The sequence below is a fragment of the Aegilops tauschii genome, chromosome 6, assembly GCF_002575655.3.
Source record: "Aegilops tauschii subsp. strangulata cultivar AL8/78 chromosome 6, Aet v6.0, whole genome shotgun sequence".
NCBI classification, from domain to species: Eukaryota; Viridiplantae; Streptophyta; class Magnoliopsida; order Poales; family Poaceae; genus Aegilops; species Aegilops tauschii.
This window is the reverse complement of record NC_053040.3, coordinates 406,228,256-406,288,566: the sequence shown is the minus strand read 5'-3', so window position 1 is coordinate 406,288,566 and position 60,311 is coordinate 406,228,256. Positions and strand designations below refer to the sequence as shown.

The following is a 60,311-nucleotide window of genomic DNA, read 5'->3' as shown; positions in this document are numbered from 1 at the left end:
CACCTTCTCTCTTTGTCAAGAAGAAGGATGGAACTAATCGTTTGGTCCAAGATTACCGACCTATCAACCAGGCAACAATTCAGAACAAGTATCCGCTTCCCAGAATCAATGATATGTATGATCAACTTGCTGGCTCCTCAGTATTCTCTAAACTTGATTTGAGGTTGGGTTACCACCAGATTCGGGTTCGTGAAGAGGATATTCCCAACACCGCCTTCGTTACTCGCTATGGTTCATACGAGTACACCGTCATGTCCTTTGGTTTGACAAATGCTCCAGCGACATTCTCTCGTCTGATGAACTATATATTCATGGAATACCTCGACAAGTTCGTCATGGTTTATCTAGATGATATCCTTGTATATTCCAAGAATAAAGAAGAACATGCTGAACACCTTCGACTTGTTCTGGAAAAGCTTCGAGAACATCAACTATATGCTAGGTATTCCAAGTGTGAATTCTGGCTACCCGAAGTGACCTACCTTGGACATGTCATCTCCAAGGATGGTATTGCCATCAACCCAGAGCGAGTTCAGGCTATTCTCGATTGGACTCCTCCGAAGAATGTCAAGCAAGTCAGAAGTTTTCTCGGACTCGCCAGCTATTGCCGTCGATTTGTCGAGAACTTCTCCAAGATCGCCAAGCCCCTGACTGGTCTGCTTCACAAGGGCGTCAAGTTCGAATGGACAGAAAAGTGTCAGGAAAGTTTCCAGGCACTCAAAGACAAGCTGACTTCTGCCCCAGTGCTTGCTCCGCCTGATACTAAGAAGGACTTCGTCATTTATTGCGACGCTCACGTCTAGGGTTAGGCTGTGTCCTAATGCAGGAGCGTAGAGTGATTGCTTATGCCTCTCGTCAGTTGCGCCCTCACGAAGAGAACTACCTAGTTCATGACCTCGAGCTTGCTGTTGTCATACATGCACTGAAACAGTGGCGACATTACCTCCTCGGTAACCGTTGCGAGATCTTCACCGATCATCAAAGTGTGAAGTACCTGTTTACTCAGCCAGATTTGAACCTCCGTCAACAGAGATGGATGGAGACCATAGCAGACTTCGATTTCGGTATTTCCTATACCCCTGGCAAGGCTAATGTAATGGCCGATGCTTTGAGCCGCAAGTCATATTGCAACCATCTCGACGTTCGCAAAGTTTAGCCCTCGCTTGTTGAAGAATTCAGAAAGCTGAACCTCCATATTGTTCCTCCGGGTGCACTCGCTCCCCCTCCTAAGGAGTTCCGCAAGATGAACCTCTGTGTTGTTCCCCAGGGTTCCCTCAGTACCCTAGTTGTCGAACCAGATCTCGTGGAGAGCATCAAGAGACTGCAGAAGTATGACTCTCAAGTTGAGAAGATTAAGTGCTACCTCGCAGAAGGAAGGCCCTCGTTCTTCACTGTTGAAGATGATGGCACCTTGTTCTTTAAAGGTCGCCTAGTGTTTCCTTCAAAAGACAACCTGGATATGACTCGGGAAGTTATGAAAGAAGCTCATGACACTTTGTTGTCTATACATCCCGGTAGTACCAAGATGTACCAAGACATTCGTTAGAGATTCTGGTGGTCAAATATGAAGCAAGACATTGCTCGTTATGTTGCTGAATGTGACGTTTGCCGTCGTATCAAAACAGAAAATCAAAGGCCCGCTGGAACTCTGCAACCTATCTCTATTCCTGAATGGAAATGGGACCATGTTGAAATGGACTTCATCACGGGATTTCCCAAATCGCAGAAAGGTAATGATGCTATACTTGTTGTCATTGACCGGCTTTCCAAAGTTGCACATTTTTTGGCCGTCAAAGAAACCATAACTGCTAGTTAGCTGGCAACCCTCTACATGTCCAGAATTGTTTCACTCCATGGTATTCCATTGGTTATCAGCTCAGACCATGGCAGCTTATTCACTTCAAGATTCTGGTCAAGTTTCCAAGAAGCTATGGGAACTCATCTGTCTTTCAGCACTGCTTTTCACCCTCAGTCGCAGGGACAAGTTGAACGTGTCAATCAAGTTCTCGAAGACATGCTTCGATCTTGTGTCATTTCCTTTGGCAAGAAATGGGAGGAATCTCTCCCGTATGCTGAGTTCTCTTACAACACTAGCTATCAAGCTAGTCTGAAGATGGCTCCCTTCGAAGTGTTATATGGACGAAAGTGTCGAACCCCTCTGAACTGGTCAGAAACTGGGGAACGTCCACTCTTCGGTCCGGATATTATACAACACGCCGAAGAACAAGTCCGCGTCATTCGCGAGAATCTCAAGACTGCTCAGTCACGTCAAAAGAGTAATTATGACCGTCATCATAAAGACATGGTCTATCAACCTGGCGAAAAGGCTTATCTTCGAGTCACACCAATGAAGGGTGCACACCGCTTTGGGATCAAGGGCAAGCTAGCTCCTCACTATATTGGTCCATTCACTATTCTCGAGAGGCGTGGAAAAGTGGCATATCAGTTGGAACTACCTTCGAACCTTTCTCAGGTTCACGATGTGTTCCACGTGCACAACTCCGCCGCTGCTTCAAAGACCCAATCCGAGCAGTGGATCATGAAGTGCTCGAGTTGCAACAAGACCTCTCCTATAAAGAGCATCCAGTCCGCATTCTCGACCAAGCCGAACACCGCACACGTCAGAAGGCGATCAAGTTCCTCAAGGTCCAGTGGTCACATCATTCTGAAGACGAAGCCACTTGGGAACGGGAGGATCGCCTGCGTGTGAATACCCCACTTTGTTTCCTTCTACCTCCTAAATCTCGGGACGAGATTTCTTGTAGTGGAGGAGAGTTGTAACGCCCGGATAATTAGGCTACGGTAAACCCATGGTAATGATGCCATGTCATCACTCTTACTGTTGCTAATCCTCACTAGCTTTCAAACATCTTTCAAATTTCAAATCCAAATTAAAGTCAAGATTCAAATTTATCAAACATGCAAACTAAAATGTTCAAGTTGTTGCAAATAATCATTTGGTAATATTAGTGGAGAAATCATCTTTTTACAAAATGATTAAATGCTCTAAGGTTAAATAAAACAGTAAACTTTTTGAAAGAAAAAAAACAAAAAAACGGGAAAAGAACCCCCCTCACCCTTGGCCGCTGGCCACCCGACCCACCAGGTCGGCCCCGTAGCCAGCCTAGCTCCCCCGCACCAGACCCCCTGTTCCTCGGGCGCACCCGACAGCGCCCGCGGTCGCCGCCGCACCCTCTCGCCGACAGCGCCGGGAGGGGATAAGGGCGACAGCCCCGCGCCTCCTCGGGCTCCCCTCCCACTCCCCTCGTCCACTTCCCCCCTCCACCTCACTCGCTTGCGTGCTCCCCCTCTCCTTCCTCCTCTGCTCGCAGCCGAGCTCATGCCCGTCGCCGCGCCCCCACCATCGACGCGGCCACCGGCCTCCCCTCTCCACGCTGACGAGCCCAGGAGGACCGCCCCGTCCGCTCCGTCGTCCACGCCCACGCGCAGGAGCTGGGGGCCCCTTCATCGCCGGGCCAACCCTTCTTCCTCCGATCCGGCCACCGCGAGCTCGCCAACGACTCCGGCTACCTCGACTCTCCCTCGGGCCTTCCCAGCAACGGCGATGAGCACCACGTGCTCCCCCTCGTCCTACCCCTCGTTTTCTGCGCCCATAGCTCACCGCTTCTGCCATGGCCGAATACAGCGCCTCCGTCGAGCTCCTCGTCGTGGCCACGCTCGCCGATGAGCTCGTCCGAACTCGCAGTTGTGCTCAACACGCGCGTAGGGCCCCGTAGCGCTAGCTAGCTCGCTCCGCCGTGCCGTGTATCGCCGGATCCGCCCATGCCCGAACTCCGGCGCCGCCTCCGCCGCTCGCCGTCGCCGTCTCCGGCCGTTCCCGGTCAAGCCGCCGCCGCAGCTCACATCGCCGGCGCGCGTGCCCCGCCCTGCTCCCCCCACACGCCTGCCACATCCCGCATCGGCCCGGCGTGCCTCGCTGCATCACCACGCGCGCAGCCCCACCCCACGCCTACCCACCTCCTCCTGCTAGCACCGCTCGCGCTCGTCGCCCCTCGCTCGCCTGCTGCAGTTCTCGCGGCCGGTCGCGTCCCCTGGCCGCGCGCCAGGCCCTAGGCCGCGCCGCGCCGGCGCCCCCGCTGGCCTCGTCGAGGCCATGGCCTCGCCCGGGCGTAGCGCCCCTCGGGCACGGGCGCCCGCCCGTTAACTCGCCCCGGCCCGCTGGCCTTGTGCCACTGGCCTATGGGCCCCAGCGCCCAGGCCTAAAAAAATTAAAATTAGTTAAATAGATTAATTAATTAATCAACGAATTAATTAACTTAATTAATTTAGATTAATTAACATAACTTAATTAACCTGTCTAATTAAGCTAGCTAACATTCTATGACAATGGGACCCTGTCAGTTTGACTGGTCAGCAGGTCAAAGTTGACTGCTGACATCACTCTGACCTCATGCTGACATAATTATTCATTTTCTGTCGAATTTAATAATTGATAATAATTTCAGAAAATGGCTAAAACAATAATAAATCATAGAAAATAATCAGTAGCTCGGATAAAAAAGTTTTATACATGAAAGTTGCTCAGAACGACAAGATGAATCTGAATACGCTCCCCGTTCATCTGTCACATGCCCCTAGCATAGCGAACATCGGACTTTTCCCCTCCGGTTCGTCTGTCCGAAAATGCCTAATTCCGGGAAAACTTTCCGGACGTTATCCCCCTTCGCCGATATCATGTAACACTTTGTTAGAACACCCCTAGCTCTGCGCATTGTCATGTTATACACTTGTTTGCTCTGTATTTACTGTTTCTTCCCCCCTCTTCTCTTCGGTAGACCCAGTGACGGCTGCCGATGCCGCTGTGATCGACTACGTCACCGACGACCCCTCCTTCTTGTCTGAGCAACCAGGCAAGCCCCCCCTTTGATCATCCCGATATCGCCCATTCCATTCTCTCATGCTTGCATTAGATTTTGCTACTGTTATTGGTTGCTCCTATTTTGATACATAGCCTGCTTTTGTAACCTGCTCATTGTACCTTACCTGCTTATCCTAAACTGCTTAGTATAGGTTGGTTAGTGATCCATCAGTGACCCCCACCTTGTCCTTGTTGCCCCTGCTTCATCATCGATGACTCGATCAACGTGATCGACGACCAAAGCCCGACACCTCACATCACATCACACCCCTTTTTGTTGCTCGACTCTGCAGAGCTACTATCGAGTGCCGAGGGTGATCCCTCATAACGCACTCCTGATGATAATTCTATAGTGTAGCTATTCGGTCGTGGTCATCGAGGGTGATTTCCTCTTTCACCATTCCCGATACGGCTCTGTCGTGCAACACGTCAAGTGTGAACCTCGAGGGTGGTCCCTCTTACGTTCACCTTGATGATTACATCGAGTGGAATCCTCCGTGGGTGATTCCTCGGGTTTTCCCCTTGATGTTTGGACACACGGTTACCTTGACTTTACTTGAGACCTTTGTTGAAGTCGGGTCGGCCCTGAGGGGTACCCGCGAGTTTATGTGAAAGTCGTGCGGGCCCGTTGAGCACCCGCGATTTTTCTACATGGCACGGCCGGGCAGTCTGGGCCCTTGCCGTAAGTCCATGAGACGGGGCGACGGGGTCACATTATCGTGAGTCTCTGCTCGTCTCCGCGAGCCCCCAATGCACTACCAGGTTTGGGTATTTGTTCTGAGTTGGCCTTTGGCCTTTGCGCACTAACCACCACGCGAGAATAGATATGGGCCTCGACGTCGCAGTATCAGCCGAAGCTTTGTTAGACGTCCAGTTCAGCATTGCGGCACGGTCGAATCGTGCTGGCGGTCCGAGGCGGTGCTGGTATCCACCCTGCTCGCAATGACCCGGAGTGCAACGGGCGATGGGCCCAAGACCCCGGGGCACATAGGATGTAGACCGGCGGGGACCTCTCTGCTGAGCCTAGGTAGGGCTGCGACGTGTTGATCTTCCGAGGCCGGGCATTGACCCCAGAAAGGTGTGTCCGGCCAGAGTGATCGAGCGTGTTGGGTAACGTGGTGCACCCCTGCAGGGAAGATATATATTTGAATACCATGTCCACGGTAATGGACGTTCATACTTGTATCCCGACCTATTACAACTAGAACTGGTTACTTGACACATGTGATGGATATGTGGTTCCGGGATTGCTTTCTCGTAGGGAGTCGAGGAAGGATCTCTGGGCATTGATACTACAACATGTTTATTAATTATAAATTGCTATTCTTTACTCTTCTACATGATGCAAGATGCTTGGAGCTACTTGAAGATGCTAGTCTTCGATAGGCTAGGACTTCCCCTCTATTCTAGCATTCTGCAGTTCAGTCCACAGATACAGCCCTTCCATTTGATACCAATGCATACTTAGCATAGATCTGGTGCTTGCAAGTACTTTCGATGAGTACTCACGGTTGCTTTCCTACCCCTTTCCCCCTTCTTTCTTCTTTCTGGTTGATGCAACCAGATGGTGGATCCTTGGAGCCAGATGCCACCGCCGACGGATACTACTACATGGAGACTGTCGATGACTAGGAGTAGTTAGGAGGTCCCAGGCAGGAGGCCTTGCCTCTTCGATCGTTCTTGCTTTTGTGTTTGCCTTCTTAAGGCAGCCTTGTTTAACTTGATGTCTGTACTTAGATATTGTTGCTTTCGCTGACGCTTGTGTTTCGAGCTTCTGTATTCGAGCCCTCGAGGCCCCTGGCTTGTAATATGAAGCTTGTATTGTTTTATTTGTGCCTAGAGTTGTGTAGTGATATCTTCCCGTGAGTCCCTGATCTTGATCGTACACATTTGCGTGTATGATTAGTGTATGGTCGAATCGAGGGAGTCACACAACACACAAGTCTACTAGTACTTGCACAAACAATCAAGAACCTTGCAACCAACGCGATAAAGGGGTTGTCAATCCCTTCACGATCACTCGCAAAAGTGAGATCTGATAAAGATAGTAAAGTAAATATTTTTGGTATTTTTGTTGTATAGATAGGGACGTAAAGATTGCAAGACAGTAAACAAGATGCGATGTAAATAAAAGAGATGCAATATAATAAGAAAGAGACCCGGGGGCCATAGGTTTCATTAGTGGCTTCTCTCAAGATAGCATGTATTATGGTGGGTGAACAAATTACTGCCGAGCAATTGATAGAAAAGTGCATAGTTATGAGAATATCTAGGCAATGATTATGAATATAGGCATCACGTCCGTGTCAAGTAGATCGAAACGATTCTGCATCTACTACTATTACTCCACACATCGACCGCTTTCCAGCATGCATCTAGAGTATTAAGTTCATAAGAACAGAGTAACGCTTTAAGCAAGATGGCATGATGTAGAGGGATAAACTCAAGCAATATGATATAAACCCCATCTTTTCATCCTCGATGGCAACAATACAATTGATGTCTACTACGAAACCTTCTTCTTGTAGATGTTGTTGGACCTCCAAGTGCAGAGGTTTGTAGGACAGTAGCAAATTTCCCTCAAGTGGATGACCTAAGGTTTATCAATCTGTGGGAGGCGTAGGATGAAGATGGTCTCTCTCAAGCAACCCTGCAACCAAATAACAAAGAGTCTCTTGTGTCCCCAACACACCCAATACAATGGTAAATTGTATAGGTGCAACAGTTCGGCGAAGAGATGGTGATACAAGTGCAATATGGATGGTAGATATAGGTTTTTGTAATATGAAATTATAAAAACAGCAAGGTAACAAGCGATAAAAGTGAGCACAAATGGTATTGCAATGCTAGGAAACAAGGCCTAGGGTTCATACTTTCACTAGTGCAAGTTTTCTCAACAATAATAACATAACTGGATCATATAACTATCCCCCAACGTGCAACAAAGAGTCACTCCAAAGTCACTAATAGCGGAGAACAAACGAAGAGATTATTGTAGGGTACAAAACCACCTCAAAGTTATTCTTTCTGATCAATCTATTCAAGAGTCCGTAGTAAAATAACACGAAGCTATTCTTTCCGTTCGATCTATCCTAGAGTTCATACTAGAATAACACCTTAAGACACAAATCAACCAAAACCCTAATGTCACCTAGATACTCCAATGTCACCACAAGTATCCGCGGGTATGATTCTACGATATGCATCACACAATCTCAGATTCATCTTTCAACCAACACAAAGAACTTCAAAGAGTGCCCCAAAGTTTCTACCGGAGAGTCAAGACGAAAATGTGTGCCAACCCCTATGTATAAGTTCACAAGGTCACTGAACCCGCAAGTTGATCACCAAAACATACATCAAGTAGATCACGTGAATATCCCATTGTCACCACAGATAAGCACATGCAAGACATACATCAAGTGTTCTCAAATCCTTAAAGACTCAATCCGATAAGATAACTTCAAAGGGAAAACTCAATCCATTACAAGAGAGTAGAGGGGGAGAAACATCATAAGATCCAACTATAGTAGCAAAGCTCGCGATACATTAAGATCGTGCCAAATCAAGAACACGTGAGAGAAAGAGACCAAACACATATCTACTGGTACATACCCTCAGCCCTGAGGGTGAACTACTCCCTCCTCATCATGGAGAGCGACGGGATGATGAACATGGCCACTGGTGATGGATCCCCCCTCCGGCAGGGTGCCGGAACAGGGTCCGGTTGGTTTTCGGTGGCTACAGAGGGTTGCGGCGGCGGAACTCCCGATCTAGGTTTCTTTTTGGGGGTTTCTGTATTTATAGGAGTTTTTGGCGTAGGTCTCACGTCAGGGGGGTCTCCGAGTTGTCCACGAGATAGGGGGCGCGCCCAGGGGGTAGGGCGCGCCCTCCACCCTTGTGGACGGCTCGGGATCTTCTGGCCCAACTCTTTTACTCCGGGGGCTTCTTTTGGTCCATAAAAAATCGTCAAAAATTGGCACGTCAATTGGACTCCGTTTGGTATTCCTTTTCTGTAAAACTCAAAAACAAGGAAAAACAGAAACTGGCACTGGGCTCTAGGTTAATAGGTTCGTCCCAAAAATCATATAAAATAGCATATAAATGCATATAAAACATCTAAGATGGATAATATAATAGCATGAATACTTCATAAATTATAGATACGTTGGAGACGTATCAACAATACGTGCCTTGCTGCACCTACTGTCACTGGGAAAGGACACCGCAAGATTGAACCCAAAGCTAAGCACTTCTCCCAATGCAAGAAAGACCAATCTAGTAGGCCAAACTAAACCGATAATTCGAAGAGACTTGCAAAGATATCAAATCATGCATATAAGAATTCAGAGAAGAACCAAATAATATTTATAGATAATCTTGTTCATAAAACTCACAATTCATCGGATCTCGGCAAACACACCCCAAAAGAATATTACATCAAATAGATCTCCAAGAACATCGAGGAGAACTTTGTATTGAGAATCAAAGAGAGAGAAGAAGCCATCTAGCTAATAACTATGGACCCGAAGGTCTGTGGTAAACTACTCACGCTTCATCAGAGAGGCTATGGTGTTGATGTAGAAGCCCACCGTGATCGATTCCCCCTCCGGCAGATCGTCGGAAAAGGCCCCAAGATGGGATCTCATGGGTATAGAAGGTTGCGGCGGTGGAAAAGTGGTTTCATGGCTCTCTGCGATCGATCTAGGGTATAAGAGTATATATAGGCGGAATAAGTACGTCGGTGGAGCTACGTGGGGCCCACGAGGGTGGGGGCGTGCCTACCCCCCCTTGGGCGCGCCCTCCTGCCTCGTGGCCGCCTCACGGAGTTCCAGACTTCAACTCCAAGTCTTCTGGTTTGGTTTCTATCCAAGAAAGATCATCACGAAGATTTCATTCCGTTTGGATTCCGTTTGGTATTTCTTTTCTGCGAAACTCTAAAATAGGCAAAAAAACAGAAACTGACACTGGGCCTCCGGTTAGTAGGTTAGTCCCAAAAATAATATAAAAGAACATATTAAAGCCCATTAAACATCCAAAGTAGATAATATAATAGCATGGAACAATCAAAAATTATAGATACATTGGAGACGTATCACCATACATCTGAGATCACCTGCCTAAAAGAGAGACAAGATTTTTTCTCGATAACCTTCTTAAAAACCAGATATTTCTCAATAACAAATGGCTAATACCGCATTATGCCATTTATTGTTAACATTATGTATATTATTAATTGACAATCACAAGTTTCCTCACAAAATAAAAAAATCTTATGGACATACGCATCTGCGCGCCCCTGCGGAGGGACGCCATGTCCGGGCCTGACGCCAATGCAATGCTCGAGAATGCCATGGCGGGAGCTTGGCGCCGAGGACGGCTGTGGAGGAAGGCGGGTCATCGGACCACCACGTACATGTGTTTGTGGACGCGATCATATTATATTTCTTGTCAGTCATATAGATAGCCAGCCAGGATATATTCTCAAATCAAGCGTACCATTCAAATGTCAAGAAATTCGAAGTAGGGATTTTTTCCCCAATTATCTAGATAATTAATTAATTTAATTGTTAGTTAATTAGGCATGCATCACTAGTAGAAAAAGGGTCAAATGTGAGACACATTAGTGCCGGTTTGCATTTGAGCTGGCACTAATGTGTCCATTAGTGCCGGTTCAAACGGCTAGGCGGGAGGAGATCTTTAGTACCGGTTCGGGGCGAACCTTTAGTACCGGTTCATGCCATGAACCGGTACTAAAGAGAATGGGGCCCGGCCAGCACCTTTAGTACCGGTTCGTGGCACGAACCGGTAGTAAAGAGGTTGTGGCAGGCTGTTTTTAGTCCCACCTCGCTCCCCTAGCAAGATTTTTACCACCTTAAATATGTTACTTCTCAAACTATCACAAGCACTTGGTCTTCATTGAACTCTGTGTGTAGAATTTGTGGTCGCAATATGAGTCTTCACCGATTTCTAAACCGTTGAGGACTCATATTGACAATTCAGATTGTACACAAAAATATCATTGATAATCAATGTATTTTTTATGATAATCAATGTTTTTTAAACTTATTTGAAGTCCATCCTATTTTTGCGTTCAGTATGCATCATTCAAAGCGACGTCATCAATTTCCAACACGTTCTGACATCATTTGTTGTTTTTTAGTCATTTACCGATTTGTTTAGAGAGCTAAATGACGGTGAAATTGAAAATCACTACAAAATGAACTCTAAAAATGTTGGAACTTAGCATGGTATCATCATTTCACCCGCATAGCATGTGCAAAAGTGTAGAGAGGGTCACGGCGAAAACTGGACGCACCTCGTGTACAAACTGGACAATCTCTTTCGGAGTATCACGGTTTCGGACGAGAACTCATCTGTTACACGGGCACTTCAATGTTTTTTAAACTTATTTGAACTCCAGCCTATTTTTGTGTTCAGTATGCATCATTCAAAGCGGCGTCATCAATTACCAACACGTTCCGACATCATTTGCTGTTTTTCAGTCATTTACCGATTTGTTTAGAGAGCTAAATGACGGTGAAATTGAAAATCACTACAAAATGAACTCTGAAAATGTTGGAACTTGGCATGGTATCATCATTTCACCCGCATAGCATATGCAAAAGAGTAGAGAGGGTCACGGCGTAAACTAGACGCACCTCGTGTACAAACTGGACAATCTCTTTCGGAGTATCAGGGTTTTGGACGAGAACTCATCTGTTACACGTGCACTTCAATGTCTTTTAAACTTATTTGAACTCCAGCCAATTTTTGCATTCAGTATGCATCATAATAAAACAGAAAATAAATAAAACAGAAAAGACAAAAACTATATAAAAAATTACTCAAAATAAATAGCAGAAAAGAAATAATGCAGAAAAGAAAAAAACTATATAAAAAATTGTTATATTCACAAAGAAACTAAATACAGCAAAAAACCTACTCAGAAATAAATAGAAGAAAATTATATAAAAAATTGTTGGGGCGCTGCCCAGTGGGCCTGCCAGACCTAGGGTTTGCAAATACAGGCCCAGAAGGGCCAGCAGGCTCACAGGGCAGCGCGCCGAAGTTAGGCCCAGAAGCCTGCTATATAGAGAAGTTCGAAGGAGCAGCCGCGGCTGGGTTTATAAACCAGTGCGGCTGCCCTTCGCTCGGCGAGGTGGGACTAAACATTGTGCACCGCTGGTGGCAGCACACAACCATTAGTACCGGTTGGTGGCTCCAACCGGTACTAATGCGTGGGCCTTTACTACCGGTTCAAGCCACGAACCGATACTAAAGGGGGTCGTTTCCCGCCGCTTGACCTGACGAAAATTGGCCTTTAGTACCGGTTGATGGCCCCAACCAGTACTAAAGGCCCCTCCTATATATATGGCACTTGCAAAAAAATCAGTTTCATCGACCCACTTCTTCTCCAACTTCTTCGCGCGACATCGCCGCCGCCGCGCCGTCGCCCATCGCGCGCCACCCTCGCCGCCCCCGCCGCCCGTCGTCGCCGTCACCGCCGTCGCCCCCGCCGCCCGTCGTACGCCATCACCGCCGTCGCCCCCGCCGCCCGTCGCCCCCACCCCATACTACGTCGCCGTCTCGATCGCGTCGTCGCCCCCGGCCCGCCGCCCGTCGTCGCGCCGTCCTCGTCGCATCGCCGTCTCGCGCCGCCGCCCGTACGCCGCCGCCCCCCGCTCGTACACACACACATACACACCCACACATACACACACACACAGACACACACACAGACACACACATATTTTTTTTACTTATTTTCTGTTTTCTGTTGTTTAGATTAATGTTAGATGAATTACGTAGATAAGAATGTTAATGTTAGATGAATTATATGGAAAAGATGTTCAATATTAATGTCAATTTTAGATGAATTAGCTAGATATTAATTAGGTATATATATGAGATTTGAACTAGTTGAATTAATATAACTAGTTTATTTTTAGTATGAAAATTAATAGAATAAGTTTATTTTTAGTAAGAAAATTTAGGTATATGAGATTATTTGAACTAGTTGAATTAATATAACTAGTTTATTTTTAGTAAATGCTTAGTTGAACTAGTGGAATTAATATAACTAGTTTATTTTTAGTATGAAAATTAATAGAACAAGTTTATTTTTATTAAGAAAATTTAGGTATATGAGATTATTTGAACTAGTTGAATTAATATAACTAGTTTATTTTTAGTAAATGCTTAGTTGAACTAGTTGAATTAATATAACTAGTTTATTTTTAGTATGAAAATTAATAGAACAAGTTTATTTTTAGTAAGAAAATTTAGGTATATGACATTATTTGAACTAGTTGAATTAATATAACTAGTTTATTTTTAGTAAATGCTTAGTTGAATTAGTAGAACTAGTTTATTTTTAGTAAGAAAATTTAGGTATATGAGATTTGATGATCTAATTAAAATATTACTATATATAGCTACTTTATATATATATATTTTTTAGTAAGAAAATTAATAGAACTAATTTCTTTTTAGTAAATTCTTAGTTGAATTAGTTGAATTAATAGAACTAGTTTATTTTTAGTAAGAAAATTTAGATATCTGAGATTTGCTGATCTAATTAAAATATTACTATATAGAACTAGCTACTTTATTTTAGTAAGAAAATTAATAGAACAAGTTTATTTTTGTTAAATGCTTAGTTGAATTAGTTGAATTAATAGAACTAGTTGAACTAATAGAAGTAGTTGAATTAGTTGAATTAATAGAACTAGTAAATGTTTAATGTTTCACCTATATGAACATAAGAAATGTCGTCTGACGACGAAAAAGATTTCATTAAGTGTGAATACTGTGAAGACCAGCGCGGCCTCTGCGACAGAAATTTCCTTGTTGATGATAGTGTTGGGGAACGTAGCATAAATTCAAAATTTTCTACGCATCACCAAGATCAATCTATGGAGTCATCTAGAAACGAGAGAGAGGAGTGCATCTACATACCCTTTTAGATCGTGAGCGGAAGCGTTCAAGAGAACGGGGTTGATGGAGTCGTACTCGTCGTGATCCAAATCACCGATGATCCTAGCGCCGAACGGACGGCACCTCCGCGTTAAACACACGTATGGAGCAGCGACGTCTCCTCCTTCTTGATCCAGCAAGGGGGGAGGAGAGGTTGATGGAGATCCAGCAGCACGACGGCGTGGTGGTGGAAGTAGCGGGATCCCGGCAGGGCTTCGCCAAGCGCAAGCGGGGAGGAAGAGGTGTCACGGGAGGGAGAGGGAGGCGCCAGGGCTTAGATACTGCTGCCCTCCCTCCCCCCACTCTATATAGGGCCAAGGGAGAGGGGGGCGCAGCCTTGGCCCTTCCTCCAAGGAAGGGTGCGGCCAGGGAGGAGTCCATCCTCCCCAAGGCACCTCGGAGGTGCCTTCCCCCTTTAGGACTCTCCCTTTCCCTTATCTCTTGGCGCATGGGCCTCTTGGGGCTGGTGCCCTTGGCCCATATAGGCCAAGGCGCACACCCCTACAGCCCATGTGGCCCCCTGGGGCTGGTGGACCCCCGGACCCCTTTCGGCACTCCCGGTACAATACCGATAATGCGCGAAACTTTTCCGGCGACCAAAATAAGACTTCCCATATATAAATCTTTACCTTCGGACCATTCCGGAACTCCTCGTGACGTCCGGGATCTCATCCTGGACTCCGAACAACTTTCGGGTTACCGCATATTAATATCTCTATAACCCTAGCGTCACCGAACCTTAAGTGTGTAGACCCTACGGGTTCGGGAGACATGCAGACATGACCGAGACGACTCTCCGGTCAATAACCAACAGCGGGATCTGGATACCCATGTTGGCTCCCACATGCTCCTCGATGATCTCATCGGATGAACCACGATGTCGAGGATTCAATCAATCCCATATACAATTCCCTTTGTCTATCGGTATGTTACTTGCCCGAGATTCGATCGTTGGTATCCCGATACCTTGTTCAATCTTGTTACCGGCAAGTCTCTTTACTCGTTCCATAACACATCATCCCGTGATCAACTCCTTGGTCACATTGTGCACATTATGATGATGTCCTACCGAGTGGGCCCAGAGATACCTCTCCGTTTACACGGAGTGACAAATCCCAGTCTCGATTCGTGCCAACCCAACAGACACTTTCGGAGATACCTGTAGTGCACCTTTATAGCCACCCAGTTACGTTGTGACGTTTGGTACACCCAAAGCATTCCTACGGTATCCGGGAGTTGCACAATCTCATGGTCTAAGGAAATGATACTTGACATTAGAAAAGCTCTTAGCAAACGAACTACACGATCTTGTGCTAGGCTTAGGATTGGGTCTTGTCCATCACATCATTCTCCTAATGATGTGATCCCGTTATCAACGACATCCAATGTCCATGGTCAGGAAACCGTAACCATCTATTGATCAACGAGCTAGTCAACTAGAGGCTTACTAGGGACATGGTGTTGTCTATGTATGCACACATGTATTTGAGTTTCCTATCAATACAATTTTAGCATGGATAATAAACGATTATCATGAACAAGGAAATATAATAATAACCAATTTATTATTGCCTCTAGGGCATATTTCCAACAGTCTCCCACTTGCACTAGAGTCAATAATCTAGTTCACATCACCATGTGATTAACACTCACAGGTCACATCACCATGTGACCAACATCTAAAGAGTTTACTAGAGTCAACAATCTAGTTCACATCACTATGTGATTAACACTCAATGAGTTCTGGTTTGATCATGTTATGCTTGTGAGAGAGGTTATTAGTCAACGGGTCTGAACCTTTCAGATCCGTGTGTGCTTTACGAATATCTATGTCATCTTGTGGATGCTACCACGCGCTACTTGGAGCCATTTCAAATAACTGTTCTACTATACGAATCTGGTTTACTACTCAGAGTCATCCGGATTAGTGTCAAAGTTCGCATCGACGTAACCCTTTACGACAAACTCCTTTTCACCTCCATAATCGAGAAAATTCCTTAGTCCACTAGATACTAAGGATAAGTTCGACCGCTGTCATGTGATCGATTCCCGGATCACTATTGTACCCTTGACCAACTCATGGCAAGGCACACTTCATGTGCGGTACACAGCATAGCATACTGTAGAGCCTACGTCTAAAGCATAGGGGACGACCTTCGTCCTTTTTCTCTCTTCTGCTGTGGTCAGGTCTTGAGTCTTACTCAACACTCACACCTTGTAACACAGCCAAGAACTCCTTTGCTGATCTATTTTGAACTCCTTCAAAATCTTGTCACGGTATGCGTTCTTTGAAAGTATCATCAGGCGTCTTGATCTATCTCTATAGATCTTGATGCCCGATATGTAAGCAGCTTTATCCAGGTCTTCCTTTGAAAAACTCCTTTCAAACAACCCTTTATGCTTTCCAGAAATTCTACATCATTTCGGATCAACAATATGTCATTCACATATACTTATCAGAAATGTTGTAGCGCTCCCACTCACTTTATTGTAAATACAAGTTTCTAACAAACTTTGTATAAACCCAAAAACTTTGATCACTCCATCAAAGCGTATATTCTGACTCCGAGATGCTTGCTCCAGTCCGTGGAAGGATCGCTGGAGCTAGCGTACCTTTTAGCATCCTTAGGATCGACAAAACTTTCTGATTGTATCACATACAACCTTTCCTTATGAAAACTGGTAAGGAAACTTGTTTTGACATCCATCTGCCAGATTTCATAAATGCAGCTAATGCTAACACGATTCCGACGGACTTAAGCATCGCTACGGATGAGAAAATCTCATCGTAGTCAACTCCTTGAACTTGTGAAAATACTCTTTGCCACAAGTCGAGCTTCATAGACGGTAACATTACCGTCCACGTCCGTCTTCTTCTTAACGATCCATTTATCTCGGATTTCATGGCTTCTAACCATTTGTCAGAATATGGGCCCACCGTCGCTTCTCCACAGCTCATAGGTTCATCGTTGTCCAACAACATGACTTCCAAGACAGGATTACGTACCACTCTGAAGTAGTATGCATCCCTGTCGTCCTATGAGGTTTGGTAGTGACTTGATCCGAAGTTTCATGATCACTATCATAAGCTTCCACTTCAATTGGTATAGGTGCCACAGGAACAACTTCCTGTGCCCTGCTACACACTAGTTGAAGTGACGGTTCAATAACCTCATCAAGTCTCCACCATCCTCCCACTCAATTCTTTTGAGAGAAACTTTTCCTCGAGAAAGGACCCGTTTCTAGAAACAATCACTTTTGCTTCCAGATCTGAAATAGGAGGTATACCCAACTGTTTTGGGTATTCTATGAAGATGCATTTATCCGCTTTGGGTTCGAGCTTATTAGCTTGAAACTTTTTCACATAAGCATCGCAGCCTCAAACTTTTAAGAAACGACAACTTAGGTTTCTCTAAACGGTGTCGTCTCAACGGAATTGCGTGGTGCCCTATTTAAAGTGAATGCAGTTGTCTCTAATGCCTAACCCATAAACGATAGTGGTAATTCGATAAGAGACATCATGGTATGCACCATATCCAATAGGGTGCAGTTGTGATGTTTGGACACACCATCACACTATGGTGCTCCAAGCGGTATTAGTCGTGAAACAATTTCCACAATTTCTTAATTGTGTGCCAAACTTGTAACTCAGATATCTCTATGATCATATCATAGACATTTTATCCTCTTGTCACGACGATCTTCAACTTCACTCTGAAATTACTTGAACCTTTCAATAATTCAGACTTGTGTTTCATCAAGTAAATACACTCAGCATCTACTCAAATCGTCTGTGAAGTAAGAACATAACGATATCCACTGCGTGCCTCAGCACTCATTGGACTGCACACATCAAATGTATTACTTCCAACAAGTTGCTCTCTTGTTCCATCTTACTGAAAACGAGGCCTTTCAGTCATCTTGCCCATGTGGTATGATTTGCATGTCTCAAGTGATTCAAAATCAAGTGAGTCCAAACGATCCATCTGCATGGAGTTTCTTCATGCATATATACCAATAGACATGGTTCGCATGTCTCAATCCTTTCAAAAACGAGTGAGTCCAAAGATCCATCTACATGGAGATTCTTCATGCGTTATATACCAATATGACTCAAATGGCAGTGCCACAAGTATGTGGTACTATCATCACTATTTTATGTCTTTTGGCACGAACATGTGTATCACTGCGATTGAGATTCATTTTAGGTGCAAGACCATTGAAGGTATTATTCAAATAAACAGAGTAACCATTATTCTCCTTAAATGAATAACCGTATTGCGATAAACATAATCCAATCATGTTTATGCTCAACGCAAACACCAAATAACAATTATTTAGGTTCAACACCAATCTCGATGGTAGAGGGAGCATGCGATGCTTGATCACATCAACCTTGGAAACACTTCCAACACATATCGTCATCTCACCTTTAGCTAGTCTCCGTTTATTCCGCAGCTTTTATTTCGAGTTACTAACACTTAGCAACCGAACCGGTATCTAATACCCTGGTGCTGCTAGGAGTACTAGTAAAGTACACATTCATATAATGTATATCCAATATACTTCTGTCGACCTTACCTGCCTTCTCATCTACCAAGTATCTAGGGTAGCTCTGCTTCAGTGACCGTTCCCCTCATTACAGAAGCACTTAGCCTCGGGTTTGGGTTCAACCTTGGGATTCTTCACTAGAGCAGCAAATGATTTGCTGTTTCATGAAGTATCCCTTTTGCCCTTGCCCTTCTAGAAACTAGTGGTTTTACTAACCATCAACAATTGATGCTCCTTCTTGATTTCTACTTTTGCGGTGTCAAACATCGCGAGTTGCTCAAGGATCATCATGTCTATCCCTGATATGTTATAGTTCATCACGAAGCTCTAATAGCTTGGTGGCAGTGACTATGGAGAACCATCACTATCTCATCTGGAAGATTAACTCCCACTCGATTCAGGTGATTGTAGTACTCAGACAATCTGAGCACATGCTCAACGATTGAGCTTTTCTCCCTTAATTTGTAGGCTTAAGAAACTTGTCAGAGGTCTCATACCTCTTGACGTGGGCATTAGTCTGAAATCCCAATTTCAGTCTTCGGAACATCTCACATGTTCTGCGACGTTTCAAAACCGTCTTTGGTGCCACAATTCTAAACCGTTAGCATTACGCACTGAACTATCACGTAGTCATCAAAACGTGTATGTCAGATGTTTCGCAACATCTACAAACGACGCTGAGGTTCAGCACACCGAGCGGTGCATTAAGGACATAAGCCTTCTGTGCAGCAATGAGGACAATCCTCAGTTTACGGACCCAGTCCGCATAATTGCTACCATCAACTTTCAACTAAATTTTCTCTAGGAACATATCTTAAACAGTAGAACTATTGCGTAAGCTATGACATAATTTGCAAAGACCTTTTGACTATGTTCATGATAATTGAGTTCATCTGATTAATGAATGAACTCCCACTTAGATAGACATCCCTCTAGTCATCTAAGTGATACATGATCCGAGTCAAACTAGGCCGTGTCCGATCATCACGTGAGACTGACTAGTCATCATCGGTGAACATCTCCATGTTGATCGTATCTACTATACGACTCATGTTCGACCTTTCGGTCTCTTGTGTTCCGAGGCCATGTCTGTACATGCTAGGCTCGTCAAGTCAACCTAAGTGTTTCGCATGTGTTCCGAGGCCATGTATGTACATGCTAGGCTCGTCAACACCCGTTGTATTCGAACGTTAGAATCTATCACACCCGATCATCACGTGGTGCTTCGAAACAACGAACCTTCGCAATGGTGCACAGTTAGGGGGAACACGTCTCTTGAAATTTTAGTGAGGGATCATCTTATTTATGCTACCGTCGTTCTAAGCAAATAAGATGTAAACATGACAAACATCATATGCAAATCATAAGGTGACATGATATGGCCAATATCATCTTGCGCCTTTTGATCTCCATCTTCGAGGCGCGGCATGATCACCTTCGTCACCGGCATGACACCATGATCTCCATCATCGTGTCTTCATGAAGTTGTCTCGCCAACTATTACTTCTACTACTATGGCTAACGGTTAGCAATAAAGTAAAGTAATTACATGGCGTTTTCATTGACACGCAGTCATACAATAAATTAAGACAACTCCTATGGCTCCTGCCGGTTGTCATACTCATCGACATGCAAGTCGTGATTCCTATTACAAGAACATGATCAATCTCATACATCACATATATCATTCATCACATCCTTTTGGCCATATCACATCACATAGCATACCCTGCAAAAACAAGTTAGACGTCCTCTAATTGTTGTTGCATGTTTTACGTGGCTGCTATGGGTTTCTAGCAAGAACGTTTCTTACCTACGCAAAAGCCACAACGTGATATGCCAATTTCTATTTACCCTTCATAAGGACCCTTTTTATCGAATCCGATCCGACTAAAGTGGGAGAGACAGACACCCGCTAGCCACCTTATGCAACTAGTGCATGTCAGTCGGTGGAACCTGTCTCACGTAAGTGTACGTGTAAGGTCGGTCCGGGCCGCTTCATCCCACGATGCCGCCGAAGCAAGATAAGACTAGTAACGGCAAGTAAATTGACAAAATCGACGTCCACAACTACTTTGTGTTCTACTCGTGCATAAAAACTACGCATAGACCTAGCTCATGATGCCACTGTTGGGGAACGTAGCATAAATTCAAAATTTTCTACGCATCACCAAGATCAATCTATGGAGTCATCTAGCAACGAGAGAGAGGAGTGCATCTACATACCCTTGTAGATCGCGAGCGGAAGCGTTCAAGAGAACGGGGTTGATGGAGTCGTACTCGTCGTGATCCAAATCACCGATGATCCTAGCGCCGAACGGACGGCACCTCCGCGTTCAACACACGTACGGAGCAGCGACGTCTCCTCCTTCTTGATCCAGCAAGGGGGGAGGAGAGGTTGATGGAGATCTAGCAGCACGACAGTGTGATGGTGGAAGTAGCGGGATCCCGGCAGGGCTTCGCCAAGCGCAAGCGGGGAGGAAGAGGTGTCACGGGAGGGAGAGGGAGGTGCCAGGGCTTAGATATTGCTGCCCTCCCTCCCCTCCCCCCACTATATATAGGGCCAAGGGAGAGGGGGGCGCAGCCATGGCCCTTCCTCCAAGGAAGGGTGCGGCCAGGGAGGAGTCCATCCTCCCCAAGGCACCTCGGAGGTGCCTTCCCCCTTTAGGACTCTCCCTTTCCCTTATCTCTTGGCGCATGGGCCTCTTGGGGCTGGTGCCCTTGGCCCATATAGGCCAAGGCGCACACCCCTACAGCCCATGTGCCCCCCCCCCCGAGGCTGGTGGACCCCCGGACCCCTTTCGGCACTCCCGGTACAATACCGATAATGCGCGAAACTTTTCCGGCAACCAAAATAAGACTTCCCATATATAAATCTTTACCTCCGGACCATTCCGGAACTCCTCATGACGTCTGGGATCTCATCCTGGACTCCGAACAACTTTCGGGTTACCGCATACTAATATCTCTATAACCCTAGCGTCACCGAACCTTAAGTGTGTAGACCCTACGGGTTCGGGAGACATGCAGACATGACCGAGACGACTCTCCGGTCAATAACCAACAGCGGGATCTGGATACCCATGTTGGCTCCCACATGCTCCTTGATGATCTCATCGGATGAACCACGATGTCGAGGATTCAATCAATCCCGTATACAATTCCCTTTGTCTATCGGTATGTTACTTGCCCGAGATTCGATCGTTGGTATCCCGATACCTTGTTCAATCTCGTTACCGCCAAGTCTCTTTACTCGTTCCGTAACACATCATCCCGTGATCAACTCCTTGGTCACATTGTGCACATTATGATGATGTCCTACCGAGTGGGCCCAGAGATACCTCTCCGTTTACACGGAGTGACAAATCCCAGTCTCGATTCGTGCCAACCCAACAGACACTTTCGGAGATACCTGTAGTGCATCTTTATAGCCACCCAGTTACGTTGTGACGTTTGGTACACCCAAAGCATTCCTACGGTATCCGGGAGTTGCACAATCTCATGGTCTAAGGAAATGATACTTGACATTAGAAAAGCTCTTAGCAAACGAACTACACGATCTTGTGCTAGGCTTAGGATTGGGTCTTGTCCATCACATCATTCTCCTAATGATGTGATCCCGTTATCAACGACATCCAATGTCCATGGTCAGGAAACCGTAACCATCTATTGATCAATGAGCTAGTCAACTAGAGGCTTACTAGGGACATGGTGTTGTCTATGTATCCACACATGTATTTGAGTTTCCTATCAATACAATTTTAGCATAGATAATAAACGATTATCATGAACAAGGAAATATAATAATAACCAATTTATTATTGCCTCTAGGGCATATTTCCAACAGATAGGCGCTTCAGCATCAAGCTGGATGAGACCTTCGAAGTGGATACAGTAAGTCACAACGACAAGTCTTTTTTCGTAATTAAGCATGACTTATATATGCTTCATTTGCTTCAACTTATAATTTTAAATTTTCACTATTCTACTAGCGCATCCCTTGCCATGCAAGAATTTTTGTCTTGGATAAGATAGGTTTCAGTGCTATGGAAACTATGGAGGTAAAGAGAGTTTACCTGAAGACCGAGCATGGTTATACTTTCAACGTCAAATTATACAATGCAGACACGTACACCTATTTTGAATGCAAAACTTGGCAAGCACTATGCAAGGCTTATGCATTTGAGCCTGATATGGTTATCACTTTTGATATTCGTCCGGAAGATGATATTGAAGGTAATAGAGACATCTGAGTCGATGTGCAGACGCCTCCAGTTCTACCATTATGTGAGTTTCTCAACCATATTTATGTCTTTGATATTGTTTATTCAAAAATAGTTGACAACTAATTCTATTGACAGCTTATTTCCATTCAAGCAAACATGTCCGGCGCTTGGTAGACAGGACCTACTACTGTCCCGGAGCTGAACTAAACTGCGAGGAGAGAAGTCATTATGTTTCATGGCTTGAGGATCTTCATACTGTTAAGACAAATTTTCTTCCTGCACTTAGAAATGTTAGTACTCAAAACGTGCGACCAATAGTGATCGTATTGAACTACGGTCACATCTATTTACGAAAGATGGTAAGATTTTTACTATTTGTCCTCAGTGCATCTTTTGCATACATTATTTTTTTGCTAAACTTTCATTGCTAAGTATATTAATTACTATACGATGTTCTTTAACAGGGACTCCCGATGACAGTTGTGCCTCAGTGGATCGAGACTAAAGGTCACGTGTCAATGGTTAGCTTACGGCCAAGATATCCTACATTGCACATGAGTGCATTCAGGATTTCTAAAAGCGATGAATGCTTAATAGTGAAAGATTGGAGCAAAAGTGTTAACGATCCCAGAGAAGTACTAGGGGCAGCAATGAGAAGCGCAGCCCACGATTAGGAGACAGGTTCATCTGCATGCTCCAGTATGATGAATCAGGAGAGCTATACATGTTCTATGCTATTTTACCTGAGAGAGAGCAGCAGGAGTGATTTAGCTAGTTCATGCTCTTAGTACTTTTGTCCTCTCATGTCCGCGTTCTTCATCCTGAACTTAATCTCAAAGGGTGATTTGCTTTTGTGGTGTTATGAACGCTTATAATATGATGACCATATTGAACTCGATGATATCTTTGCTTCTGGTACAAGTGAATGTTTTTTCTTTAAGCTAGTGTTGGTGCTGATTAGATAGCGGTAATGACTATGATGATTAAACAGTGGTAATGACGACTATGATGATTTTTAGCTAGCTAATTTACTGTTGTTGATGATATGATGCAAGAGTTTTTATATTAATATGATGATGATGATGATGATGATGATGATGATGATGATGATGATGATGATGATGAGTTATTATATCATTTATAAAAGAAACCGCAGATTAGTTTCAGCTGGATGGATCCTAGCTAAGTGATCAAGTATATGCCATATCCATATTATACTTGATCACTTAATTATAGGTGATCAAGTATAATATGGATATGGCATATACTTGATCACTTAGCTAGGATCCACATGCATTCAGTCGAAACTAATCTGCGGTACTTTCACCTAATGATTTAACAACTAAAATAATCACTAAATTAAATTGAAAACACAAAATTAAAGGAAAAATAAAAAATAATACCAAAACACCCCCAAACATTTAGTACCGGTTGGTGTTACCAACCGGTACTAATGTCCTGCACGCACCCGGGCCTGGCTCGTGCCACGTGGTGGCACTTTAGCGCCGGTTTGTGATGAACCGGTATTAAGGGGGGGACCTTTAGTCCCCACTCTTTAGTGCCGGTTGTGGAACCGGCACTAAAGGCCCTTACGAACCGGCGCTAAAGCCCGGTTCTGCACTAGTGCATAGAGTTAGGTAGACAGTTAATCGCGCTGAATCATTTTGAAATCACTCATGGACAAGGAGGGTCAACAGGCTCTCTGCATCGCCGAGCACCATAGACAACGACCACCCTATGCGTTCGCAACATGGGCAACCAAGCGTTCACCAAGATGCATGACGGCCATGCTCTGCAGTATGTCCACACGCTGACGGTTGCTGAAATTTTCACGGGCGAGGACATCACGACACTACAGTGCCCAGGTGGTTCATTCTGTAGTAGAAAGAAAGAGTGTTCCAAGAATAAGAACGAAAAAAGAATTAAAGTGGCCAAATGATCCATTGTTTTGGAGAAGAAAAGAATGTTCCAGAAAATAAAGCGAAAAAAAGAAAGGAAGAGTATCTTATAAAAGAAGTAGGATCGAGAACTAGAACTAGCGCGGAAGGAGGAAGAGAAAGATGAGACGTCACTGACGAACACACTGATGTTGACCTGGTGTTTGTTGGCGCCAACGAAGATTGACGAAGAGGCTAGGAATAAAAGATGTAGGGAAGGACGAGGAAGAGAAGAACGATAAGTACTTCTAGCAATGAATGTTGTGTGGGCTAGAGGTGGAGTTTATTGGAGACGAGGAATATGTTCAGGTGGCCACTCGCTTTACAAGTCGGTCTTAATTTGCAAAGTTGAATGGACCTTTGAGAATTAGCTCTATAGTTATTTGTTATTTTGTGTTAATAGTATATGTTAGCTCTACCCGCTCTATTATATTGTAAATATAAAAAGTTGCATACATGTTGCAACGCACGGCGAAGGTGAGGTGAACATCATCTGGTTCTAAAGGTGAGGGCTCAAGTGAGAAATGTCCCGGTATGACGAAAATTCGAGTAGGAAATGAAGGGCCCGATAGGAATAAAGGGAAGAGTGTGCCGTGGAGTGGGGTTTTTGTTGTTGGGTCTGCGTGTTGGAGATAACATGAAGAATAGTCCAGACATCCATATTTCTTCCCCATATATGATATGGATTTGGGGAGCCTGGACTATCCAGACATTTAAATTCTGGGAAGCCTATTGGGCACTCATCTAATGTTGGAACACACCCGAACGTATGAGGGAAAAATGAGCTTCGACCTTGAAGATAACTCTATTTATTTATTTATTTTATTTATATATACATTATAACCCGTAGCAACGCACTGCCATTCTACTAGTAAAAGATGTAGTAATTATGTTTGCAGATCAATAAAGCTAGCCATCGTGTGGCGTTCGCTAAAAAAGGATATTCATTATAGATTCACTACATCTTCTAAAAAAACTACACTATAGATTCACTACAGACCAACAGAATATTCATGGTCACGTGGATAAAAACTTACTTTTTGAAAGTCTCAAGCATTTGGTTTGATTTTAAGAAAAAAAAACCGACTCTCTATTTTTGTGTACTCCTTGCAACGAACCTGGATAAAGATGGAGCCAGTCCATTTCCTGAAGACTCCTCACTCCACGACCATGGAACGACCACGGCGGATCTGGCGATCGGCAGCCTCCCAGCCGGCGACCATGGCGGATGCCACGAGCGCAGGAGCGACGCCTCTCCTCCCTGGCCTCCTCGACGACGTCGTAATCTGTGAGATCCTTGTCCGCCTGCCCCCCAAAGCCATCCTCCGCTGCCGCGCCGTCAGCCGTGCCTGGCGCCGCACCACCTCCACCCGCGACTTCCTCCTCGCCCACCACGCCCGCCAGCCCGCCCTCCTCATCACCTCCGGCCACAGTTACGGCGGCCGCCTCCACGACCGAGACCTCATCACCTACGACCATCGGGCCGCCGACGCCCAGCTGCAACACGTCGCCCAGCTTGACGAGAGGGACTGTGGCCTGGTGGCCTCCTGCGACGGCCTCCTCCTCATCTCACATAACAGGTACAGCAAGGATGCCTGCTCCTCCATCTACAACCCAGCCACTCATCAACACGCTCCCATGCCTGCGCTTTGTGACTTCAAGGTCCGTTGCACGGTCTTGGGGATGTATCGGCACCACCCTCCCGGCGAGTACCCGATACTATGGTATCGTATAAATGAGGAAACCGATGATCATGAGGAGGAAATCGATGATCATGAGGAGGAAACCTATTTTTATGATGATGCCTACTACTCCCTCTGTAAACTAATATAAGAGTGTTTAGATAACTAAAATAGTAATCTAAATACTCTTATATTAGTTTACGGAGGGAGTACATCTTTGCATTGGACTCCGTCCAGCCGTTGAGGAACATCAGGTGCCCGCCGGAGGTTGAGCAAGTGCTTTTACACCGTGAGGCTACGGCAGCTGTTCTGTTTCGTGGCAACCTGCATTGGCACATAGAACAAAATGAGACTGAAAGCAACATGATGGTGATCTTCAACACCACAGCTGAGTCGTTCCGGCAGATGCATGCTCTGGTTGTTCTGGCTTATAAAAATGATCTTGCCTACGCGGACTTGTTTGACATGGATGGCGTGCTTGGCATGTTTAGTTGTAATGGGGCCGCGAATACCATTGATATCTGGGTGTTGCAGGACTATGAAAGCGAGGTCTGGACCTTCAAGTGCAAGATTGAATTGCCGGTCACTGAGATCAAGGTGTTGTGTGGAGAACCTGACAATTGTTGGCATGCGGTAGTCATGTCTGTGGATGGTGAGTTGCTTGTGCTAGTCCAGTATGCCGAGTGGCTACTTCAGATTGACATGGATGGTAAGTTCGTTGCCACTTTCCATAACAAGTCACTCAGTCTTACAAATTTTCATCTCAAACAAACTCTTGTTCCACATACTTTCTTTCCGACACTAGAATAATAAATAGATGGTTCGTCTGAACGCTGAAGACTGTTGAGTGAACTGGTGCTTCTTTATGTCCTAGACGTTTGTACCTCTTCTGCTGCAATATGTATGAATCAGATCCACCATAAGCCTACTAGCATCTTTGTTGATGCATATAAATTTATGATCAAGAAACTCACACTGTTTCGTGTTTTGTGCAATCTATGCCTGTTTTCGACACCATTCCTTGAAGGAAGTGACGGTTGTGCATGTTGATTCTAAAACTATCAAGTCATTTTGATGTGTGTTTGAAATGTGTGCTAACTACCCTGCGTGATGTTCCTATTATCTTGAACTGGAGAATTATTTTGCTCTGTTCAATCTTGACATAAGATTGAACTGGAGGAATTTATGCTTCCTCCAGTATTCAACTTCAACATAATATCGAACTAAAACCTGTACTGATAAGCCGAACAACGGCTTGTCAGGTCCCACATGTGTTCCTGTTGAGACATTGTAACTGCCAGCCATGTTCATTTTTCTCTGCTGGCATAGCAAGATCATCTCCGCTACTGTTGGTGAAGGGAAGTTTTCTACTCATCTGGTCTCAAGCAGAGGACAAGACCATGCAATTATTACGTGGTGATGCAGTTGTACAAGCAAGTAGAAAGTTCCTTCTCATCATTTGAATTACTCCCTCTCAAGCTTTTTATAAGACGCTTTTAGAGTCCATGGCACTGTCAAAAAACGTCTTATATGAAGTTACAGAGGAAGTATTATTGAAGGATGACTGGGCACTTGTTACTGCATATGTATTATGTGCCAGTGCAGGGGCAATTGTTCAGCTGCTCAAATTTAGGCGACTCTTCTTTTTTGCATTTTGTGCTCTTGGGTGCACTTGTTTCGTTGTACTTCTACCGAGCTAGTATATACGATATTTCCACCAGATAGTAAAGGATCTGTGCAACTCAAGTGGCAGTTCAGTCACCCTCAATGGTATGGCATCCAAAATCTATTTTGTTAATACTCTTCCGACCTGATTGTTAGCAGAATACATGTACCCGTTCGGATGTTAATAAAATACTCCCTCCGTTCCGAAATGCAGGACGTTTTTTCACTCTATGTTAGTGTCAAAAAAACATTTTACATTTTGGGACGGAGTGAGTAGTCACTAACTTAAGTTACAGAGGGTTTTAGCATATGGTACTGCTGATGAAGTTGTTTACAGACAACATAGATGATGGCCAAGAATTTGTGTGGTTATTGCCCGCAGCAAGGAAGTTAAGCGCGCCTTCTGCTTCATAACAAGAAGGGAATTCAAGTCATCACCCTGTCCGTGATTTTTGTTCTTGGATTGAATTGTAGCATCTGCATCTGAATTGTAGCACCTTTGCCTGCGGCACAAGGTGTTGGCCGAGTGCCGGCAGGAGCTCTAGCCAAATGCGTCAGTTTGATTCCATTTTCTTCACGGGGTAGTGGTCATGGGGATTATTTTGGGGGAAGCACAAGGTACTGCGTTGGCTCTATGCTCTTATCTATCCCAAGGTTCAGTCCGGCATCACCAAGGTGAATCAAAACGGTTTAAAAAAAGGAACAAAAATACAAGCTTCACACTTTCTAGACATATAAGATTGATTGTTGACATGTGTATGAAATGATTTAACTTTATATGAAATATACGAGAAATGTTTCTGAAATTGATTAAATGATTGAAATGTATGTGTGTGTGTGTTTCCGAGGACCGGCATGAGCACCCTTCATATAAAAGGAAATGATGGAAAAAACATGTACACGATGGCAAAACACCTAAGAAACCAAAAAAAAAAAAAAAAGATTTCTCAGCCGATGCACCCAGTGGGCATGGCTCCAACAGACGCCATCTCTCTTTGCTTTGATGGCTTCGTAAGCAAACATCGCCACCTCATAATGCGAAATACGAATCCGTGTAAAAATACACACGTTCCATCATAGTCCGGTAGGAAGACATACCCTGGTAACTCCTCATGCATCCAGACACGTGGTTCCAGATGATAAGAACAAGGGGTCTCCCATGCCTGGAGACACAACTGACAATTCGGGCCACACGACCGGCCAAAATAATTAACCTCTTCATGAAATTTATGAGTAATTTCTTTGAAACAAATGGATTTTATGTGAAAGATATGTTGATACTTTTTGAAATTAATTGGAATGTGTCTGAACCAAGAATTACGAGTTGAGGAGTTGACGAGTCGAGCCGAGGTTGAGACTCATAGACTAATCGTGACTAGTGTAGACTACTGATGGACTAGTCGACATGGTACTGTAGTACTCAACTTACAGTAATCAACTACTAATACCAAGTATGTAATGTAGTATATATTGTATATTATACAATAAAAATTGAGTTGATCCACAACAGAAGGGTGGATCCAGGGGAGGAGCAGAACCAACCAAGGGAGAGCATCGTAATGCTCCTGGCCGCCGCTGCCGGCAGCGGTGGTGGGTAGCAGCAGCAGTGACGGGCAATGGGCAGTGGCCTAGTCCCAGGTGAGGCGGATCATTGTGGAGCGAGCCTGGAAAGCTAGGGTTGCAATTTTTTCCCTCCCGCGGACTAAGCTCTGCTCACTTATCACTCCCAAATTGAGTCGATGAACTCAAACAACCAGACTAGGCTAGACTAGTCGCCACCGCTTGACTCAACAAGCTAGTCTACACAAAGAAGCTAGCCGACTACTAGAATAGTCGCACGACTAGTCAAGACTAGTCGTTAGACTCATAATCATTGGTTTGAACTAGGAAGCTTTTTTCATTTATGTTTTGACATCTTTGATATTTTTTCTTTGAACTTTTGAATTTATTATGAATCTTGGGGAAAATAATTTAGCTATTATTGAAAATTATTTTTGGTATTTACCGGTATGCTACACAAAGCCCAAATGTATAAAAGTAAAAATAATAGAGAAATACATTGATATACTTAATTACGTGGGAAGATTCCTTGTGAGTTGGCAGCAACTGGTTGGCTGAGAACACTGGATCCGTTTGTTCTGGTCAGTAAGCGGCCACTCCTCCCCTTTCCGGCCTTTCAACGGCACGCCGAAGCTCGGCCCACGACCACGCCGGTGGCCGGCCTCCGTTCCTTCCTTCCCACCACGGCAGGTCGGCAGCACCAACCAATCTCCCCGTCTCCCACTCGGCCACATCCCCCAAAACTCCACAAAAATCTCCACTCCCAGTCTCCAAGGTCCAAACCCGCCCCGCCCGGAGGCAAGCAGCCGCCGCCGCCAAGCCAAACGCCCCGCCGCCACCACCTACACCTCCACCGCCGCATCCCTCACACACGCCCCGCAGAAATCCCGAGCCTTCCCCCGCCCGCGCGCCATGGCCTCCGCCGTCTCGCTCCTCCTCTCGTCCCCGCGCCCGCTCCACCGCGCGGCCCCGTCCCTCCTCAGCCCGCCCGCGCCCCGCCTGCGCCTCCCCCTCCTCGGCCCCTCTCCCGCGACCGCGCTGCTCCCGCGCCGCCCCCTCGCCCCGCCGCCGCGCGCCAACAACGACAACAGCGACGCGGTGGGGGCGCCGGACCGCCTGGTGGCGGCCGTCGCCTACCTCTACCCGTTCCTCGACGGCGCGCACCACGGCCGCTTCCTCGTGGCCCAGTACCCGGTCTTCAACGCCGTCCTCAGCCCGCTCGGCCCCGCCGCGCGCCTCTTCCACTCCTCGCCGCTCACGCCCTTCCTCCTCTTCATCACCCTCTACTTCGCCGTCGTCCGCAACCAGCAGGCCTTCTCCCGCTTCGTGCGCTTCAACGCCATGCAGGCCGTCGCGCTCGACGTCCTGCTCATCGTCCCGGACCTCCTCGCGCAGTCCTTCGCGCCCTCCGGCGCCGGCATCGGGCTCGACATCTTCACCAGCCTGGAGAACACCGTCTTCCTCTTCCTGCTCGTCTCCCTCCTCTACGGCGGGGGCGCCTGCCTGCTCGGGATCACGCCGCGCCTGCCCATCGTCGCGGACGCGGCCGAGCGCCAGGTGATGTGAGCTTGCTCCAATCTTACCCACGACAAAAGGGAAACGGAATCTGATACACCCGAACATCTCCATGGTTCATTCATGTTTTTGAATCTTAATTCACAGGTTTAGTATAGTACAGTCGTTGTTATGATTTTAGTTGTAAATTCAATGGATGGAATCATGAAAAGCTGATACAATGGCATTATAGATCACTCCAGTGTATGACAAATCAGTTGAATTGTTATTATAGCTTTCGATACAAGCTGCATCCTAGGACCTCTTCTATAATAACAAAAGAAAAAAATGAGTTGAATGAGGGAGAAATACACACACATTGTACAAGAATCTGAACTGCATTTACAAAATCAGCAATAAGAAAATCCGGAAGAATTCTGCTGCTCTCCCAATAGCAGCTTTCCTTGGTATATGAATGAAGCTTAGGTTAGTAAAATGTAACTGCAATATAAATAAAAGAATTGCATCAGTTGCGGTCATGCTGCTGCAAAGTCCTTGTCTGAACTTCACGATGAATGAATTGTCTAGTGCGGGATGGAGATGTAGCTTCAGTCGCACCGGAGTCTCTTGGCTACCTGGACAGGTTCTTTGCCTTCGTTAGCCTATGAAATGAAGCGAAAATACTGGGTAAATGCTCGCTCTCTGATTTTTTAGAACAATGAACAAGTCATAACATGATTTAGAAACTTTCTTAAGCGAACTTTTCCCATTTGATCAGTAAACATAGGTACATCGATGCATCATTGTACCTTTGAACTGTCATGTATATGAGCATTGGCTCTGGCCCGTCTATCCATATTGATCTCTACGGATATTTTAGTTTGAGATGGGTCTACCCCCGACTTCTGTAGAGCTTCTTTCAGTTTGTGTAACAACCTGTCGCAAGTCAAAGCAGTGTTCAGTTAGTTGCACTATATACATTTCTAATGGTAGCTTCATGTAAGCAAAAACAGTTTAGGGGCTTACCCTTGGGAGTAAGCACTAGAAAGACTCTGGCTGTCATCTTGCGGCATTTGTGTATCATGCTTGCTTAGCAGTCCGTTGCTTGCATCACAGTTTTGGTTCATGGTTGACATACTTAGCCACGGTAGCTGATTGGTAGGCATACTGTTCTCTGCATTTAAAGACACCAGGCATGGTAAATATAGCTCTCACCATCTACAAAGAACCCTGCCTATTTAAATGTAATTAAATAATGCAGAAGGTGAACATAAAAGCATATGACTAATTTGCCAAATACCTGCTATGTTCTGGGAGGAACCGGGGGCTGTGCTGATTTCTCTTGCACTTTGTGTGTTGAAGAGAGAAGCAGCAGGTGCACTTGCAATGCCTTTGGAACTGTATTGCTCTTTGTTCATGTCCTCTGTGGTAGCTGATAAGCCTCCTCCTTGGACTTGACTGATGTTCTGTGAAATCATGATAAAGGATATAAATGAAGGCGCTTGGCATTGATATACGATGGGTTCACTTAAAAAAGGAATTTATCACAAGTAAAATACAACTTTGTGCTCTCTGTTATCTGCAATTCCAGTATTTCTGTTATGGAATTTACCTGTGTGTTCCTCCAACGTGATCTGTAGTACACTTTGTCCTGCCAAGAATTAAAAGGTCGAAGGAGAAAGTAAGGTTAGAATCAAGTAACCCTGTCTTTGTTTCTGGTAAAAACATCGCATATTGTACAATGTCTATACATAGTACATACCCATGGCATGCAGTTGGCATCGACGTCGTTCTGTTCAGGAATGCCTGACTCATATTTTTGGCATTTCTCTTGCAAGAGCCGTATGTATTCAATGACCTGTGATAAAAATGTTCCACGTGGTGAGAATTTGCAAGTATAACCTGCTGACTGCTGTGCCAAATTTACAAGATGTTGTATGAACCTCCAGAAGGAAAGAAGCTTTATCCCTCTTCTGATCACAGTTCGGCAGGAGGTCTCGGAGTATGTCAAGCCTGAAGTAGAGCATGGATAGACACTTCTTAGAAGGTTACGATCATATCCTAAGAACAAATTATTCTGGAATAGTATGCAGCACGCGTTTACTCATGAACAGATTATGCTTAGCTCACTCTTTCTATCTATTGCTAATGTGTTATAAGGTTCTAGCCTGTGCACTCTGCACAATGCAATTCAGTATGGAATTATGATCGCAGTCAGCTTGCCTGTCATTTATCTTGGTCCTCCGTCGCTGCTCGGTAGCGGAATGCTTTGATCTCGGGCTGCTGGGATCCTGATCGGCGCTGCTGCCGCTGCTTCTCCCCTCTGCTCTCGACCCTGAACATTCACAGCAGTCAGTGTCTGAACCCGTATAACATACCTGGTTTGCTATCTGGTACTACAAAGCATTTTTTGTACCAATCATCTCACCTCTAGATCTCTTATTGTCGGTGCTAGAATCTTGCCACATCGTGGGTGTTGGTGGAGCACTGTGAACCATAATTCCAGACCGTGCTTCATGCGCAATCTCCATTCTCGAGCCGTGAGAGACCGAAACAGACGGTTCCCTGCCGGTGCCAGCCTCCTCCCTCGGCTGAGCGTCAGGCAATTGCCTGATGCTGAAGGTCCCGACGCCGCCCGGCAGCACGTGCTGCCCCAAACCTGCCGCGGAGCTGGCCGCGCCATCGCCGGCACCCCCTGCCGTGCCGCCGCCGTTGGCTGACTCAAGCGACTTCATGGCTGCATCGAAATGTCATGTCTTCATGGGTTAGCAAGCTGACACGCATGCATGCTCAGGTGATCTGCAGGTACCGGAGTGCGCATGCCATTCTTGCTCACCAAGATCGGCACTTGGTTTTCAAAGCGAACATGCAGGAGAATTGAAGGTGGACAACACAAGCCTGAACGGAGATACAGCATACACGGGGAAAGGAAACACCAGCCCGGCAATTGCAGGTGGAAAGGCAAGGAGAGGAGACGGTACCTTGCTGGCCGGAGCGCTGCCTGTGCTGGAACGCCGACGAGCCCCCGGCGCGGAGCGAGAGGAAGTCGTGGGCCGGCTCCTCCCCTGCGAATTACGCGTGCATGGCCGAGCCATGGCACGCCATGGTCAGCATCGATCGACGACGGAAGGGAGAAGCTAAAAGAGACACGAAGGAAGACGGCGGAGTTTCTTTTGACATGTGTTTACCTTGGAAGAGCTCCATTGCCGGGACAGCAGGGGGCTCAGGAGATCTGTCGGGGCCGCCTGCCGTCGCAGCAGCAGCAGCAGGAATGACGGTGGCTGGATCTTGCTGCTGGCTGCTACTCTGTACTAGTCCAGTACTGGCGGATGGAATGTTCAGCGGGTTCGGCTGGCAGAGCTTATTATAGTCGGCAGAGCGAGAGAGAGAGAGAGAGAGAGAGTCGGGGAGGCGAGGCGAGGGGATTGACAAGGATTTAACAAAGTGGGAGCCTGCCTGTCTGTCTGCTTGTGTTGTATCCTCAAAAGTTTATACGCACAACAGCAAGGGTAATCTCTCTCTCCTCCACGTCTCCTGCTCAACGTAAATAAGAAGCAAAAATAAATTAGGGTAACAGCAAGCAAATTGATGCAAAGACATCGGCGTGGCGGCCGGCGAGCGGAGAATTACGCGTCGGCAAAAAGTAATAACACTACGGACACCGCTGGAGATGCACGGTGGATCGCCGGTAATTGAGGTACAAAACGGACAGCGCCGGAGCAGATGGATGGATAGATCCCGTGCGCGCGCGTCCTCTCTGGAGGAGCGAAAGGAAAAGGAGCTACTGGCTAGCTAGGTCGCGTAGTCGATCACGTGCTCCGCCGACGATGAGAGGCGTTGTGGTGGAGGTGGGTGGGCCTCCCGCTAGCCCGGCCTTTCCCTCTGTCTCCACCGCTGCACATGCCGATGGAGGCGGCAGCTAAGCTACGCAGCCGGCGCGCGCATGCATGCATGATCCCGCGCGCTCCCTCGCTATATCGACGATCCCATGTCATGTCATGTGCCCGGCGGGTGAGCCAGCGCGACGCGGATCGTCGGCACGGCACGCGTGATCCGTGCCGCGCGTCGCCATGATGGATGCTCTGGCTCTGGCTTTAGGCCGGCTTTACAACCTCCATCGATCAAGACAGTGAGAGGAGCGCAAGCGCGGAGAAGATCTACCTACCGGCCGGCCGGCCTGTCTCGGAAACCGTCAAAACAGCCGGCCGGGCGGGTCGGGACCCGGGAGATCAAGCAGATCGATCATGCGTGCGCGCTCCCGATCCATCTGGATCGTCTGCGTGCATGCCCCTGTCCCGTCCCTGTCTGCCGTGCATCGCGCATACGTAGGTGCCGCCCGTGCACGTGCCAACAGTGGGGCTAGCTCTCGTGGCTCTCTCATGGGTCCGTCACCTCACCTCAGGGGAACGACGACGTCCCCATCATTCACCATGCCGCGGTGCGTGAACCAGCCAGGACACCACTCAGCTGATCGCGTCTCGTGCCCTCCGCACGGCACCACCACCAGCAGCAGCTGATGGCACGTGAAAGAGAGATCGGATCACGGGCGTCTCGCGAGCTGCGGCTAAGGCGAGCGTCGGGTCAGATCAGATCAGATCGATCGCCTGTTTGATTAACAACAAATCTCGCGAGGTGATGGAGCGGCGACGACGACGACCTTTGTAGCTCTAGCTACGGGTAGCTCAAGATCAAGCTGGGGTTCATGAACCCTGGCATAGTAAGTAGCTAGCCACCACCACTAGCCAGTGGCTACCTACCTAGCCTAGGTAGTAGTAGGGGTTAAAACTAGGACCGAGCTAGCTCAAGCACTCAGCAGCTGAGCACAAAGTCGTTGAGCGACAACGCAAAAACGACAAGCTGGGTGCGTGCATGTGCATGTGCCCCGCACAACCCCACGAAGCTTCCCGGCCGTTTCCTCTTGAGGCATAGCGAAATGTTACCGTATATATTATCTAGATCGATCTGCGAAATGATTTGTATGATGGATCCCATCATTGACAGCAGGGAGGGAGGCCAGTGAGAGACCGACGTGCCCGGCCTCTGAGGTCTGAGCTCTGAGCTCTGAGCGGAACATTCCCTCTGCAAACCCTCTGAGGAATCCGTTTAGGGATCAGTAAACAACTCGCCACCCGATTACCACCACTACTAATAGTTAATCAGGCCCGGATTAGTAAAGCATATCCTGGGCATCGACAGTCAGATCTGAGCCTAGTTTAGCTTAGCTTGGGGCGCGCCATCACGTGGCCAACGCACCCGTCCGTCCGTCCGCCCGTAGCCACCGCCAGGCAATTACTTACTCGGCTCAGTGGCGTGCTGGTGCTTTGCTTCGTGTCGCTTGTCGTTAGCTGCAAAAGCGAGGCCCCGTCTCGACTCTGGAGGGATGAAACTGAACTGTTTTCATTTGGCGAAATTCATGCGACATTCCTGGAGTGAATTGCAAAAAACCACCACATTTGAGGCTTCATCTGCGGAAAACCACCAGGTCGCTAATCATTTGCAAAAAACACCGCACATTCAGTAAACATTTTGCAGTTTGCACTGAACAGGTGATTTAGCCCATTTAATCACTTTCTGACATGTGGGGCCGGACTGTAAGGAGCTGACTTGGCAAAATAATCACACACAGATCCCTAATAGATTTAAAAAAAACAATAAGCCCCTGGACCATGCCCGGCTCCTGTCACCGCCGACCGGGCAGTCGCGGAGACGAGGAGGAGGTGGAGCGAAGAGGAGATGGATAGGAGTGAGCCGGCGAGCGCGGCGTGCGCGTCGCGGTGGCCGACGGTGACGGCGAGCAGGCCGGCGCGTCCCCGGCAGAGCGCCATGGCCTCCTGCTCGGCGCACCCACGACACAGCGCCACGACCATTCCCGGCGAGGGTGGAGCGAGGAGACGGGCAGGAGTGAGCCGACGAGCAAGGCGTGCGCGTCCCCGAGCGCGTCACGGTGGTGGGCATCGACCGCGGGCAGGTCGGCGCGCTCGTGGCACAACCGCACGGCCTCGTGCTCGTCCTCCTGCCGGGCACGCCCGCGACACATCACCATGACGCGCGACGACTGGGCAGGTGGTCTGGCATGGCCAGATCCCAGCGGTGGTCTACGGTTCGTGAAGCAGCGGTCGGAGGCGCGCCATGGATTCAGGCGGATCCGGCGACCCCGGTGCTCGGCGGAGTTGGAGCGGCCCCGCTCGCCGTTGCCCTCGTTCGCCTGCCCTCTGCCCGGCGGCAGAAGCATCCAAGCCGTGTCGTGCGGACGGCTAGACACATCACCAGGGCGCACCATGCTGGGCAGGTCGGCCACCGCGATGCGCCTTGCCGGCCGGTGTGCCCCCCCTGTCGCTGCGCGCGAGGAAGGAGATGCCCTTCGTGGGGGAGGGGGAGAGGGAGGGGCTTGATTGCTTTTTTTTTTAAGATTCAGGGGCGTATATGTCAATTTGTTGCCAAATCAGCTCCTTACATTGCGGCCCCATTTGTCAGAAAGTGGTTAAACGGGCTAAATCACCTAATCAGTGCTTTTTGCAAAAAGTTCACTGAATGTGCGGTGATTTTTGCAAATGATTAGTGACCTGGTGGTTTTCTGCAGATGAAGCCCCAAATGTGATGGTTTTTTGCAATTCACTCACATTCCTGCGACACAGCGAGAGTTACCGAGACAGCCAAACCAGCGCCACCCATCGGGAGTTGGCGAGACAGCCGAATGGTCGCGCGATCATGGATGTATTTTGGTTTTGGTCGCTTGATTTTTCGGTTCGATTTGTATGTGCGGAACATGGATCTGTTTTTTAGGGGGGAAGCATGCATGTAAGCTCGGGGCTTTGGGAGTGCGCTGTCGCCTTCATGGCACGTGAGACGCCTATCATTTCCAACTTTGGATCGTGATCCATCGATCGATCGATCGGCACCGAAGAAAGAAAGTTCACCACAGTCCACAGAGGGTTACATCACGATTCCCCTCTCGCACACACTACGGCAGATAGCGAGAAGGGAAAACCTACGTAGTGGCTACACGAATCATAATTGTATCATCATAGTATATTCCAGTAGGTGAAATCCTCTTTTGCCTTAGCTTCTTTTTTTGTTCCTTTTCTTTTGCTTTTGAACTGAACTGGTACTGGTCTGCGTGGTTTCTCTTAATGAAATCGGAGGGGAAACCATTTTTTGCTAGAAAAATATTAATTTCCAGTAGGTGAAGCAGAAGGTAGCAGCTGGAAGAACTAGCTAGGAGAACTTAATCTTGTGAGCGCCGTTGAGGTGCCGGGCAGCCGCGGCCATCCGCCTGGCCGGGCCGTCGCCGGCGACCGGCTCGCCGTGGCTGCCGCCTTCAGAGCCGCAGCAGAAGCTCGCCAGCCACGACGCCAGCGCGGCCGGCCAGGAGAAGCTCTGTGGTTCGTACTCCATCATCACCTCTACCTCCCAGGATGTATAGCTGAACTGTGCAAGAACTGAAGCGAAGCTTAGCTTGGCTGACTGTTGTGGTTTGGTTACACTTGTTTATTACCCGCCCCTTTTATAGCGAGATGCTCCGTGGAGACGTGTGCTAGCTGGGGACGAGTTGCTTGGTGATGAAGTCGCAACGTGCGAGATTTTGGGTTGGTTCGTGGACTGCTCTCCGTCTCCCGCCGGTCAAGGCGGGGCGGTAAAGGTGATGTATGCCAAGGAACGTTCGGGTGTGTGTGCAGTGTCGACAGGTTCCTGGCTTGGTGATGCTGAGGCTGAGCTGCCTAAATGGAGGAATTCAACTGCGTGTCCTACGACTTGAGTGCCCATGGCTGGGAAAAATGGCAGGTGTTGCTTGCTTGCTTCCAAGCGCCAAGTCCAAACCCTACGCATGCAGATTGACTCCTCCGGGTCGCGACATGTACTCTATGATTGTTCAGCAAGAAAATGCAACGTCTCTGTCAGTGCTACCATTGCGCGTCCTGAATGTGGAGTACCTTTTTTCTTCACGCGCATTTTGTTGGAGTTGTATCAAATATTGGACTTGGATTCGAATTGTGTGTAGGCGAGAATTATGGAGTCGTGCCCTAATAGCAAACTAAAACCATGACAAAAATTATGGAACGGAACTAAGGGAGTGCAAAGTAAGCTATGACACGCGGCATGGTGTGAGTGTGATGCACCAGAAATGGACCGGTAAACGGCCTGGCATCTTGCACATATTTTTTGAAGAACAAGAAGCAAAAACATGTTATTCTCGAACCGAACGCAGAAAACAGAAAAATAAAGTTTAAGTCGTGTCTTTTGCTCCTTGATATGTTGTCATTACTAGCACATTGCCCATGCGTTGCTACGGAGCCAAATAAAGAAGTTACATTGAGATTGTCGCCAAATAATTTGATTTTTTGTGTATAGAATTAGGAAAATTCGTTGGGAAGAGAAACTAAAACCACGAGCATGATTTTGAGTGAAGTCCCACTTTTACAATTTATTAATTTAGTTTTTTTACAAGTGTTGTTCTCACATTAAAGTGGTATCGCATTTGTTTATTTATGTTAGGTCTGACAATGGACTAAAGGTACATTTGTTTACTTAAGTCGCTCGAAGGTTTCTAGTCTACATGTGGTAAAAGTCCATTTGTTTATTCTGTTGTTAGTTTCATATGTGAACTTGCAAGTGCATCTAGTGCCCCGTGCGGCTTTGGATGATTAATGACAATGCAATTATGGGACTGATGTGTTTCCGAGTATACAGAGTTGAATGTTCCTAAGGATTTTGTTTAAATTGAGAGTTATGACCCCCCAAAAATTGTGATGACAATGAATACTTTCGGATTGCATGCTCGAGGAACATTCAGCTCACAGATAGGAATATGAAGTGTAGTGAAGACTTTTATTTTCTAGTTTTAGTTTTTCTCTATTTGAGCCATAATGCACATCGTACTATTAAGGGGGATCTAACTGAAAGTTGAGATTTAGGTCTTCGATGTATGCTCAATCCAAAACCTATATATTAGAGCAAAGACTTTGAAATCTCTTCGTGCGTTGTGATTTTTTCTCCGAGTCCGAGACGATGTTCTTCGGGACTCAGAAGAAGAATCAGGCGCAGTTAAGTCGACTTAACTTGTTCCGCAAGTAAGTCGTAGGCCGCGTCTGAAATTTGACCATTGTGCCACATGTCGGTTGTTCGTCAGGTGGTCAGTGCCCCTATTGGTCATTTCACACCTCGAGATTGTTTCGGCTATAAATAGCCACCCACTTCAACCTTAGATGTTGGCTGCTCCATGAGAGAATTGATAAGAGCTTGTCAGAGGAACCCCTCCTACCGAAAGAGATTGAGAGGATCCTAAGAGAAGAAAATCCCAGAGCCTAAAACCTGCTAAGTGATTGAGCATCACTGAAGAACTAGTCGAAACTTAGCTAAACCTGTTACTCTTTTGGACCGTGCATCCACTAGATGGTTAGGTGTCTGTTGGGAGCCTCCGAGAGTAATTGTGCACGGTCGAAGAACAAGTTTGTGAAGGCCCCGAAGATTTACCTCAAAATCTAACACGAGTGATTTGGGCGAAGTATAAGTGACTTTAGCTCGGGGAGAATAGGGTGAAGGCCTTGTTTTCTGAGTTAAATCTCGGCTCCTCCAACTAGACAGAGTTGTGCCAGCAACTTGAACCGGTTGAACGAATCTCTGTCTTCGTCAAGATATGGGTTTTTACTTTCTTGAACTCATTTATTTTGTAATTCACATCTGCTCGATGATCATCTCCCCGTCTTCTTTCTATGTGAATGTTGCAAAGATGTTTTCGAGTACTTAGTTATTCCGCTGCCTATGCTATGTTTACTTTCATGTGCACTGCTACTTAGATTTACTTTTGTTTATCTAGTTGTTTCTCTAGGTTGTCTCTCTGTTCAGTTTAGTTTACTCTTTATTATGTTGACTGATTGTTCTTCATACATTGTCTTACTTCGAAAACTTGCTTTGCCGAAGTATTTGTCAATTCTCCCATTCAACCCCCTCTTCTGGTCTACATCTGATCCTACATAACTCATCATTAACTCCGCCCTTCATAAGTAGGAAAGATTATTGTCCATTAACTGTGATTGCTGCTGTGTTCTTTCGCTAGGTTCTGTCATCTCCGTCATCGTTCTGTGACATAAAGATGGTGTTTTAGGCTGCTAGTCTGAGCTTGCTATGCACTCTGTTTGAAAATTGTTTGCTTTTCTTCAGGTGTACGCTATATCAAAGACCTAAGGGTTTTATTAATAAAACCGGGGAGTAATCCCTTCATTCAAAAATGAAAATCAGTAGCATGAACAAACTACTGGTTGGATGGTTAGAATGATAATTGTTCTAGCCCAATTTTAATAAATATCAGGTTAATATATTGTGTGTCTTAGCCATGCAGAATTTGTTTTAGTGCGCATAAAAGGAGTGGAAACTAATTTCCCTCTCTCATCTCCCACATTCTTCAAAGAAAGGTGTTAGGTCCAACTAAAAAAAGTTGTGAGGGTTTCCATGTATGTGTGCCGCCGCCACCACCGCCGCTGGTTTCCCTTCCTTCCGAGGGCCTTCTGGCGCCAACGAAGGGGAGAGGGGGGGGGGTCCAAATTTGTGGTTGGTCGTGTTTGGGTCACCCTAACTCTAGATAGGACTCATTCTAGGAGGTGTTTGGACGACCATGGCGAGGCGATGGCGTTATCACCCACGTGGACTATGTTATCCTCATCCCGTTCTCATTCCGACGATATTGGTCGGTGTCAGTGGAGGGTGTGGGGTGTAGGGCTTCGGCCAAGGCCAGATCTTTGGCTCGTTTACTCTAACATTTTGTTTAGGTGGTCTTAGACAGTGTCATTTGGCGGAGCGGATGGTGATGACTCGTGTTTTGGTCTTCTAGCTTCTTCTCTGTTCGGCGATGTATGGCTAAGGATGGTTGTCGAGTCCCCTCGTCTTCTTATTCTTGCTATCTGATCCCCGGTTCATTTTCACCGGCTTCTTCTGGCTCCGACTGGCAACTTCCATGCCTTAATTCCAAGGGTGTTTTGAAGATCTAGAGGCAGCAACAGGCTTTGCTCATGACGCCCCGCCGAGTGTAGAAGGAAGATAACGCTGGCATACCCCATGCCCTGTGTTTTATTTATAGCTTTTGTAAGGATGGTCTTGTAATTGTTGAACAATTCTAACATATGACCTTTCGTGTCAGAAAAAAAAGAACACTTAAAATCGCTAAAGGAGTTTTGATTTTTTTAGAACTAAAGGAGTAGTGAGTGCTCTTGGGCCACCGCGCTTCACATGTGATTAGGGAAACTCCAATGCAGGTCACCAAATCGACCACAAAATTCCAAACCGTCCGGTCTGACTGCTTTTAGCTATCACACGACGGTCGCCTAAAATGTCCTAACCGGCTCGGGCGTCCGAAATCTTGCAAGCCAGTGCCAAACCGGGGGAAGGTTTGCGTCCGCCACGTCGGACTCTGACGCCCCGGACCCACCCAAAACCCCTCGCTCGCAGCGTCTGCTCGCTCTCTGCACCGCATTTATGCCAGCCAGAGCAGATGAGACCGCACAATAGACTACTAGTGCATTTATGTCGGCTGACCAGTCGTGCGCCTACCCGGCGTTGGTACTAGCATGGTGAATGAGAAACCAACTCCAGCTGCCCGCATTCAACCCACTGCTCCTCCTGTCCTGACTATTTAAGCCGGTCGGCCACTCCCCAAAATCCTACCCCTCAGAAACTTTATCCCACAGTTCGAGCAGCTGTCCAACCACCCCATTGCATACTCGTCCATCGTCCACGGTCTCCATGGCCCGGTCCTTTGCTATGTTGTACATGAGGCTCATGCCGGCGCGCCGCACGCAAATCGTGGCGGAGATCCGCGATGCAAAGGCCTGGCGCCAAGCCTCCATTGATGCGGCCAAGCTTCGATCTCTCTAGAGTGCTTGCAGGAAGATATGGAGGAGGACGAGGAGGACGGCGACCTCATGGCCATGGCGAAGATCGCCATGGAGGAGGTGGAGGGGGAGCAGGCGACTACACCGGTGAAGAATTCACCGATGTCCAGGTTCAGCATCCTGCAGGCGAGGCAACACTAAAACCGGGTGCTGGCAGAGGCGAAGACAGAGGGGAGCAGGCACTGATGGAGGAGCCGCCTGTGTCTACGTTCAGGCTGTTGCAGGTGGAGCAACATTATAACTTCCGTCTCCTGGAGGAACCAGCTGGACACGGAGAGCCCATCCGAAGCTGCCGTCATGATCATGGTTGCTGTGGGCCCGGCGACCATCGACGTAACTGGGCCGTGCTTGCCTGGGCGCATGGCACCTGCACCATCCACCACGAGCGTTGGGAGCTCGGTGTCAACGATGCGAAGTGCAACTGACTCGTTGAGGGGCTAGAGACGGAGGACGACGACGCGCCGGAGCAGCACATCGATGATGCCAAAGAGGCATCCATCGTCACCTCCGCCTCATATCCACCGGCCGCCAACGGTGACGAGGTCGGGCCGTCCGGCTAGCAGTAGAGGAAATTTTTTAAATTGTTTTTAATGATATTTTACTATGTAGGTGTAAAAAATAATTAAAAATTGAATGTAAAAATGGTGTCCGTTTTATTTGATGACTACGGCCGGGAAGTCTCCATCCGTCCGGCTGTTCGCGGACGTTTGGTGTCGTCCATTTGATGATCCTAATTGGAGTTGCCCTTAGGAATCTTCAAATCATTAAAGGTGCTCTTGGGCCAGAAATTCTAGAGTGGGTTATTTGCGTTGGGCGTTGGTCAGTGTGTACTGCGTTGGGCCGTAACCCAGGTGAGTTCTCAGCTAATTGATCATCGTGAAGAAATGGACTGATCTCCTCCTTAACAGTTCCCCTGTGTGCGCTCTACTGCTCTTCCTCTTCTCACCCAAATTGGCTAAGAGACTCGTTGGCTAGCTATTTTCTCGTCCCCAATTCACGACATTACAGCCTTGGTTTCAGAGCTTTATAATGTCGCATTTTCTTGGCACTATCATGCCAATGGATTGGAATCCAGTCCTTACTCAACTTCTGCACATCATGCAGAGCTGCAGAGATATTTACATGTACATGCATTTATAGGTGGAAGGACTCAAGTCGGTCTCTCATCACCAACCTAATATACATACAGAGCGCCATGGTGTAGGCGACCGCTCCGTGCCGGTGCTGCCAGTCCCATGCCATGCCAGTATGCCACCAAATCACAACGAGGAAGCGTCGCTGTACACGGCCACTCCGTTCGACACCGCCGCGATCACGATCATGAACAACGCCAGGACCTTGTCCCTCTTCTTCGCGATGCCGTGGCGATCCCTGACAACGAGATCCATGAATAAATTAACAGTCGATCATCACGAACAAATCAACTAAGTTTCTTGTTGTCAACTCACTGACCTCAGCGCCATGCCGGCGGGGAAGATGTAGGCGATGGAGACGGCGGCGGTGGCCCCGGTGAACTGGAAGGCGTCCCAGATGTTGGGGATGAAGTTGGCGGCCAGGAAGATGACGGCGAGGAGCGCGACCGTGAGCGCCGCGAACCTCCGGTTGTCGCAGGCCAGCGGCCGGGCGGAGGGGAAGAGGAGGCCGTCCATGTTGAGGCGCAGCGCGTGGAAGACGATGGGGAAGACGAGCATGAGGTGGAGCGCGTAGCTGACCCTGACGGCGTCGTTGAAGACGCCGCCGTAGGGGATGCCGAGGTCCGAGTCGAAGTTGGCCAGCACGTCGTCCAGCGTTTCCTCGCCGAAGAGGAGGAACCCGAAGAAGCTGGTGGTCACGTACACGGCGGAGCACAGCACCAGCGACGCCCGCACGATCGGCTTGATCTGGGCCGGGTCCTTGAGCTCGTTGTGGATAGGGTGCACTGCACAATTAATGTCAGTGCAGGCAGAAGCGGCTAGCTCACTGGAGTTGCTCAGGTCAGCAGGTGTGCAGTACCATTGTAGTGGCAAATGAAGGCGGTGACAAGAACTGGAGCGGCCGTGAAGAGTTTGAAGATGGACGCCCAGGTCCCGTGAACGTCGGGGAACAGCATGGGCATCGGGATCTGCCCTCTAGTCAGTTTGATCATGGCGATTCCGGCGGTGATCACGACGAACACGACGGCCAGTGCCACCGATAGCGCAGAAGTGTATTTCAGTGAATCTAAATCAAAACAGCAAAATGTTCAGAAATATAACCCCATTTTATCGTAAGAAGAGCATTTTTTTGTGAGTGCAGCGTTCGTTGCCCACGCTCATCTGCCCCTGGTCAGAAAAAAAGTCACAAGAAATTCAAAAAAATTCCAAAAAAAAATCAATCGTTGAAAATTTATTGCGTAAGGTCCGCTCTAATTTTCAGATCATTTAGACATTTTGCCGAGAGGTGCTCAGATGTCTAAATGATTTGAAAATTAGAGAGGACCTCACGATCAAATTATCTACCATACAATTTTTTTTTGAATTTTTGGAAATTTGCTTATATTTGTTTTGATTTTTTTTCGTAAACATGAGTAATACAAGTCCGACTCATTTCTTAGCAAACTATACTAGACACGGTGGTCGTACTGCAGTTTGGTTATGCTCCGGTCCTGAGGATGTTGAGGACCGTTGTCTCGCTGATTGTAATCTTGATGGTTAAGTAATGCAAATTCTATCGCAAAGAAAAACCTATTGAATATTGCAACATTATACATTCGTTCCTCTGCTTGAGTACCATTTTTTTGGGGTCCCTCGACTGCACTTGAACGGTTTTGATGATAATGTACTCCCTTCGATTCAAAATAAGTGTCATGATTTTAATTCAAAAATTTGAACTATTGCGACACACTTGTTTTGGATCAGAGGGAGTAGCATTTTTTTCGGCTCCTTGCTTCACTGTAAACGTTTTGATGGCAATTTAGCAATTTTTTAGCATGTGGCAACTCAACTAGTGTAAGCTTCATCTTAAAAAAACTAGTGTAAACTTTGACAGAATCATGAAAATATTTAGAGATTTTTTTTATAATTTAGGGAAAAAATATATATTTTTTACTGACCTTACAGACATACCAAATATTCTGGATAATTAAAGTTGAAATTCATAACAATCAGAAATATTGTGCAAAACCCGTGGAACTAATTAAAGTTCTGGTAATCCTTTAAATTCCATAAAGTTACCAATGGTTTATTCGTTATTATTATTATTATTTAAATCTCAATATCTTTGGATAATATATTTTTAATACATTTATGATTGTTCTACATTACATGTTTTCCTTTTGTGTAAATATTCATATAAGAGTTTGCATTTTAACAAAAAAGATCCATTGAAATCCAATTTTAAATGTTGATAATAATAATAATCATATCCACATGTTTTGAAAATATGTTGAGTTAAGTTTTTTTTATTTGGCACACATTACCGTATGTGTGTGGATTTCCTTTTTGAGAAAAATGCAGTTGAGAGAAAAATAAGATTTCTTGATAGCTCCGATAAGTCAGGTGCCTGGAAAATATTGCGCAGTCAAATTTGTCGACCGTTATATCATCAACCAATGGCCACGATACCACGTGCACTGTTCGTCTGCAATCACCACTGGCGACCATGTTCATGCCCCACCCTTCCCACTGACGTGCTGCTGCCATGCCGAGTCATCCGTCCAAACGTCACGAGGCACCAGACTCCCCCCCCCCCCCCCCCCCACCACCGAAAGTATCACGTACTCCCATCCTTGGGGTACTCCCGATGTTCCAAGCTCAAAAAAACCATTCATAAATGTTTCAATAAATTCCAAGAAAAAATGTAAATGTTCGCAAGGAATGTAACTACAATCCCGAAAAAAAAATTAGGTCCAAACTCGAAATGCACATTAAGAAATAAAAATGTGAAATCTGGTATGAATAGTGTAAAGAAAAGACAAAATCAACATTAACACTATTCATATCTGGATTTCACCGTTTTGTTTCTCAATGTACATTTCGAGTTTGGACCTGAAATTTCTAGAGGTTGTAGTCATATTCCTTGCGAACATTCATATTTTTTTCTGGAATTTTTGAAAACATTTAAGATTTGTTTTTCAACTTGGAGCACTGGGAGTACCAGATATCCCCCCCCCCCCCCCCCCCCCCCCCCCCCCGCCCCGGGCACATTCGCATTCAGCCTCGCCGAGGTCGACGCTGGTCGCTAGCCTCGGCACGTCGCCCTCCTTGGAAAATCAACTTGGCGTGAGCGGATTTTCCGGGTACATGAGAAATAGCAAGCACGTTTTTATACTGTTTTTCTGCATTTTTTCATATGCAACTCCTTTTCTTTTAGAAAAATGTAGTTGCTTTTTTGTTCAACTAAAATAAATTAGGCTTATTTACAGCGGGCAAAAAATAGAAACTAAGCCGCCATATGTGGGAATTCATCGGCACATCTCTAAGCCGTTATCAGTGTGTTAATTAATCACACCCTAGATGGTTTGACATCTAAGAAACCTAACATTTGTGGTTTTATATTGAAGGGTATAACATATACCTTGACAATAGTCTCTTAAGAGAGAATTTGACAGTAGTTGGGACTTGACAAACCAAAATTTTAATACCGATTAGGAGCCGTTTAGACGTCAGGTATCTGACAATAGATCAAGCGCCAGCCACTTTCTTTCTCGGTCATATGATCAGCATCCAATGGCGGTCTTGCGCGCACTGTTCTTCTTCTTTTTCTATTTCTTCTTCTCCGTCTCCGCCCACGATGCTTCCTCCTGCCCCATAGCCTACCCTGGCCTAAACCGCACGGTCCGCGGCTATCGCTGCCTTGCCGCCCAGTCCTCCCCTCGATCTTCCCCGACCGCCTTGCTGGCCACCGCCCCGAAAATCCCTCTAAGCCCCACATCACCGGTGAAAACCTCCGGCGGTCCCTTGCCCCCACACCCTTAAGATGGATAATAGGGTTGTAGCTTCCCCCTAAGATAGATAGTGAGGCCACAGCTTTCTCCTAAGATAAATAGTGTGGTTGTTCTTCTCCGTCGAGATTTTTTCATCTCCTGCAATGTCTAGTGTGAAGGAATGAAGGAAGGAAGGAAGGAAAAAGGTGACTGACGTGATAAAAAAATTCAGGTGCCTGAAAAATAGTAAAACCGTGCCAATTAATGAACCGGACAAATTGCCCTAGGCGTACGTACCGACGCGCTTGAAACATGTGAGCGGCATGAAGACAGCGAGGGTGGTGAAGAGCAGGATGGCGAAGCGGCCGTTCCAGCGATTCGGGCCGAACCAGCCTTCAAACACGCCGTGATGGTGCTTGCCGCTCGAAGAAGTCCCCGACAGCACGTCGCCTTTGTCCGTCGTCCACAACAGTCGCAAACTAGTCAGAGCATTTCTTTCTCTCGAGCAATGCAACGACATTGTTGTACTGTAGGTACCGATGATGATCATGTAGACGACCATGACGCCGATGTTGTTGACGACGACACAGAGCTGGAGGAGCCCCCTGCCGAGCGCCCCGAAGGCGTCGCCCATGGCCTCGCCGTACGACGCGGCGCCCACGGCGTTGCTGAACCGCATGAGCAGCTCGATGGAGGCGTCCGTGAGCACGGCGGCCAGCACCACCAGGGTGAGGCCCGGGACGAGGCCCAGCACCCTCATGGTGGCCGGGAGTGCCATGATGCCCGCGCCCACGATGGTGGTGGACAGGTTGAACACCGCGCCGGAGAAGGAGGCGTCGCCGTCGTCCAGGCCGTCACCCTCGCCGTCCTTGTGCCTCCTGGCGACGAGGGGCCTCCTCGCCTCCGTGTCGCCGGCGCCCGCCGTCGGCATCACCATGGCGCCTGCGGGAGCCGGGTATCTCCGAGGATAATGTGGTTTGCGCGTGCGGAATTCCAGCTTTGGATCGAATAGCAGCAACTCTTCGCGCGCGGCCGGGCACTGATCGGTCGATTAGAACGTCGTGAGATGCAGGGGTTTCACCGGAGAATGGGGATTCCGGGACGGCGTCCGAGTATATATCCGACACGCAGGCGCAGGAGGAGGATCGAGGAACGTGCAATGGCCGGCCGATGGGGAGATAGCTAGTGAAGTGGGCGCGGATCGTCCCTAACTTTGGCCGGAGGAGAACATCTCCGTCTTATAATTAGTAGGCATCATCCCGGTTCGAAGAAGCTTTTTAGAGCGCCTCCTGTTTTAGCAACCGCTTGGCAGGGACCAAGGATCATAGCACGGGCCTCCAATCTCCATTGCCATCATGGAAGCTGCAGTGAACATCAACAAAGGGGTATCTCTGCACCGAGTAAATAGCATAAAACTACTAGTTTACAGGCTATGGTTCCAAAAAACTACCGAATTTATTTTTTTCGCTAATAACTACCAAGTCAGGGGTTGGTTGTTTCAAAAAACCCCAAATTCTCTTTGTTAAAAAATTAAACAGGTTTATGACAGGTCGGGCCCGCCACTCAGGGGTTGACCATTTGTTTGACCGACTTGTGGGGCCACATGTCAGCGCCTCATCAACAGAATTTTTACAGATTAGCCCCTACAAATATTTTTAAAAAGCAATCGGGTCCTTGGAATCCACAGATTTTTTACGGATTAGCCCCTACAAATATTTTAAAAAAGCAATCGGGTCCCTGAAATCAATTTCAAAAAGCAATCGGGTCCTTGGACTGTCGCCGCTGCGCCTCCAAAGGGCTCTGCCCGTGGTCGCCGTTGCGCATCCATGGGGCTCCGCCCGTGGTCGCCGCTGCACGTCGCCATGGGTGGTCGCCACCGCGCACTGCCGCCATGGGGTTCCGCCTGCGATCACCGCGCGCCATGGGGCTTCGCCCGTGGTCGTCGCCGCGCGCGCCATGGGGGTCCGCCCGCGGTCGTCGTCGCGCCGCCACCCGCGCCGCAGACAGCACCAGCAGTCCCCGCCCGCTCCCGCAACCCCTGACCTCCGCCACCAGCGCGACAGAGCCAGCAGCCCGCACCCACCTCGAGTTGGCGCGAGGAGGAGAGAAGAGGGAGAAGCCGCACTATGGGGAGCACACCGCGGTTGCGGGCACGGCTCGCCGGCCGGAGGGAGGCCCGCGGCGACGACGGGGCTACTGGCCGGCGAGCTCCTCACGGCTGGGCTGCTGGCCGGCGAGTTCATCCGGCGGGGCTGCTGGCCAGCGCAGCTCCTATCGTTCTGGAGCACAGGGACGGGAGGGACCCGATTGCTTTTGTAAAAATTTATAAGGACCTGATCGCGGTTTTTTAAAACAGACAGTGACATGTGGGTCCCAAATGTCAGCTAACGGTCAAACAGACGGGTTGTTTAGGTGCGGGCCCGACCTGTCATAAACCTGTTTAATTTTTTAACAAAGAGAATTTGGGGTTTTTTGAAACAGCCAACCCCTGACTTGGTAGTTATCAGCGAAAAAAATAAATTCGGTAGTTTTTTGGAACCATAGCCTGTAAACTAGTAGTTTTATGCTATTTACTCCTCTGCACGACAGCAAGCTTTGCAGATTCTGCTGGGATTCACTTCCGGCCATAATAAAATCTATGAATCATAGAGAGCACACGGAGTAAACATTTTTTAGAGAAAAACTTTCAATCTATTCATCAAATGTCAAGATAGTACAAAAAACATCAAAAATAAAAAATATATCTAGATCTGTAGACCACCTGTCGACAACTATAAGACACAGAGTAAAATTTGAATTGAAAAAGTTTGGCCATAAGAGCAATAGATCCTGTATTCCTAAAAAACTATCTGTTCGTTTACGAAAAGTTGTGGCGAAAACAAGCCTCCTAGACCTGATTTTTTTACGGGTTCCATATAACCACCTCCGGCGCCCCACAATTTTACAGGGAAAAAAGTCTTTCCGTATAATTTAGGCAGGCGGATAACCGCCTGAAACTTCACCAGCATAGCCGTTGCGTCGTCGAGGGACATCCGCCGCTACACCGCCACTGCTCTGGCACTTTGCCGCCACCACGAGGCCTACTACCAGGTTGCGCCCCCGCCGTGCCGCCGGGCCGGCCACCGCGCCTCCAGGCCGTGCCGCCAGGTATGAGGACATCTCAATCATGGACACCACACCACCAATCATCAACGGTCCAATCACAAGAAGCCACAATGCAAATACATGATCAGGTGAATGCTTACTTAAGTTTATCTTTTGACCTCTAAAACATGCTTGTGCCTTCACCTCCTTCATTGCTTATTGAACTCAGGTGCAACATCGAAGAAGACCAACAACATTTTCAGTCCAATCCGAAACAATGTTTCATGATGAAGAAACAGAGTTGCGAAGAAATAGGCTGTCTGCCGAAGAAACGATGTTTTGGCGCTGGTGAAACAATGTTTTGCACGAGTTTGGATATTCCAACTTGCGAAAGGTTTCCAGAACTCGAGTTTGCTATTGAAAGAAACATTGTTTGACTCCAGTAAACAATGTTTGGTCGGGAACCACCAACCACCTCCAACGAGAGATTTTCAGAAGCTGCCTCATTAAGTCTCGAAGCCATTTAGTCAAACCAAAGTTGGTTCGCTTTCAAACCTAAGCAAGTTCCCGAAGCTAGTTTGGTTTCACACCTATCCAGGGGGTGTCCCTATTATAAATAGGCTAACTCTTCCCGTCGTTGGGGACTTTTGCCATTTCTATCAAAGACCAAAGATATAGACTCCTCCTGAGATTGGAGAGCTCTTGTTATCCTTATTCTCGTGATTCCTTAAGAAATTGCTTCTAATTTGTGCTCCACGACTAGATTGTGTTGTGTGGGTTAGAGTTCGTGGTTTCCCTTGCGGATTGCACCTATCCCGTGCTCCACGACTTGAGCGTGGTTGTGTGGGGTAGTATGCGGGTTGTGGATCGGCGAATGCTCGGATTGCAGGCTTCAGTGAGCATCCTCCTCGTCGGGTCATAATATCTTATTTTCCGTTTTTCGACTGCTTGCAACTAGTTATCCCCATCCATTTATCGATCCTATGCCGTGAAGATTTAACCTCCCCTTGTACACCCCCTTCTCCAAAGACGGTGTCGCATCATCTGGTATCAGAGCAAGAAGGTAAACCCATCGCCTATTTCAGTGAGAAGCTTAATGGTCCACTCTTAATTATTTCGTCTATGATAAAGAATTGTATGCACTTGTTTGATCTTTGGAAACATGGCAACATTATTTCTAGCCAAAAGAGTTTGTAATACATTCTGACCATAAATCTTTAAAACATCTAAAAGGTCAACTCAAATTGAACCGTAGATATGCAAAATAGAGTGAGTTCATAAAGTATTTTCATTATATTTTCAAGTACAAGAAAGGGAAGGATAACGTTTTTGCCGGCGCATTGTCTAGGCGTCATATTTTACTATCCCAACTTGATGTTAAAATCCTTGGTTTAGAAAGCATCAAAGAATTGTATGCTAACAACTCATATTTTGTTGAACCATTTTCAAAGTGCAATAAGGGAAAGGGATGGGAGAAGTTTCATTTGCATGATGGATTTCTATTTCAAGCTAAACTGTGCATTCCAGATTGATCTGTTCGTTTGATGTTGTTGCAGGAGGCTCACCACTACTAGGGAAAACCCTAGTAGCAGCGCTTGTTTTTGAGCTAGCAGTAGCGCTTGTACCAGCGCTACAGCTAACTAGTAGCAGTAGCGCTGGAAAGGGAGCGCTACTGCTATACCTAGTTAGCAGTAGTGCTTTTCTTTGGTAAGCGCTACTAATAGTACTAAGTAGCAGTAGCGCTTCTTCTGAAAAGTGCTGCTGCTAACTTTTCCTGTATTTTTAAAAATACAGCTTATTTTCATTGTGGTTTTATATACAGTACTTTCATCACATGATTTTATGACCATGATTAGTTATTATATATAACAGTGGGTGAAATGAACGTGGAGTAGATTCAAGTGAAGGCAACATGTGGAGCATGTCGAAAGTACTACTAATCCAAACTTGATCTAGTTTGGATTAGTAGTACTTTCGATGTGTGCCACATGTTGCCTCCACTTGAATCTAATCCATGTTCATTTCACCTAGTGATATATATAATAACTCATCATGCTCATATAACAACTTAGCATCATGCATCATCGATCATAATAATAAATAACTCATCATTGGTATCATAATAACAAGTCATACTCATCATCATCGATCATACAACTTCTACTCGATACCACATCATCATCATAGTCATCTAACCAATCCTACTTAGTTGTTCTTAGCACATGATCATGAGTATTAGCTAGGACCTACTACCTTCTCCTAGGTAAAATAGTATAAAACAAGATAGCCCCTGACTCTCCATTATGGAGAATGGAGATTATCCTGTCTTCAATTCTTGCCTTTCGCACAATCTTGCTTCCAAGAACCTCCCTACGACTGACCATACATTTTTTCCATTCTTTGATTATCAGGTCTTCACTGTTTTTAGAAATCCGATATGCACATGTGTGACTCGTAGGATGACCTGGCTGTATGTTCAAAACATCAAGGCGACCATTCTGATACATCAGATGAGGCACACAATCCGACAGGATTTTCTGTTGAAAAACATAGTAATAACTTCGTAGTTAGCAATGTACTTAAGTTCTAAAAAAAATATGCAAAAGATGCACGGATGTCGTAATAGTAAAAATATCTTACCATGCCATCTCCATGGATGTTAGCATGGTTCAACACGTGCACTAGTGGCACGTATTCACCATAATGTGGAAGAGTTTGATAATAGGTATTGTAATTCTCAAGATCAGTACAAAATGCGATCAGATGATTTTTCTCCTGATAAGTTAACTCAGAGCCATCGGTGTTATAGGTTCCATCTACCATCTTCCGCACATTGTTTGAAGAATGAAAAGAAGCTATCAATGGAAATAAGCTATCAACTATTTTGAAATAAACAATATAAATTAGTTAATAACTATGTTTGAGAAACTCACATAGCGGTAGAATTGGAAGCGTATCAATAAGGACCCAAATGTCCATATTGTCTTGGTCGATGTCAGGATCACCAAGATCCATGGTGACAAGCATACCCTCATAAAAACCATACATCTTGCAAAGTGCTTCCCAATTTTTGTAACCAAAATGGGTTACGTTCTCAGAATTGTACAAATTTACTTCAAAATCCGTACCATGATGGGTCCTTAGGTGAATTTTCTTTGTTTCAAAATTTTCACGGTCTTCAAAATCCATCCTCTCCAAGACATAGCGTCTTGCATGGCATGGTGTAAGGGCATTTGTATCCCTTAGATGTTTTGGTGATTGATGACAATGCTTTTGCGGACTAATCGTGTGCATTGAGTTTTTCAGAGATTCATCCTTTGGCACGAGACGATTCCCTCCTCTCGGAGTTTGAAGCGAAGACGGTGCAGTACTTTCGAATTAGTTTGGTGGACTAGTTTCGTAGGGATCACCGTACTATCAAGAGGAGGTCCGCTTTGGAAAGGCTAGGGTGGAATCATCACGTACACTTCCTTTACACACCCTCCGAGCCTTTCCGCTTCGTTGATGAGCTCGTTCCCCTCTCTCAGTGTGCCCTCTCTGGTCCCAGCGGTAGTACCGCTTGGGTGCTACAAGCGGCAGTACCGCTCCACAGCGGTAGTACCGCTGTAGCCCCTAGCCGTAGTACCGCTGCGGCTTCGTGCTAGTACCGCCTCGATTCGAGGGGTCTTTTTCCGTGTCGGGTTTTACGGTACTAGCCGCGGCAGTGGGGGCGGTAGTACCGCTCGTGTGCGGTAGTACCGCCTTGACCACCGCAGTAGTACCGCTCTGGGCCCAGCGGCAGTACCGCGAGGGGGAGCGGTAGTACCGCTGGCCAAGCGGTAGTACCGCTCTTTGCGGGGCTGAAGTGGGGGGTAACGGTTGGATTGCCTCCCCCACTATAAAAGGGGGTCTTCTTCCCCAAAGTTGACTTACCTCTTCCCCCAAAAGCTCCATTGTTGCTCCAAGCTCCATTTTCGCCCGATCTCTCTCCCTAGCCAATCAAACTTGTTGATTTGCTCAGGATTGGTTGAGAAGGCCCCGATCTACACTTCCACCAAGAGAAATTTGATTTCCCCCACTTATCCGTAGCGGATCTTGTTACTCTTGGGTGTTTGAGCACCCTAGACGGTTGAGGTCACCGCGGAGCCATAGTCCATTGTGGTGAAGCTTTATGGTGTTGTTGGGAGCCTCCAATTAAGTTGTGGAGATTGCCCCAACCTTGTTTGTAAAGGTTCGGTCGCCGCCTTCAAGGGCACCAATAGTGGAATCACGGCATCTCGCATTGTGTGAGGGCGTGAGGAGAATACGGTGGCCCTAGTGGCTTCTTGGGGAGCATTGTGCCTCCACACCGCTCTAACGGAGACGTACTTCCCCTCAAAAGGAAGGAACTTCGGTAACACATCCTTGTCTCCACCGGCTTCACTCTTGGTTATCTCTTACCTTTACTTGTGCACGCTTATATTGTGTTGTATCCCTGTCTTGCTTGTGCGTTTGTTGTTGTTGCATCATATAGGTTGCTCACCTAGTTGCATATCTAGACAACCTACTTTGATGCAAAGTTTAAATTGGTAAAGAAAAGCTAAAAATTGTTAGTTGCCTATTCACCCCCCTCTAGTCAACTATATCGATCCTTTCAATTGGTATCAGAGCCTCGTCTCTTTATTAAGGACTTTACTGTCCAAAGAGTATGGTTGACGTCGTACACGGTGTGGAGGAGCACTCCGGTGTGAATCCGGTCTCGTCTACGGGAGATGGGGGAACCGCGGTCTCTCGTGAGGAATTCAATGTGGCGTTGGACAAATTGAAAACCTCCATGACGACCGAGGTCGAAAGCATGTTCAATAAATTCTTAGAAGGGCTTAAACTTTCCACCGCACCGTTGAAAGTGGGTGATCCCGCTAACAAGGTGACGGATGCTACCTCCGACAAGGGGGAAGCTACTAGCGAGAAAGCTCCTTCTTTTAGTGGTAAAAATGGGACCGGCATCTTTGCCCATGTGGAACCTCCACCTGTCTATGGTGGACCGCTCCCTTCCACTCATTTGAATCATGCCGGCCCGGCCCCTAAGATTGAGAAGAATGTAGATTTTGATTCTTGGGTCTATCGTTTTAAGCGTCATTTAAATCATGTGAACACTAACCTTTGGAGAATCATTGAAGAAGGTTTTTATCCGCATGACCGAAGTAACTTCACTCCTAGAGAAGTTGTGGATCATCAATTCAATGAGAATGCTCTCTTCATCATCCAAGAAGCAATCCCACCCGAAGATCTTCCTCATCTCCGGCCTTACACCGTGGCCAATGATGCTTGGCTCCAAGTTGTTTCCCTCTATCGGGGAAGTGCAAGCATTCAACGCTCCAACTATGAAGTGGTGCAAGATGAAGCCGACGAGTTTGCAATGAAAGAAGATGAAGAACCTCGTGAGCTTTTTCGGAGAGTAACCAAACTCGCGGTCTCTCTCCGAGATCATGGAAGTAAGGACACGGATGACGATTGGATCAAGCGCAAATTCCTCAAGGCAATGATGCCCTACCACAAAGCCATGTCCTCCGTAATTCGTCAAAGGCCGGACTTCCACACCTTGTCATCAAGTGAAGTGTTGGATGAGTTTGTTGCTATGAGCATCTTGGACAAGACCGCCGACAATGCGGTTCTTCGCTCTCAAAGAGTAAAGAAGCCCAACCTTGCTCTAAAGGCCAAGGTTAGTATGGTGGAAGAGGATGAAGAGGAAGAAGAGGAGGGCAACCTCGAAGATACGAAGTATGCCTATCATGAACACATGGCTCTTGCTTCAAGGCAATTTTGGAGCAAGAAGAACACAAGGCCAAACTTCAACAAGAACAATTCAAGTGGCGCAAAGGGCAAGCAACGAGTGAGGACTTGCTTCAATTGTGGCAATGTGAGCCACTTTGTTGCGGAGTGCCCTTACGAGAAGAGGGAGGACAATGGTGGCAAGCTCATTAGAAAGGACAAGGCCAAGTCGTTCCCCAACAAGAGCAACTTCACCAAGAAGACTCCTCCCAAGGCATTGGTGGTACAAGAAGAGTACAATGAGGATGATGACGATGATGAAGATGGTGAGTCGGTTGCCATGGCCTCCGTTGCCATTGCGAAGACTCCACGGATGTCTCTCTTCGACTCACCCAATGAGAACATCACCGCCAAGTGCCTCATGGCTAAAACCACCAACAAGGTAACCCCCAACATCAAAACTACCATCATTAATCATCCTTGTTCGACGGATAGCATTGATGAACATGAGGGGACAAATGTGGAGGAAAATGAGTTTGAGACCTTTATGGGTAAACTCAGGGTAAATCCAAGAAGCACTTCGTTGCTCTCTTGGAAAAACTTGGTGAAGCCAATGACATGATCGAGGCTCACGAAGATACCATCTCTAAGATGGAGGGGCATAGTCGTGACTATGCCGATGAGATTTCGGATCTTTCCAATGCTCTTGACGAAGAGCGTGGTCTTCGTTTGGCTCTTGAGGAGTCATACAACGATGATCATGCTAAGTTAAAGAAAGATCTTGATCATGCTCTTGTTGTGTCTCGTGTGCTAAACTCCGAGAAGGCAAAACTTGGGGTTGATCTTGCTAGACTTAAAGAGCAGTTTGACATTCTTGACAAGGCTCACAAAGTCTTGAAGGGTGTTCATGCTAGCCTCAAGGAGTCTCATGGTCATCTCCAAGTAAAGCTAACTAAGGAGAAAGCCACCTTTCCTCATATGGTGTTAATTGATAATGCAAATGCTACTAACCCTTGTTGTGAGCATGTGCATCTTGTTGAGGAGAATGCTAAGTTGAAGGAGCAACTTGAGAAAGGCCTTGTGTCATGCATACAAGGTGAGAAGAACCTCAACGACCTTTTGAGAAACCAAAAGGAAGTTGTGGCCAAGGAGGGGATTGGGTTCGCACCCAAGCCCAAGAACAAGAAGAAGAATGACAAGACCACACGACCTCCTCCTGTCAAGCAAACTTTTGTGAAGGAGGGAGAGGGTGCTTCCAAGGAGAAGAAGAACAATGCGAAGGGTGACGGTGTCAAGAAGGGCAATACCACCCCATCCAACAAAGCCGGCGACTTTAATCCTTCTTATGTGTTATGCCGTGCTAGTGATGGGCATGTTTATGCCAAATTTGTTGGTTCTCCTCATGAGTACATTGAATGGTCTATTTGGGTTCCTAAGACCCTTGTTACTAACATCAAAGGACCCATTACAAAATGGGTACCTAAAAACAAGCATTGATCTCTTGTAGGTGTTTGCTTCCGGTGGGGGATCATGGTTGCTCGATAGTGGAGCTACAAATCATATGACCGGAAGCAAGGACTTGGTGGTGGACGTGCACAAGATTCCATCTATGCCCACCAATGTTGAGTGGGGTGATGCCTCGTCCTCTAAGGTATTGGGACTCGACAAAGTAGTCATTTCTCATGATCTCACGATCGAGAAAGTCATGCTTGTTGAGTCCCTTGCATACAATTTACTTTCCGTTCGTCAACTTGCTATCATGGGCTTTGCCACCTTCTTTGATATTGATACCGTGGCCCTCTTGTGGAGCAAGACTCTTAAAGTAGCCTTTGTTGGGCATGTCGAGAACGGTCTCTATGTGATTAACTTTTCGGAGCGACCCACTAAGACCGCGACATGCCTAATGGCTAAACTTGACGTGGGATGGCTTTGGCATCGCCATTTAGCCCATGTCAATATGAGATCTTTGCAAAGTCTTCGGGGACCATGTCCATGGACTAACGAACGTTAGTTTTGCTAAAGATCGTGCTTGCAGTGCTTGTATCGAAGGAAAGCTTCATGAGAAGGCTCACCCTCCCACAACTCTCATTTACTCGAAGAGGCCTTTGGAGCTCCTTCATTTGGATCTCTTTGGGCCTCCATCCTTTGATAGTCTTGGGGGTAGAAAGTATTGCTTGGTAATTGTGGATGACTTTTCAAGATACACTTGGGTGTATTTCTTCAAGAGGAAGAGTGAGACCCAACAAACCATCATTGACTTTGCAAATGAAGCCCAACGTCAACACAATGCAAAGATGTTGACAATAAGAAGTGACAACGGCACCGAGTTCAAGAACTACACCTTGGATGAGTTTCTTAGTGATGAGGGGATCAAGCATCAATATTCCGCACCTTACACCCCTCAACAAAACGGTGTTGCGGAGAGGAAGAACCGGACGTTGATGGATGCCGCAAGGACCATGATGGCGGAGTTCAAGTCTCCATACAACTTTTGGGCCGAAGCCATCAACACCGTGTGTCATGCATCCAATCGGCTCTACCTCCGCAAGGGCTTGAACAAGACTCCATATGAGATACTCACCGGTAACAAGCCCAACCTCAAGTACTTTCGGGTGTTCGGGTGTAAGTGTTTCATTCTCAAGAAAGGTGTTCGGTTGTCTAAATTTGAGGCTAGAGCATATGAGGGCATATTTGTTGGTTATGCTACAAACTCTCATGCTTACCGTGTCCTCAATAAATCCACAGGACTTATTGAGGAGACGTGTAACGTGGAGTTTGATGAGAATAACGGCTCCCAAGTGGAGCAAAGTGGCACTTGTGATGTAGGTGATGAAATTCCTCCTCAAGCCATAAGAAGAATGGGTGTTGGTTTTATCCTACCCATTGAGGAACCCCTTGTGACCGAAGGAGAAGGACAATGCTCCACTCAAGTGGAGCCATCACCAACCCAAGGCCCACACGCTTCCGAAGAACAAAGTGAAGGCCCTCAACCTCATGAACAAGACCAAGGGCAAAATCATGATCAAGACGGTGGAGACAGACCAAGTGATGCCCAAGGTCAAGTTCTCTCCTCCGAGCAAGTTCAAGATCAAGAACAAGCTCAAGAAGGCGCTCAAGATGATCAAGTGACCGCTCCTCAACTCACCTCCGAGGAGAAATTGGAGCGTCGTGCCGCCAAGATTGCTTCCAAGCTCTCCACCAAGGGTCATCTCATGAAGAATGTGCTTGGAAGCATTCAAAAGGGGGTAAGCACTCGTAGACAATTGGCAAAACTATTGTGAACATCACGCGTTTGTCTCTTGTGTGGAACCCCAAAAGGTATATGAAGCTCTCGAAGATCCGGATTGGCTCAATGCCATGCATGAAGAACTCAACAACTTTGAGTACAACAAGGTGTGGAGATTAGTGCCAAGGCCAACGGGGAACCACAATGTCATTGGAACGAAGTGGATATTCAAGAACAAGCAAGATGCTCATGGGACCATCATCCGCAACAAGGCATGATTGGTGGCACAAGGCTACTCCCAAGTCGAGGGTATCGACTACGGTGAAACCTTTGCTCCCGTTGCTCGCCTTGAATCTATTCATTTGTTGATTGCTTATGCTTCTCATCACAACTTTAAGTTGCAACAAATGGATGTGAAGAGTGCTTTTCTTAATGGACCTATTAATGAGTTGGTGTATGTCAAGCAACCCCCCGGGTTCGAGGATCCCTACTTTCCCGATCATGTGTATCAACTCGATAAGGCACTCTATGGCC

General features: G+C 46.8%; 4 protein-coding genes across 5 annotated transcripts; 2 read left to right on the top strand and 2 right to left on the bottom strand.

The window, feature by feature from the left end:
* Positions 1-25,793: 25,793 nt before the first annotated feature.
* LOC109741100 (F-box protein At1g52495-like) lies at positions 25,794-27,177 on the top strand. Its single transcript, XM_045230438.1, has 3 exons — positions 25,794-26,296; positions 26,452-26,963; positions 27,167-27,177. Exons 1-3 carry the CDS (start codon positions 25,794-25,796, stop codon positions 27,175-27,177), a joined length of 1,026 nt encoding a protein of 341 aa, XP_045086373.1.
* A 2,916-nt stretch (positions 27,178-30,093) lies between these two features.
* On the top strand, positions 30,094-31,280 carry LOC109741028 (protein TIC 20-v, chloroplastic). Its single transcript, XM_020300108.4, has one exon. The coding sequence runs from the start codon at positions 30,392-30,394 to the stop codon at positions 31,043-31,045; it is 654 nt and encodes a 217-aa protein (XP_020155697.1). The 5' UTR covers positions 30,094-30,391; the 3' UTR covers positions 31,046-31,280.
* LOC109741014 (transcription factor BIM2) lies at positions 31,194-35,472 on the bottom strand. 2 transcript variants are annotated; one of them, XM_073502285.1, is made up of 11 exons: positions 34,162-35,472; positions 33,955-34,038; positions 33,402-33,710; positions 33,197-33,308; positions 32,917-32,986; positions 32,736-32,831; positions 32,586-32,624; positions 32,274-32,439; positions 32,000-32,147; positions 31,783-31,909; positions 31,194-31,635 (listed from the first exon to the last, which is right to left on the bottom strand). In XM_073502285.1, the coding sequence occupies exons 1-11, from the start codon at positions 34,175-34,177 to the stop codon at positions 31,582-31,584; spliced, it is 1,221 nt and encodes a 406-aa protein (XP_073358386.1). In that variant the 5' UTR covers positions 34,178-35,472; the 3' UTR covers positions 31,194-31,581. The 2 variants fall into 2 exon arrangements, with proteins under 2 accessions (XP_073358386.1, XP_020155690.1); XM_020300101.4 differs by having other exon boundaries at positions 31,194-31,608; positions 34,162-34,318.
* Positions 35,473-43,878: 8,406 nt separating this feature from the next.
* On the bottom strand, positions 43,879-48,674 carry LOC109741151 (amino acid transporter AVT6A-like). Its single transcript, XM_020300227.3, has 5 exons — positions 48,275-48,674; positions 48,035-48,187; positions 44,848-45,054; positions 44,308-44,773; positions 43,879-44,226 (listed from the first exon to the last, which is right to left on the bottom strand). The coding sequence occupies exons 1-5, from the start codon at positions 48,672-48,674 to the stop codon at positions 44,115-44,117; spliced, it is 1,338 nt and encodes a 445-aa protein (XP_020155816.1). The 3' UTR covers positions 43,879-44,114.
* Positions 48,675-60,311: the final 11,637 nt, after the last annotated feature.

What these genes read in the sequence shown, in the direction of transcription:
- LOC109741100 (XM_045230438.1), top strand. Translation starts at nt 25,794, where the DNA reads ATGGCGGATGCCACGAGCGCAGGAGCGACGCCTCTCCTCCCTGGCCTC. An exon ending in GGCGAGTACCCGATACTATG is followed by an intron (nt 26,297 to 26,451) that starts GTATCGTATAAA and finishes CTCTTATATTAG; the next exon opens with TTTACGGAGGGAGTACATCT.
- LOC109741014 (XM_073502285.1), bottom strand. An exon ending in CGACAATAAGAGATCTAGAG is followed by an intron (nt 33,309 to 33,401) that starts GTGAGATGATTG and finishes GTGAATGTTCAG; the next exon opens with GGTCGAGAGCAGAGGGGAGA. An exon ending in AAGCTTCTTTCCTTCTGGAG is followed by an intron (nt 32,832 to 32,916) that starts GTTCATACAACA and finishes TTTTTATCACAG; the next exon opens with GTCATTGAATACATACGGCT.
- LOC109741151 (XM_020300227.3), bottom strand. Translation starts at nt 48,674, where the DNA reads ATGGTGATGCCGACGGCGGGCGCCGGCGACACGGAGGCGAGGAGGCCC. An exon ending in CACATGTTTCAAGCGCGTCG is followed by an intron (nt 45,055 to 48,034) that starts GTACGTACGCCT and finishes GTTTTGATTTAG; the next exon opens with ATTCACTGAAATACACTTCT. An exon ending in CTTCATTTGCCACTACAATG is followed by an intron (nt 44,774 to 44,847) that starts GTACTGCACACC and finishes TTAATTGTGCAG; the next exon opens with TGCACCCTATCCACAACGAG.
- LOC109741028 (XM_020300108.4), top strand. Translation starts at nt 30,392, where the DNA reads ATGGCCTCCGCCGTCTCGCTCCTCCTCTCGTCCCCGCGCCCGCTCCAC.